The following is a 72,089-nucleotide window of genomic DNA, read 5'->3' as shown; positions in this document are numbered from 1 at the left end:
GGTGAACATCAGGACATCACCGCAGGCGACAGGAAGCTGGAACGACACGTCTCAACAGCCCGGTTTACATGGACAGATGGATGAGAGAGATAGAGGGAGAGACCAATAGAAAGAAAGAGAGCTCAGCTGGGATTCAGAAAAAAAACAAAAAAAAAACAGGCTTTTCTGGGTGTTGCCAATCTAAGGGACTTTCTCATTAATCTGACCAATTAAAACCGAGGAAAATACCAAGGTAGAGCTACAATACAAACAAACAATTAGTGACATTCAGATGATCTGATGAAATAATTTGCTTTATATAAGGAACAATTTAAGGCATTGTTTCGTTATTATTCATTATGATGCTCCAAACCCATGTTTTGTTGTTGTTGTTGTTGTTTTTAATGCTTGTATCATTCAGATCACATTCATGTTATTGTGTTTTTCCTTTTTTTGGAGCTTGACAGTCATAGTTGTGAACCGTGAACCACGGCTGTATGCAAAAGAGCTTAATAATAAAAATAACATATAATAGTATAAAAAAATAGCATGTCATCTGTAGAATAGACAAGGTGTGTGTGTTTGAGTAATTCATTCTTTGCAGGACAAGAGCTTCGAACACATGTTGTGATTCATCACGCTTTTGTCATACTATTTGAGAACAACATAGTCTGAATATTTATAAAAACTGTGACTTCATTACAGGGTAGAACAGCACCAATCTGTGCTGAAAACAGGGAATAGCAGGTCAAAGACATTGGGATTTTCTTGTTTGCAGTGTTCACGATGGAGTATTTGCATACCCCTTACCACACCGTTTTTGTTCTAATTTGTATAGGCTACTGTATATTGCTATTATAGAAATAATAGCTTCTCTTAAAAAAAAAATAGTAGTATATATACTGTACAGTATTCTTTCTACTTGAAACTTGATGTTGAAACTTGTGATGTTTTTTGTGTGTGTGATTTTCACTTAAAGGGTTCATCGGATGCCCATTTTCCACAAGTTCAATGAAAATTCTGTAACATAGTTTGGTTAAAATGTCTTATTGGTAGTGTAAACAATCTCTGTCTACAGCAAGCTGTTTTACTGCATGTCGCTTTAAATGCAAATGAGCTCTGCTCACCCTGCCCCTCTATTCTGAGCTACTCTCTGTGAGATGTAAACTTGCTAACTAGTACATTATTAGGAAAGGCGATTTGCAAAGATTCATTAAAAAAACCTTACGCTCACTTCTTCTGGAGGTGAAGCTGGATCATGAATGATTCGCGCGAAGATAGATGCATTTAGGCAGATCAGGGGCGCATTCCCTTCAGAAACAAATCCACTGCGTCTTCAGCAGCTCAGATGTTGGGAGTAAATGACAACTGTTATGTTCATTATTTCATCAACAACAAAACACCTCAATCGTTTAGGAGCCATTCTTGTCTACATCTACTGATGACAGCTCACTCAGAGCTGAGATAAGACACCAGTCCAGTCTGTGCTGAAACGCCACTGTCAATCAACTATAGTGGGACGGGCCAGACAGGCATTTGAGATCGGCTCGATTTGAGAAAGGGGAAATGATTTAACGAGATTTAAAAAAAAAAAACACTGTAGATCTTTATCATTATAGGGTGGCTGTGTACACACACTGCCAACACACATTTCAGTTCAAACAACACATATCAGAACCAAAATGGAAAATAAATAAAAATATATGCATAAGTTGAGAAGTTTAAATTGAGAAATTATATATACACTGTATACGCAATAAAAATCATTTAACTTTAATTTTCTTTTACAAATTTTTTTATTTTTTTGCATTACATGCTTGTTCAATTCAGTAAATGGTGTTCTGTTACCATGTCAAAAAAAATAAAAACAAAACAAAACAAAAAACATATGTTTTGCCAATCAAAAGATAAGTCAAGAAGAAAATACTATAAATTGTGATTGAAAATTGAAATACTAAAAAAAACTGAAATGGAAGGTCGAGTCAAGTTCAAGTTATGGAATATTATGCAAAAGGCAAAATTTTACCAAAAACCATATGTGCATTATGATAGCATAGCATGCGATTCTGATATATTCCATGTCCAAGAAATAGAAAGGCACAGGTGCAGAAAACATAATAATTAGGTATGAGAATAATGGAACCGAACGTAACTGGTGCTTTGGGGAACTGGAGAAAAAGAATGAATATTGGGAGAGAATATTCCGAGAAAGATAATGGAAGAAAAGAAAGAGCTAGACAGAAAGACACAATACTCATTAATTTTTGTCTCTCAGTTCATTTGGGCCTGTCAGTTTGACAGTCATAACATGCTGTGTAATTATAACTGTCGGCTGCAGGACGCAATTAGAGCTGCGTCCCATAGGTCTGAATTACACACACTCAGCACAGATAATAACCTGCACTCTCTCTCTCTCTCTCTCTCTCTCTCTCTCTCTCTCACACACACACACACACACACTCACACACATATATATATATATATATATATAGTACACTAGTACACTAAACACAATTAAAACACCAGTGTGTGTCTTTGTTGGAATGGTCCGATATAAAACATGTTAATAAATCTTGAATTATTTACCAGCACAGTCTTATATTAAAGCCTTTTGCATTCAGTGCATTAAAATTAATTTTACCTATTCCAATCTCATAGATCTAGGGTAGATCAGAGTTATTATTGTTAACTAAATCTAAACAACAACAAAAAAAATACTTAAACTAATAAAATGAAACCTGAACTCAAATAAAATATATGTAAAAAAAAGTCAACTTATTTTATTTCAATGCATTTTACTAATGCACATTTTTTTGTGCATTAATAAAAATTTCAAAACTAATAAATTACTAACTTTAAGATTAAATAAAACTGAAAATATAATTCAAAGTATGAACAAAACCTATAATAGTATGATTAAAATACCATATGATTAATGATGCAAAATGTCACTGATTGTAATTTGATATAGTTTCAATTCCTTTTTATTTGAAATATTATTTATACATTTTTTTCACCTAATTATACATTTTATATAAATAATTATAAATCATTTAATGTTATATATTCTAAATTTTTAAGAATATTTCATTTTATATAATTACATTTTTTAATGACTATTATTCATCCTTTTTTTTTTTGCGACATGCAGTTAAAAACATATCACAGGAGGACTATATTATCTGTCAACAACAAATTGCAGTAGCATGTTAAAGCAGGCATTAGTGACAAGACGGGTGTGTTTGATTTGTCTTATATAAGCATGCAATTTACAGGCCTTGCTGGCTCCAGGATACTCGAGAGCAGAGGGAGAATATAAAAATGTTTGGGTGTGATGGAAAATGCATTTCAAACTGATGATAAATATACATCACACTCAGTCTGTGTCGTGTCTACACCTGTCACATACTTCACTCTGTCATGAGTGATGACTAATACACCCCGTTACCATAGTTACACCACAATCCCCCCATCATGAGGCGGGAGTTAAGGTACCGTGACGGGATTGAACAAACTCATTGTTGTCATTTAGGGATTATGTTGAGCACAAAGCTATAGATTATGCCTGCTGCTAATATACAGGCAGCTGTTAACACAGCCATATGGCAGTACATCCCATCAGCCATCAGCAAACACGCAACACTCAAACTGTAATACAAAAAAGAACTGACAATCAAGGAAAACATCAGAAAATAGAGGAAAGAGGGTGGCTACTCTTTCTAATTTAATGTTTTCCACTCATTTTTATGTCTTTTTGAATGTCATATGCATTCTCAGAAAAAAAGGTACAAAAGCTGTCACCATGGAGGTATGTTTTTTAAAAGGTGCAAATACAGTATGCACCATTTAGAAACCATTGTGTATTCTTTACGTATTAATATGTACCTTTAAGGTACTAATATGTATCTTTTAAGGGTAAATAAGGTACAAAAGAGTACCATTTAAAAAGGTACCGCCCCAGTGAAAGCTTTTGGACCTTTTTTTTCTGAGAGTCTGAAGCAAAATCTTTAAAATAAAAATTATTTACTTCCCCACATGTCATTTCAAATGTGTAAGCTGTCTTTTTTTGTCTGTGAAATGCAAAAGGAGTTATTTTTAAAGAATCATTATGCAGTTCTTTGAACAACTGCTGTGACAAAACACACCATACGTGACAAAATAATAGATGTCATTAAATTAAAGTTGTCCACATGACTCCTATGCTATATTCTATAGTCTTCTGGAGTCATATGATAGCTTTACCTGAGGAACAAACTTCAATCTGAGTCAATTTAAATCAATTTAACCCTTAGATTTAGCATTACATCACTTGCTCACCATTGGATCCTCTGCAGTGAATGGGTGCCGTCAGAATGAGAGTCCAAACAGCTGATAGAAACATCACTATAATCCACAAGTAATCCACACGACTCTTCGGAAGCAAAAAGGCTGAATTTTTGTAAGAAACAAATCCATCATTAGAACATGTTTAACTTTAAACCATTGCTTCCAGTCCATAATTCATTGCTTTCTGCAGTGGAAAAAGTCGTCTTGTCTGAATTAGGAGAGAAATATGCACAGATCAAGCAGTGTTCACAAGTAAAAACAGTTTAAAACAGTTAGAAGACAACAGGGGATGGATTTTTTTTCGCTGGAGGAAGCGTTATTATGGATTATGGACTCATATCTTGGCCAGAAGCAAGAGTTTAAAGTTAAAAATGTCTTGATCGATTTGTTTCTTACAAACACAACTTTTTACTTCACAAGACATTAATTCATGGGATGGAGTCGTGTGGATTACTTGTGGATTATTGTGATGTTTCTATCAGCTGTTTGGACTCATTCTGACGGCACCCATTCACTGCAGAGGATCCATTGGTGAGGAAGTGATGTAATGCTAAATTTCTCCAAATATGTTCTGATAAATAAACAAACTCATATACAACTTGGATGGCCTTAATTATTAGTCCTATAAAGCCGTGCTACAAAGTTCCCTTCACGTTCCACCTTTTTTGAAGTATTTACAGTAGGTCCAGGCCACTGTAAACTAAAGTAAATGACAGATGTTTCTTGGCAACTGAAACATATTGTATGGTGTTGCACAAATGCCTTTAGACTTCAGCACAAGTTACTATAGCAACTGCTGCTATTTCATTTGCAAGGTTTTGTGTTAGCATTCTCCTGTTGCTTTCAATATACTGAAGGTTAATTGTTTGATCCCAGCAGGCTGTGTCGGTGCAAACGGATCAAACTAGCCCTCTTTCCTCTACTCTTCAGAACCGATGCAGAATGCAAAACTAATGTAAAATATGTCTGCAATGCACCACTGCTATAATAGTTCTGGGAATATCTGGTGTGTTTGTGTTGATGCACTCTGGGCCTTTGCTGGGTGCGAAACTGTGTTTAATTAAATGTGACATTTGCATGGATCAGCATTTTCCATGGATCAGTTTTCCATCTAATTCTCATGGATGAGTCAATATAACTAGGATCAAACCGATTTAATCAAGAGAATATGAAAATTAACGTGCAATACATTTCTGAACCACTAAATGGCGCTTTAGGACATCAATGAGTCCCACATAGGTATTCAGTGGGGATTTGATGTTATTTCATCTTTCTGTGACGTTTAGAAGCATATATGAATGGACAAATAATGTCATTAGTTACGATCATATTAATTTATAAATGGATAGAGCAGTTCACATGAAACTTTAAAGTCCAATTTGAGACCTGACATCATCTTGGTCTCTGAGGCCACAAAACAACTGATCTGACAGTGCCCTGGGAGGAGAGGATGGAGGAGGCTCAAGAGAGAAAGAGGGAGAAATACCAAGAACTGGTGGAGGATTTTCGGAGGAACGGATGGAGGAGCAGGTGTATGCCAGTAGAGGTGGGCAGCAGGGGATTTGCCAACCACTCCCTGAGCAAGGCCTACGGTACGCTGGGCATAACAGGTGCTAACCGAAGAAGAGCCATAGGCAACAACGTGGAGGCAGCAGAAAAAGCTTCCAGATGGCTCTGGTTGAAGAGGGGAGAGCAGTGGGGGCAGTAGAATGGCACTCATGGACACAGGCCGGGGTCTGATCAGCCTCGGTCGGGTCACCAGGTCCAGGGTGTCTGTTGTAAGACCCGAAACACCCAGTGACTCCTGGAAACAACACTGATGATGTGTCCAAGGTCGTGCATCAGAAGATGGTTTCTGTAAACTATAATATAATACTGCTTATTTAAATAAAGGTTTCATTTTCTTTGTGCAAAGTATTAATGTTATATTAAAATATGAAAAATAATTCATTTTCCTTAAGCAAAATGAGGCCTATTTTAGGACCTTTTTCATTATGACATATGTATACATGTGTGTGCTTTTAATGTATGTGGTTTTAAAGTTAGTGTTTTTGAGCTATTAAAGACCTCAGAGTCTCTCAGACTCCAAACTGGATAGACTGCAATGATGTCAGATCAACATAACATACATGGCGGCACATTTATAGTTTGAATGAGCGTCTGTCTGTACAGTAAAGAGCAACTGTACACCATTTAATGTTGTCATTCTTTATCACTCTTTCTGCTTTATTTAATCTCTGTATTGCTTCATCATCACGACTCCTTGCTCTTTCTCACGTCTTTTCACACTCCCAGGCGAAACATCTGTGCTGTGAAAAATATTCTTTAATAACTTACAAAGCCAGCTTACATAACATTTAAAGATGTCCTGGCAAAAGCAGAGCACACTTGAGAAGTGATAATTCATTTGGATGGCACTTCACAGCGTTATATGCATGTGTTACATAGCATTTGAATGGGCTGCAAGTGATGCACTGTAACTGAAAAGAGGCAAACGTCTAATAAGACAAAAAGCAGATAATGAGAAATTCGAAAACGTTGTAATTGGAAAACCAAAATATTGTACAAGCAGTACACATAACGCTGCAGAAACAAGAAATTCGGTCTGAGAAGAGAGAGAAAAACAGGAAGAAAGAGAACAGCTGCAAATCAAGTGTTTCTCAAGCCCACTGGCTCCAGCTTTAGTGTCTGGAATCAACACAAGCATCGTATTCCATCTGAAGTTCCTTTATTATCCAATATGAGTACGCATGAAGGCAATAAACATGTCTGGAACAGAACAAAGCATGAAATACGATGATCTGGGACCTCTTTGTTCTTTTGACTTCACTCTGAATATTTGCAGACATAATTAATTCTAAGCAGAAATGGTTATTAGTTTTGACTGTCAATTAGTATTTAATTGAACTTTCAGTCTATTTCTGAAGCACAAGAAATAACAAAAATGTAAAACTTCTATACTGTATTATATGTGTATAGTATATGTAAAGTGTTTATTTCAATTTGTCTGCATAAGTAATTTCAAGCATAATACATCAAAACGATGTGATCCTCATCTATCTGTCTATCTATCTAGTTTGTTTGTTTGAGGTTTTTATATTTGGAAATATGCATATATATTTTTAAATTCCTCATTATCCATTTTTTTATCACTATAAAAAAAAATCAACCCAAAGTAAACATTTAAAGTATAATCAGCTTGGTTGTACAAGTCGTTTCAACCTAAATTACATTAAACCGACTTAAAAAAATTTGTTGATTTCATGTAACAAACAATTTTGATGAGTTAAAATAATGTAACGTCATAAGATCATTTCATTTTTTAAGGAAAAAGAATGCAAATACAATATTAAATGCCGAATGAATGATAATCCTTGACAATAAATGGAAAGCATTGACTAGTTTTGAGAGCATATAGCCTATGTTCTCAAAACGTGTCAATGCTTTCTAATGCATTGACCAGCAGCAAAGCTAAAGTGTTTTATGAGGAAATAAATAAATCTGTGACACAACAATGTTTTCATGTTATAAGTGTTTGTGAAGTCTGCTAATGATTATCTGTCAACACAAAAGCCTATAATAAACATTAACTACAGGGGGCGCTACAGCCTTCCCCCATCTGACACTTTATCCTGTATAGAAATCCCTTATAGAAATATATTAGCAATCCTATAGCTTCAGCCAAAATTACGTGGTTAAATAACGACAAAATGATTCTTAAAATGTCTTTCTCTATTTGAAGGGGATCCCATTTATCATTATTTTACAGTAGTAACAAATACAGTCTAATATAGTGTCAATATAAGTCATATAAACTCAGCGTTGTGAAATGCTGCATGTAAATGTGATAACAGACTGGGGTGCTGATGATAATCCATGAGCAAACACACCTCATGTGCTCAGAGATTAGAGGGGTAAACGATCGCAGGACGGGGGGCTAGTGTTAGTACAGTGTCCTGCTGTGCTCACGGGTGGAGGATTCATCTGACAGTGGTTTTTAGGGCCTGTAATGGAGCTAATAATACTAGAGCAGAAGATTTGGTTGTGTTGGGAAATGCATACTAGCATACTACTCTTCCTTTTTTTGTATTAGGGCGATTAACTGACACTAAAACAATTAAAAAGAAATGAAGACAAAAACACAACAGAATAACTAAAACTTTAACTAAAATTGAAATACAAATAAAATAAAAATAAAAACCTAATTTAAACTATTAATACAAACCATCAAAGTATCTGAAATAACACTGGGACAGAATGCAAATTTAATATGCATATATCTGGATTACCTGCAACATTTGCCAAATGTGCACACTGTACAGAATACTATATCAAAAAATGCAATGCACTCAACTCAGCCTTCCTTTATATATATATTAGGCTATGCAGTATGCATACTATGGAATGTATAGAATGTATGTAGGCCTATGCAATTGCATGCTATAGAAGTAATAAGAATAGTATGCTGGTATGCTATTCCAAACATAGTCTGTGTGTGTGTGTGTGTGTGTGTTTGTTTGTGTAAATGTATAACTACCTAGCAAGCACATAGCAAGGCTTTTATATCAGATTATTTTAAAACTCTAGGCAAATCTTTATCAATCTAACATTTGTCCCTAGTTCTTTTCTGTTTCTTTCTTTGTTCCGTAGCTGAAGTACGTTAAGCTGTTAATCTTCTCAAATTGTGTTCGAGCTGCAAACTTCTCATCAGATCAATAGTTCAATCCAGTGGGACGGCTGTGAACCAATGATACGAATGATTCTTTTAAATGAACTATTGAGTGAGAGAGAGCATGAAGGACAGAGTGTGTGTGTGTTTAGTACGGATGTATGTGGAACAGTATGGATGGATGTTGGAGTGGATGTATTTAGCTCCTGCAGTCTTATATTTTTAGGGCTTTGTCACAAAGGCTTTGTTTTTCACTCCCACACACACTAACACATGTACACTCAAGAACCAAAGCTGTGTATTTATTGCTTTAAACCTACACTCGCATCCATCTTCACTCATCAGACCAAACACTCCTGAATTGTGTGTGTGTTAATTAATATCTAATGAGCTGCACCTGTGAGACTAATGCGCTGTGACTGGTATTCCCTATTGCACACACACACACACACACACACACACATGTTGGTTTTTGTGGTTTATGGGGACTCTCCATAGGCGTAATGGTTTTTATACTGAACAAACTGTGTGTGTTATTGCCCTACACCTAAACTTAGCCCTCACAGGAGACTTTGTGCATTTTTAGATTAAAAAAAAAAACACCATTTAGTATGTTTTTTAAGCCTTTTGAATTACGGGGACATAGGCAGTGTCCTCATAAACCACCTTCATATTGTAATACCTCTGTCATACCCATGTCATTATACAAATTTGTGTCCTCATAAACCACATAAACATGCACACACACACACACACACACACACAAACACAAATATAAATAGGCATTTGAAGGTTTCTATATTTCTGAAAATAAATGACCTCACCTACAGACAAGTGAGAAATTTGGTGGATGCAGGTTGAAAACATGAAAACAAAGCTTGTACAATAACAGTATGTTATCAAGTAAACATAAATATGTCTATTTGTTCATCCCTCGTTGTATATGAAAAACAAGCTGGAATCTACAGAACCTCTCAACCTGATTAAAGTCCGGGGGCTTCTTCTTTTTCTTTTCCAAGCAAAAAGGCAGAATGCGGCGATCTATCAGACCAGCCAATTACCATCATTATCCTCAAGCTCTTCTTCAGTCGCACACTAAACATCGACCACTGCATCGATCAGAAGGACATTCTCGTTTGGAAAACGACTCTGAAAGATTTAGACTCCCTGCTCTGAGAATCTTAAACAAAAGAGTATGAAGAGAAAGAGCAAATCTAGTCGAATTTAATGTGAACCTCGTGTCATGCATGCTGAGAAGTTACTAATAGAGATAGATAGATAGATGAAAGAACGAACATATGATAGACGGATGGACAAATGATAATGAGACGCTTAGTAAAAACATAGCAACTCCCCACAACACTCTTGCATCATGGCAGTTGTCTCTTTAATCTCAGTGGTGAAAGAGGCACTTTGTTTCATGAATCCACTTTTAACTGTAGCAGAGAGTTGAGGGCATCTCCTCCAGTCCATCTGCGTCTCTCCTCTTCAGCTCCAGCGTTCTCTCTCTCTCCGGGCGGATGAGGGTTAGGCAGGTGCATCAGACACAGTGCCTCTGTTGTGAGCCCTCTCACTGATCTGTCTATCCTCTCCTCTCAGTCACTATCTATCCTCTCCTCCGTCTCCTCAGTCTCTTTAAACAGGTGCGTACAAATCCTCTCCCTGGCAGCCAAAACACACCCTGTGCCAAACATCCCAGACACTCAGACCAAGAAAAAAAACAAGAAATATCACATTTTCCAGCTCTTTCCCAGACTGCTGTTCAGAGGTTTCTCAGCACACACACATAATCAAATAATAATCATAATAAAGAATAATCAAACTTTGAATGGGCATTGATGAATAGCTCATAATCCAGCATCTAATCAATCATTCCACACCACAGCGCCGTCTGAAGACTGCAGACAAATTGGATTATGTGCCTTAGCCTCAAAACAATTAATGAGTTTCACAGCATTTCTTTGGTTTTTTGATTTCGCATCAAGGCAGCTTCAGAGTCTCATCTTTTTCCTGCTCTGATCTTCACAGCGTCTTTGTTGTTGTGATGAGTCATTGTTGGCTGTGGTATTGACAAAGGCACTACAAAAATCAAACAACTTTCTCATCTGCTCAGATAAATGAGACGACATACTGCCCTGCATGTTTATTAGGAGACTCTCTGACGTTAATGTTTTAAAGCGGTGAAAAATCCATACGCACAAAATCACCTCCATGTTTTCACTGGTTTATAATGCAATGAAGTCAGAGCTCGTGTAAACAGAATACTGTGATTATGTTAATGCAATCATGCTTAGAGTCAGAGTATCCATGAAACAGTACTGCGGTATAACCATAGCAACGGAGGTCTTTTGTGAGTGCCTCTCCTTTTCTCCTGGGAAATGACAGAAAGGTCAAATAATTTTTCTCACCCTTCAATCAACTGAAAATACTCAGCTAGTGAGAATATCACAAATACACAGTGGGATTCTCCACTGTCACAATTTAATTTTAGGTTATAGCATCTAGACAACACACTTACAGGCTGCGTTCCAACACCTAGTGAGCTGCCTACATAGGCAGAAATTTTAGGCGCACACTTAAATCAAAGTGTGAAAATTTAGGCATTTAATCATGTTCCCTTCTCACACACTCTTAAAAATAAAGATTCCAAAAGCAATGTCACAGAAGAACCATTTTTATTTCCCCAAAGAATCCTTCTTTTTCTTAATGTAAAGAACATTTTAATCTAGAGACTTTCTTCTTTTGTGCATTGGAAGGGTTCATGGAGGTTAAAGGCTCTTCACGGAACCTTCAAAAGGCAATAAGAACTTTTATTTTTAAGAGTTTACTGTACTGTAGATGTAAACGCATGTTAATTTCCCACACATTCTTCAAAGTCAGTCAATGACAAATAAAAGAATGAATGAAAAGCAAATGAATTCATGTGGGTTTCACACGGTTTTGAAAATCTCATGCCACATTCAACTAAGCCTTGATTCAGTGACTCCTCAAATGTCAAGTGATGTGAAAGCATTAACAGCATCCTTGAACACATATAAGTGTACAGATCTTTGTCATCACTTTCAAAAAGCTTTTAAAAAATATTTTTGGGAAGTTTTTCAAACGCACTTTACAAATACCATGCATTTTTGAATAATGAATATGGCCATGTTTTATAACTACAACTTGAAATAACATTGCCATGACATAAAAACATCAAATTATTTGAAATTTTACAGACTCACTGAACTTGATGTACATTCATGGAGTCTTCATGGGTTTTCTGTGAAATCCTTTCCTGTTTTTAGGGTTCACCATGCAGTTCCTGGCAGCAAAACGGCTTCCTGCACATTCACTGACCTTGATTTCGTGGACAAAAGTTTTTCAAATATTAATACTTTAAAACCAAACTGCTTCTATCATTTTTAAGAAATAAAAATGAGGGATACCAAAATACTTAGAAACACCATGAGACGGCTTGTGGCAGAACATTTTAAAGAGCTTAAATGTTGACAAGACTCATTTTTAGCAAAAGTATTTGGCTAAACTTATCACAGAAAAAAAAAAAAAATTAAAATATTGATGACTTCACTATATCTTATTGTGTATGTGTATATATACACCATTCTAAAATTCAGAGTAAGAACTTTTGAAGCAAATAATTTAATTCATCAAGTATGCATTAAACTGAAAATGACAGTAAAAATATTTGTTACAAAATATTTCTATTTCAAATAAATGCTGTTCTTTCGAATTTTCTATTCATCAAACAATTCTTGAGTTTCTTGAGCACCAAAGCAGCATTAGAATAAATTCTTAAGGATCGTATAACACTAAAGACTGGAGTAACAATGCTGAAAATGCAGCTAAAAAAGTACATTAAATACCTTTGAAATTAAGCATTTAATTAAAATTATAGTAGTGTTTCACACTGTTTTCTTTCAAAATTCAATAAATAAACATTTAAAAAATAGTTAAAAATAAAGTAACAACCCCAGAGTTTTAGTGTATATACTGTATATAAACACATTTTAATTAAAAAAATATATAGAACCGCTCCAGTCAAGCCATTGTCACATCACCGGTTCCAGGAACCAGCCTTATAGTGAAAATTGATCTTAGAGTTTAGAGGTTTTTCTTAGAATCCAGACGACAACAAACAACATCTCTCTTCAGAAGGAAATACTCGTTAAGAACCTCTTGTTCTGTTCAACCAGACCTCTGTTTCTCCTTGAAGCTCGACACACACACACACACACACACCACTTTGCATCTTTGATCCGAGCCTCTTGTTGGCCCATCACGTTTTCCTCCTTGGATCAAAGCGCACATTGAGAGACTTGGACAGAGTCCATCACACACATAGTCAATAAGCATTTGCAGCAATTACTCTGCTCTCCAGAATGAAGTGCCAGAAGACACCTGAGCCCTCACCTTCAACTAATCACTGTAAGGATTAGCCCTTATTTTAATTTAGCTTTTAGGGAATCTATTCTTAATCTTAAGATTCGATATTGATATGATATCAGTCAAAACGTATAATTGCTAAGGTTTTAACGACTTATCCAGCAAATCGTTAAATTCAGTATTTTAACAATTTTGTTGATCTTATTCGTGGCCAACGATAAAACAAATAGTACTTTATCAAGATTCATGAGCATAGGTAATGTTAACGCGATCTTTGGCAAATAGTTTAAGGCTTGAAAATCACACCAGACACAAGCTTTCTTAATAAATCAAAGTTTATTTGCTACTCTACAACACTACTAAGCTAAAATAACACAAAACAGAATACGTACACACATAATGACTTGTTTTGATCTGAAGAGAGTTTAAGGTTCTAATGCTCGTTTCCAAGAATGCTCTAACTTCAACCTGAGGGAGTCACAAGCGAGGAACTTTACTATCTTTACTCTTAAAGATGAATGCATCCAGTTTCCAGCAGAATCAATGAGGAGCCGAAGTTTCAAACAGCGCGCGAGCAAACCGAAGTTGGGTGTCTGTCTTTATTGGCTGAATTCAGTCTGCCCCTTTTTCTGTTTGATCCAATCACAAGTGTTTCTGTAGGGCGGAGCCCCGCCCCCCTCGGCTCAGTTTTCCGTGCATAAATCCTTTGCTGAGTTATTTTATAGAATGAAGAACATATCCTAGCAGATTCCTATAAGTGTTTTAATCATACATTATGATGAGAAAGGTACATTTTCATCTACACCAAATTATTGCTGACGCAACTAGCTTTCATTCAAAATCAAACACCAAGTATTTTGCATACCCAAAGTGCATATATCAATTTTATCTATTACGCGGTTAAGGCATAGATTAAACGATCCTAAATTCAAAATAATTACACCAAGCATGTGAAACTAAACAATAGTGATCGGGAAAAATTAGACATCAAGAGATTACAACAATACCATAGATTCCAATAACACAGCAAGCTTAATTTAATGAAATACAACCTGAACATATATTGTAAATATATTGCTTTTGGGTATATTGCTTTAATAGCAGAAGCGATTATTATTTGTCCTTTTGGGAACACTTATAAAGGTCCGATCTTCTTTGTTCTGCCAATAGGAAGAAAAGGTGCATTTCTCTGCTGGGGAGAAACGGGAGGTCATGGGAATGTCACTCTGGATGGAGATCTGGTGATTTTCTTAGCTCGGACGTCTGTTGTAAAACCATCATCTTTGTTGATACCATCATTGAATTACTGATCAGGAGATATCAGGGAGGGTCTGTGCTGGAGCCGTTCCAGATGCCACATGCTTTGTACTGTTGATTATGCGACTTTTATTTATGGTAAACCGGTCAGGAACAACATTGAAGGTTCTGTTCTAAATCCAGATGTTCCCTCAAATTTATCCTGGTTTTTAGAGGTCTCCTGAGATAAGGAGATTTAGGGCAGGAAATCGGCCAGCCAGTCAAATACAGATGCTGGAAGTCTTAACTCCTGCTAAGGAATGTGCTGTCTTGAAATTATTTTGTGTGTGTGTCCCGGTCTACTAGGCACTACATCACTCTAAATCTGCTAAGGACCAATGTTAGAAGAATTGTACTAATGTGATTATTAAAGGTCCGTTCACACCAAGAATGACAACTATGCTAAACCAATAAATTGCAAATTAATTGCAGGGATATTTCAGAGAACTTAGTGGAGCAACCTCATCTCAGGATGGAGGACATGTCCAGTTGTCCAATATGCATATGCAGACCTGCTGGCTCGCTCCAGTCAAAAGCTGCAGCATCATTGAAGAAACTCAACCTAAAACACTCAAACGATTTTTAAATATGTTACTATGGTAACAGGCGAGTTCCGTATTCTCAACTGAGGTCGAGAAAAACAATATTTGGCTTTCTGGCGCGCAGAGGGATGATTTGGCATTCACATTGAAATTCAGCCTGCTCGATCTCTGAAGAACAAAATTAACAGCAAAACAGAGTAATAGATGGAAAACAGAAAATGCAGCAACAGGATCTGACAGATTGCAATGTGGGCAATATTATGTTTTCTTCACAAGATGAAGATCAATCTCCTACTGCTTTCATACACATTCCGGATATTCAATAAGACTAGATTTAAAAGAGGACTGTCCTCAGTTTCTCTTGCTCCAAGACCACATATAGTGATCATTTCAAATGCAATTCACAAACCCATTTATGACATAAACAGGATGTTCAATGAGAAACTGTAGAATGAGACTGGATTTTATTAATTAGGAGGTGATATGGGGAAAAAAAATAAAAGGGGAAGTTGGCCTCTATATAGTGTAAATGGGGTATATTTTTGATTGCATGTTAACTTCACCTGCCACCAAATATAGTCAGAAGCAAAGGGAAAACATGTAATTGCTTGTAGTTGCCATGGAGGAAATTTAATGCATGAACTTTATTGTCGATGTATGTTTCAGTTTAAGCACACATCCTTGCACCGTGATCTGGTCTTGTGAGGTTGTGTAAACTGGGAATTTCCGAGATCTTTAAATGTGCAAACACTGGACCCATCAGTCTGAAGTAATGTATCCATCTGAGAATATTACAGATTTAATCATTTCCGTCATCATGATGTTATTCCACACAATTGCTGCAAAACAAACTTTTCCCCCTGACATATTTGGCTATTGGCAACAATTTTGATGAATGCACTGTTTAAAACCATGGATATTTTCTGTGGCACACTTAATTTCTTGTAAAGTTTGTATTTTTGTTTTAAGAATTTATATGCATGCGAGTAAAAACACATGCCAATGCTGTCATTAGACCTTAGGTTGTATTTAATCCAGAATATTCCTTTAAATCTGTCATGGGAGACTTTATAATGGAGGTCTTGCTTTTGTTTTTGCTGTTTTTTTAAGTCATTAACATTCATGGTGCTCAAAATTAGAAGCTGTCACACTTGTCAAAGGGCTTCTGTTACAGCGTCATTTCCTTTGGAAAGTCATTTTGAGTATTAAGTCTAATATCTACATGACATGAGTGACATCCTATGACTCTGAAATCTTGCTCATTTTAAACCCTATTAAACCAAGATTTTCAAGAAATCTGCCACATTTCTTTAGAGAATTTCTTAACACCAAATTAGATTTAAAAAATTGAAATGAGTATATCATTGCTAAATACATAGTTTGAATGAATTCGAATTTGAAAAGTCTCTTATGCTCACCCAGGCTTGCATTTATTTGATGAAAAAAATTCAGTAAAAATAGTGAAATATTTGTTTTAATGTCAATTATTCCTGTGATGCAAAGCTGCATTTTCAGCATCATTACTCCAGTCTTCAGTGTCACATGATCCTTCAGAAATCATTCTAATATGCTTTTCATTTACTTTTAATTTTAGATTTCTTTGATAAATGGCATTTCTGTGAAATGAAAATCTTCTGTCGCATCTGTAGCTTTATTGACACTTTGGATCAGCTTAATACATCCCTGCTAAATCAAAGTATTCATTTCTTATAAATTCTCAGAAATTCAGTCACTTGATCACACAATAAAACACAACTCATTAGTTCACATATAATAACCTGGGCTTTATTGTCTGATTCATGTTTGGATTTTCACATCTTTTTTCACTTATTCAATATTTTGTTCTTCTATTTTCCATATTTTTTTTCTTTTTTGCCTCCATCCAGATCAGACTAGAAAAGCCCTGGAGGAGGATGATTCAGTTCAGCCAGTGGACTGGGCATCAGAGATCCCAGCTCCAGACAAGTGTGTACCGCAGGACTGCGGTCTTGAGCCGGAGCATCCTCTTCACAGAAGAGATTGAGCAGGACATTCCCAAAGGAAGGCACAACCTTTAACTTGTGTTTTTTCAGGCTTTGAAGTAGTCCAGAGTCTGCTGGATTAATGCGTTTAGAGAAGGCCAAGGAGATGACGTTCATTTGGCATCCACTTGTTTTCTCCTCCTTGGTATTGAATGAAGTCATTAAACCGGAATGACGACTCAGATGGGCGCTTATCGGCCGTTGCGCATTACGTTTAGCAACAAAGAATGAAGTCTTCCGTTAACGAAGCGCAAAAGACGCTTCACCACAAGAACTAAAAAAAAAAAAAAAAACTAACAGAACGACAGAAATGCAAAACAAGATAAACTATAATATAAAAACGGGGACAAAACCAAACAGTTTCCATCGTATGAAAAAGGAACGGAATTTATACAAAAAGCAGCAATATATCAACTTAAAGAAAAAAGAAACAATAGTGCTTAGTTGACCGGAAGCATTGGAAGCTCCCAAAGTGAAGACTCCATCCCTTGTTTGTCTGTTATTTTTTGGGATGATAAAAATGGAAGATTCCTTTAACCACCCCCCCATTAACCCCTGAACCTAAAGGGCGTCGAACCCCGACACGTCCCATTCCTCCCAGAAGAGGAGGGGAAAATGAATAAAATAAAAACAGAACGGGAGAAAAAAAAATTATTGCATGATACGTCAATGTTCAATCCGGTTCACAGCGTAAATCAGTCGAACTTGAAAACAGGGTGAAATTTAGGAATCGGCAGCTAAACACTTACAACACCACAGGAAACAACTGAGGGACACAGTGTACGAAATAAAAGAAAATAACAAACAGAAAACAAATAATTGTAAACACAGCACAATAAATAGGTAGAACAGCAGGTTTCCTCACCATGCACATGACTATTCACACACTCAACGTTTACCTCACACACTCCCCCTCATTCACTTTTACTCTTTTTGATTCCCTAAGTGCAAAACATCAACTCAACAGTTCTGTATTCAAGTAGCGTATATACAAGGGTGATGGTGGTGGTGGGCTTTTACAAATATGTAGTTTTTGTACATCAAATATTAGCCATATTCATAATTTACACATCACTTTTCTTAACAGAAACAAAGCATAAAAAAAAAAAAAAAAAAAAAACAGGGGCAAAAATAAAGATAAACAAGAGATTAAATTTTCTGTCACTTTCAGACGGTCGCTGTGGAAACCCGCTGTCCTTTTGCTTCCCCGAACCCAATTGGTGCACAGCACCAGAAGACTGGACTGGACGGGGAAAAAAGAACGGCACCCAGGCAGCGGTCACTACGTCACCTCCATGGCCACTGTGTTCTCTGCTATACTATTGAGGGACTGCTTTTCCTGCTCGTGATTCTCCCTGTAAACAAACATGTTACGGATCAATAACCAGATAAACACTCCAATAAAAAGTTATGTACTTGCACAACTCAAGCAACGTTCCAACATTGCTTATTCATATGCATGCAATGATGAGACAGCAGTAAAGCAACCACAGATTTATCATTTTCTTGCATTATATTTCATTTATAGCCATTCAAATTTAAAGACTTAAATGTGACACTGATGTAGAGCCTGAAGTCATTTTTCATGCTTTAAGTCTTTAAAACCTGGATAGTTGTTGTAACGAATATTTGCAAAAAAAAAACAAACAAAAAAAACTAACTATACTGCTATTTGCCAAATATGAATTAATCTACCGTTACTAAATATAGCTACTTAATGTTACTGCTGCTAAATGTAGTTTAAAAACATTGCAAAAAATGCTGGATTGTTAGTTATAATACAATTATTTAGAAACAAAATATTTGTGGAAAATAGTGCTCGATTGTCACGGTTTACTAAATATAGTAAAACTTGCAAAAACACTGGACTGTTATTGTTAATACAATATGAATTTTTTTTTTTTTTTTACAAAAAAAACAATGCTTGATTAAAACTGCTTACTAAATAGTTAAACGCAAAATTACAATTTGATTGTTACAGTTAAATACAGTAAAAGATTTGTAAACAAATGCTGTATTGTTATAACAAATATTTGTTACAAATAATGCTGGACTGTTCGGGTTATAATAAAAAATGATTTGCAAACTAAATGTCACTGTTTGCTAAATATATAACATTTGCAAACTAAATATTTTAAATTTGAAGTACTAGTTTATTACCGTTTTCTAAAAATATTTCCAAACAAAAACAAAAAAATGAAATAAAAGATGCTGGATTATAGGGCTGGACAATTTTTCAGATTAATTTAAATGTAATGTTTCACCACAATTTTATCTTTTAGAAATCGTGATTTTAAAAAGAAATAATACCAAACGTTAGAATTTATAGAAAAACCATATAGTTGTATTTTTACCATGGTATTGAGGTGCTGTGTGTGTGGTTTTAATTGTGTTTATCATGATTTAAATGTATGCTACTATGGGAGATCATATGCTTAATTAAAAAAAAAGAAAACTTGGTCAGAATAAATTTAACCATATAATGTTACTGATTTTAAAAAAGGAACAAAAATTGACCTCTGCATCCTAACTCAAGCTACTATCAAGTGTGCATGCAGAAACTAAGAAATACATTTTTCTATTTAGATATTTATTTTATGGAAAATTAGCAAATGGAGCAAAATTCTGGCTTTAAACTTTAAAGAAATGAAGATTTGACATTTATCGTGATAATTATCGATATTGGCTGATATGAAAAAATTATCATGATACTTTTTTTTTGCCCATATCACCCAGCCCTAATGTTGACATTACATTGTGGTGCACTTGGAATAGAATTTTCTTTAAATAGAGGGTTAATAAAGAAGTTACTTGAATCATGTTGTAGTTACCTTTTCCAGTTGACTAGTAAAAAAAAAAAAAAAAAACATTATTTTGCTAAATCGCCCAGCCCTACTGTATTGTTACTAACTTTAAACATAAAACACTTCCAAAAAAAAAATGCTATTCTTATATACTTATATACCCAGTGTTGGCTTTGGGGAGCTGACAGTTGCTGGCAGCGGCGAGCTTCAAGGCAGCGGGTGGCACGTTGCTGAGATTTCTGGGAAGGTGTCGGGCATTGAGACTGGTGATAGAGGGTGTGGTGACGCTGAGTCGTAGGTTGTTGCCGATCAGGACCTGGGAGGTGGAGTTGGCGGTGTTGTTGCCATGATTACCTATAGGGTTGTGAACAGTGTGGGTGGAGCTTGTGTTAGAGTTGCTAGTGGAGGACAGGAAGGTGGGCGGGGCAGCGGTCAATGTTGGTTGGCTAGTGAGGACCGAAGCAGAGGATGTGGCAGAGATGCTCAATCCCTTGTAAACTCCTGTAAAACAAACAATAATCAGTTGAAAACAATATAATTACAAGATGAGCAAATGCAAAAGATTTAGTTTGTCCAAAACACAAACCTGAAGCTTGGACGACCCCGTTGACTCCACCTCCTACTCCGTCTTCTTTGACCTTTAGGGTCAAAAACTGGTCAGAGGTCATGAGTGCAGAGGCGGCAAATTGGGCACTGACTGAGTCCAGCGTCTTGGACACAAGAGACTGAGGACACAGCAGGAGAATGTTACACAAGCCATCAGACTTCCAGACACGAGTGACACTTGTGTGTCTCCATTACACACCTGACTTGAGCCGATATCATTGGCCTGTTGTTGTATCTGCTCCAGCTGCTGTTTCTGCATGAGGGTCAGCTGTTCTTGATGCTGCTGATACTGCTCAGCCGTGAACGCTGGAATACAAAACAGAAATATTATACATCTGACATACAGAGTCATAATCTCACAGCGTTACTTGTTCAATGAAAGAGACTAGAAATCTTAAAGAGTTGGGTGTTATGCAACAGATACACAGAAATGCCTTTTCAAAGTTGGTGAAAGTCACTATATTTTGCTGAAATATTACAAAACATTTGTTTACAATAACGTGCACAGGGTCAAAATCAGCAAACAGGGTCCATTTTTTAGTTCTTTCCATTCAAACTAGCTAAGAATAAACCAATCAAATCAATATATTCTCTCAATGCAATGCGGACCATTTTAGTTACTGAAACGATAGCATTATAAAGGTTTCTCATCAAAAAGAGAACAATAAGTGAGCTGCAACCATGCAGATGATATTAAAAACTGGAGCGATACACATGAAACAGGAGAATAGACTGCATCATTTGCAAACGCTGTGCTCTGAATGGGTTTCATTTAATGCTGGACGTGTTCAATGAGATTTTATGAAAAGCTGCAGCTGCGCTTCTGATGAACATTTGCTTCTCCTGGTTTATTGCTTTCCTTTGTCAACGATGACCCAAACGTCGTAATCAATTTTTCCCCATTTAAATATTTTGTAATATGAAATTATTCACTAGTCAAGTGTTGGCAGACATTTATAGTCTTATGTGGAGTTGGGAAACTGAGAATCAGTCGCACTTAAAACACTAAAATAACGGCTCAGTAATACTTCTGCACCCATGTGAACCAAACACTCCTAAAACATTGACAAAATGTTGTTCTAATCCAGAGGTGCCCAAATTTATGCCAAAAAAAAAAAAAAACTGCCTGATTTAAGCTAAAGCAATATATGATAAAGCCTAACAATTTATAGCAATTTAAATATAAAACTTGAGAAACTAATTGTATTTTTTTGCATTACCTCTGTATTTCTTTTTTCACATGTAAAATATTTGATATATAAATAAATACAAAAACACCACAAACACTAAATATAAATTTGTAAGAATTACAATAAAATATAATAAAAATAATACAATAAATTAAGAAAATGTATACATTGGAAAAGCCACTACGTATATTGCTCTTACTATACAAATCCAAACAGAGATTTTTGGCCATAATGCTTCATCTCCATATTTCATCAACTTCACATTCCAAGCGTGAGGAGTTAAAAGCTAGTTAAAAAGTTAAACTCTTAAACATCTCAACCCTTGCACTGCTCCACTGTGTACAGCAGACACCATATTAAACCAGAGGAATTATACACAGCTTCCTTAAAAATCTTCCCCAAGTCATTTAAACAGCCTACCGAGTAGTTACCCCTACAGAAACGGGCACTAGCAATGAAGGGCTGAAAATATCATTCCCAAGCATCTCTGCAGCAAACACTGAGCTTTTTCAATTATAATAACTGTCAATCATTTCATGTTTATTTCCAGACTTCATTGACGATGCTGAATTAAACATGAGCAAACAAACAGTTCCAGCACTTCGCATGCACACTAGTGTGCGAGTCCACTCACCTACTGCGGGTGGTCCCGTGCCTGCTGTTCTGCCCAGTGTACTGCCACCTGGCCCTGCGCCGCCCCTCACTAACCCCCTAAACGGTCTCCGTGACAGCGGATCTCCTACGCCTGTTTGGCAGGTTAGTGTCCGTGGTTTAAAGTGCCTCCAGCGGCACGCTTTGATATTTCGGAGGATCTGCCTCAGGTCTGAATACGTGGTATGAGAGGAAGAAGAGGATGAGGACTGTGATGAAGAGGATGAGGTAACGGTCTGGGAAGTGGTTTCCGGATGGAGAGAAGCAGGAAAGGAGAAGTCCGACTCTGAATCAGAGTCCAGACTTTGGAATAGTCCATTTAAATCCGAATAGGCTCGGTCCAGAAGAAACCTGAGGAACAGATTAAATATGATTAAGTAAACACAAAGTACAATTCAAGAAGTCAGTCAGAACGAGACCGAATCACATAAGGACTTGCACTCACCTGCCACCCCGTCCCACCCGACGCCGTGCCAACCCGACACAGCGGCGGGGAATGGTGAGAGTGGTGAGGGAGTACCGAAACCGTGGGTCACATGACCCTCCTTCTGTTTCTCCAGACCAGGGCCAATCGCCGCTCTGATCCAAACGGGGCTACGGGAACAACACAAACCAAATGAGAATGTGACAGAAAATTGTAAATGAAAGAGTACAGAGAAAAGAGTAAATAAAACAGGAATTGAACAATGGACTGTGACTTGGTGAAAGTGTTGGATACTTGTTTGTAGAGATGCACCGATTGCAATTTTCTTGGCCGATTCTGATTTTTTGGAAGTGTGACCTGCCGATACCGATTTTTGCCGATTCCGATTTTCTTTCAAAGAACTATAATTGACAGCATATACAAGCAAAAATCTATGCAGATTTCAACGAAAAATTATTTACATAATAAAATAAATTATTAAACATTACAATTCCCCCAATCTGGACTAAATTACAGATTTTCTCACTTAAACAACTCAAAATAAAGTGCTCTGTGACTGGAAACAGGAAGAAAGTGGTAACTTAAAATTAGTTGCTTTATGTAACAAAACAGATGTTATTACCCACTAGGTTTATAAATGGTCATTTTTTCCCCCTAACCTTATTAAATGTGTCATCTTTCACCCCAAATGCTTGCTTTGTTTCAATTAATTCAGCTAGCATAAGAAACTGTAGAGTTGTTACCATTCAAATTAAATGAATATTAACAAACTATCTTTCCACTGCTGAGGAAACAGAAGCTGCATCTGGTGGTATTAGTGCATTTAACAGACTGTTTGATGAAGCTGAGGTACCATAAATGCATTTACACAGCAAAATTTCAAATGCATAAATAATTTAAGATTGTTTATTTTTTTTTAAATACAAATGTTGAAAAAATGCAATTATACTTTTAAATATGACTAAACCACCAGTAGGTGGCGGCAAGTGTCTGTTTGAATGAGCGAGTCATTTATTCATTCAAACGGCTGATTCATTCAGAAACGAGGCAAGTGACTGTCAATATAAATGGGCCACTGAATCATTGACTCACTCGATTCGTTCAAAAACATGGATTCACTCAGTAAGGAAACAAGTGTGTTGCGTGTGGCTGTGATGTCATTGTCTGCGCCGCTGGCAATAAAAGGATCGGCTCGGAATCTGAAAGACATGAGACCGACCGGTCGTTCAACGATCCGGGCCGGTCATGCAAAAAATAGTCAGATTCCGATCACTGGTCGCTCAATCAGTGCATCTCTACTTATTTGTCAATCATACAAATAATTAAAGGTACAGCTGCAAAACTAGCCTCTCAGAGCTTTGAAACAGAGCTGTAGTGTCTACATGGTTGTAATGCACATCAGGATATGCTGAGGTTTAGAACAATAGTGGAGAGGAAAGAGGAACGATGAAAGGATGTGCAACAGAGGAAGTGCAAGGTATGAGATCAGCTCTCGACACCTACAGCGTGATAAACACATCCTGCTTTCCGCCTGAAGGCAAACGCTCCATCGGGCTCGTTCTCTTCCTCGGCCTCTGATGACCCAGAATGCATCTGCACAACAGGAACAGAAAGTCTTTTATACACTAATTGCATGAACAATGAAGTCTAAAGTTCACAAATTAACATTATAAAATCTAATTAATTTAAATGTGAAGTGTGCCATTTCTGTGCACAACTATTTAAACGTTTGTGGTCAGTAAGAGTATTTTCTTCAATTAATGCTTTCATTCAGTGAAGATGCTTTACATTGAAATTGAGATCTTTTGTAACAACATAAATGCATTCCCTGTCACTTTTGATCAAAGATTTGAAATAAAGAAATTTTACAGTCAAATAAAAAGTGTTTCTTGAGCAGGGTCATGTAACACTGAAAACTCAAGTAATGGTGAAATTCAGCTTTGTTTCACAGGAATATAAAAACAATAATAATATATGAAAAATTCATAATATAAAAATAGAAAATGGTTACTTTGCGAAATGTTAATACATTTTAATGTTATGATTTTTACTGTATTTTGATCAAGCAAACAGCATTGGTAAGCATAAAAGAATGATATTGTAGCTATTGGATTCTCAAACTTTTAAATGATATTGTAGCTCTGTCCCCAAATTAAGCCACGGATTAAGCCAGTTTAGGTGTTAAAGTAATTAAAAGTGAAAGCAAATGCCCTGCATGTGTACCTGTGAAAAGGGCTCGTCATCAGAGCTGGGGAAGTCGTACTGGTTGAGGTCTTTGGGGTTAAACAGGGAGGGGCCAGTATGCAATGGGGTGGAAAGTGGTGTGATTTTGGGCTTCTTCTCGTACTTCCTCTTTGTTCTGACCACCTCTGTCTTTTCAGGCTGGAAGAGAGAGATACCTGTACTTAACTTCTGTATTTTCCAGAATATAAATCAAATCAACATTTATTTATATAGCATATTTAAAAACAACACCAGTTGACCAAAGTGCTTTACATATAAAAAAAAAAAAATCAAGAACAGACACAAGACACAACAATATCCATCACTGAACAAGGTCCCAACAGCTAGGGGCAACTGTATGCCACAGAGTAAAGGTGTGTTTTCAACATTGATTTAAAGCAGTCTAACGAGTCACAAGATCTAATGTGCAATGGGAGACTATTCCACAGTCGTGGGGCTGCCACAGAAAAAGCTCGATCACTTTGGTTTTAAACAGTGATCTGCGAACATGTAAAAGCAAACTCTGAGATGATCTTAGAGGTCTAGTAGCACAGTGTTGCTGCAACAAACATGAAATGTACTCTGGAGCAAGGCCATGCAATCCTTTAAAAACCATTATCACAATTTTATAATGGATTCTAAAATCAACAGGAAACCAGTGCAGCGCAGCGAGCACTGGAGAGATGCTGGACCACTACCTTGTGCCAGTCAACAGTCTAGCCACAACATTTTGAACTAGCTGCAGCTGTGAGAGCAGATTCTTAGACAACCCTAAATATAGCGAGTTGCAATAATCCAACCTGGATGAAATAAAAGTTTCTATATCCTCAAAAGACAATTCTCTTCAATTTGGCAATAATACGCAATTGATAGAAGCTTTCTTTAACAACAGCACTGACTTGTCTATCAAACTTCAACTCCGAGTCAAAGGTTACACCAAGATTTCTTACTTGCGTGTTGATATTATTGGCTAAGGGACCAAGATGTACAGAAAGCTGTTTGGCTAATTTTGGGGGGCCAAAAATCACTTCAGATTTGGACTCATTGAGCTGCAGGAAACTAGAAGCCATCCACGCCCTTAATTCATCCAAACACTCAAACAAAGTAGAAATATTGGAGTCGTCGTTACATCTCAGGGGCTGATACAGGCTGGATGTCATCAGCATAACAACGATATATAACAATGAATATAAGTCGCGTTTATCACCTGAAATATGCTGCGACTTATTTTCAAAGCATTATATGATGTAATTAATGACAAACATGCAAAACGTGTGTCAAGCGCATACATTTGGATTGATGTTTAACCATCAGGTAGTTTCAATTTTGCTTTAAATATATTTAGGCATGGCGTTTATAAAAAATTGGTTTATAATGAAGGCATTATAAATTGGTTTCTTTTATACCTGTAGTTCTGAATTTATTAAAATATGGCTCATACATTGATGCGACTTGTGTTTTTTTTAATGAAATGCAATTTTGACCCCGTGCGATTTATTTTCCAGAAAATATGGAACATTCACAACCCATTTTATGCCACTATGTGAGGGATTGATGAAGTCAGGCGAAAAAGGAGTGTTACTGTATTTTGGCAAAAAGAAAAACATGCAGAAATAAATTTTTCCCAATAAGATCAGGAACATACAGTAGTAGGGTAAACTGTGATTTCATTATGATATGCTGCACCCACCCTGGTCTTGTAGTCTTTGAAGTCTATGTGGTCCTGGTGGCGGTACTGACTGCTGCTGGAGAAGGGTATTATGGGAATCTTGTAAACAGGTTTTGCCATAGCAAGTGCTTCTGCCATCACCTCTGAACCAAAGTCTGGCATGGCGTTCCTGAAGCAAAAGAGTGGACAATTTTAGAGGAGGAAGCAACTGGTCTTTACTAATAGTTTTTATCTCATTGAAAGGTATATGTATACACACAAATTACCCAACATATCATAGTGATTAAAGATGACAAATGAATAATGGAGCTTCATCACGTGGCCTTTATGAACAAACAAGGTGAACCATAATTGCTCATTTAGCCATATAAAACAAGCCCCTTAATTAGGGTATGCAATGATGCCTAAGCCAATTAAAAATACATGACCCGTTCTCAATATGCATGAACGCGCACACAGTAAAACACAATTACAGAAGCAATTAAGAAAATTTTGGAGTCAAGCAGGTTATGCATATTAAAATGCAAAGTAACGTTAAGCTGGATTGTGTATATATTCATAACACACATGCAGATACACCATTGATTAAAAACACTTCTGAAAGTGAGTCTACGTACCTCTTCTCCACAACCTCCAGTGTGAGATGAAGCAGCTCTCGTTTGCTTTTTTCTCGTTTCTTGATCATCTCCAGGATAGTGACGGCTCGACTCAGGTCCCTTCTTAGTTTGAGCATCTTCTCATAGGATGCCTCGTCATTCTTACGGTTCTGTGGAAGCATGAACGATACATTAGTGAACATTATTACTTAACCAACATTTAGTAGTCAGGATTAAAAGCCTTAATTAGACAATATAAGAACAAAGGGAGACCAGAAGTTTTTGGTTTTGATTTATAACACTAACTTGTATGTCGGAATGCATTAGTAAGTAACAAAAACAAATTGCTGTTGATTGACAATTTTTTTACTTTAATTTCACTACATTATTGTGCACATCTAAAGGTGCTTCATATAAATTTCATATTTCTCAATTGAGAAAAACCTGCATCATATTTTAAAGCAATTAATCTGGTAAAGAGAAATAGGATGTGGTATAGACTCAAACCTTTATCCCTTTGAAAATACCATGGACCTTTGTTTTCATGATTATGCAAATGCTACTCTGGCACCCTTTTTTTTAAAGCATAAACTGAACAATGTTATTTGTAATTTAATGAAACTCGCTCCCCTTTTCTCTTTCATGCTCGACGAAACATTTTAAAATGAGCAAAGTTCAAATTCTTAATTATCCACCATAAGACTGTATTTAAAAATCACAATTAGACCCTGATGTAATGAACTATGACAACATAATGAATGTTTATTTCAGTTCAGCGATGCTCAAATCTATGTCATCTAATAACAATACAGTTTGTTGGGCAGCAAAGACCACACAGAAGGACAATCATCAACTAAACCGCTGATTGTTTAAGCCAAACTCCTGCAAGTCATAATGAGAAACTTCAAAACAAAGTTAAAGAGCTAAGCCTGGCAGAACTTTAGCTTGATGAACAAGTGGGTTTGTACATGCATTGTTATTTAACTAGTTATTTCTAAGCTTGCAGTAAAACAAACCATCAAAACAATATTAATAAGCTGCCTGGAATTGTTTGTTCTATGAAAACATACTCGGGCATTTACAACCAAGCTTACTCTAAAGGGGTCAAAATATCGCTTGTTATAGCAGATGCCATAACTACAAAAATGTGTGGACTTCAGGGGAGGAAGGAAGGGTTCAAAGGTGTTGAATACAGACACTTTTAAGGCTGACAGACCGAGTTGCTTTCATCTATCCAGGCTGTTAGAGGATCAGCATTAAAGGATTAGGAAAACAACATCTATACAGCCACGGCTCTGACCAGAACTGCTCACCTTTCTCGTCTGCATCTTCTCGGTCCTGCGCCTGAAGGCCACATAGGGGTCATTGGTACTGGAACCATCCCGCTTTTCCTGCTTGATGGTTGGGATGAGGGATCCGTTTTTACACCGTTTCCGCTTCCTGCTCCAGTATTCAAACACCTCGCTGATCAGATCATCGTCCTCCTTCAGTAAAAGCTTTGCTTCCTGTAGGGTCACCAGCTGTGGTACAGAAAGAAATAGTAAACAAAAAGCAATTAGAATTATTATTATTAGTAGTAGCAGCAATGATAGCAACAATAAATATATATAAAAATGATAGACCAATTAATATAAACTAGTTTAAAAAAATGTTTTTGAAAGTTTATCCTCACCAAGGATATTATTATTATTACACTTTAAAATAACTTTTCTATTTGAATATGTTGAAAAATGCATTTTATTCCAGCAGTTACAGCTGAATTTTCAGCATTATTACTCCAGTCTTCAGTATCACATGATCCTTCTAATATGCTAACATTTAATAATTCTAACATTTATAATTATTGAAAACTGTTGTGCTGCTTCATATTCTTGTGCAAACCATGATGCATTTTTTTTTAATTATTAGATGAAGACAGAGCATGAAGAACAGCATTTATTTGAAATGGAAACCTTTTCTAACTTTATAAATGTCTCTGCTGTCAAGGTAAAGATATACTATCAAGGTACTGTCAATGGTCCATCAGCATTGGCTGACAGCGGTTCATTTTTCAACTGCTCTAGATATCTGCATCAGTCAATTACCAATTTAAACTTTATAACTCCAGGTTTGTGAGATTTAAGGATTCCACACAGCGACACCCTGAATTCAGAGAGAAAGGTTTAGCAGAATCACTTCAGCGTTCAATTTAAATGTTTTCAAGCATCACTGACTGAAATCCCAGAGGTTTTTTACTCTGCGGTTCACATTTTAAGCGATGAATCTTTTTAATAACCTGCTGTCCGCTGCCTTTCTCCAATCTGTCAATCATCTCTTCGAACTGCAGGGCCTCCACCTCCAGATTCTTTTTCAGCTTATTCACAAAAGCCTCATCCTCAGAGTCCAGATCGTAGTCCGGCTGCTCCGTATCCAGACTGAAAGCTGTGGAAAGAAGCAGTGGAGGTTAAACACACTCGAAGAAAGCTTAGGACTTCTTTCAGATATTAGTTTTTAATTTAGAAGTTTGAAGCAAGTCCCAGCAAGACCCAGTATGTGACAGTTCAGAGAGTAAAACAGATCTGAAGCATAGACTGTAAAAAAGATGGACGACATGTTTCCACTTCCTTCCACTATAGAAAAGTGAAGCCAAAACATTCTTAGTATGGCTGCCGTCATCTTGAGAAAATGACGTCATTTGGAGCCAGAGTCTGCGCAGTAGTGATCTTGAGGTGGAGCAATGAAAGTCCCACCCAAACTCCCGCAGACCCAATCACAAGCTCACAATCATGACACCACACCCCAATTTTTATAGCATCAAATAACTAATTAAAAGCAAACTGAAAAAATTAAATAAAAAGAACACTTGAACATACATCAGCTTGCTAAGAACTACCTAAAATGGCAGAAAACAGAAAATTTATTTGAAGTGTAATTTGATTTAGTTTGTCTCACATCCCATTAGATTACATGGAGGGGGCGGGGTTTATGACCTATACTGCATCCAGTCACCTGGAGGCGATCGAAACGCTCTGGCTTCGCTTTTCAAGACTTGTGCGGCACACTTGATCTGAAGTGCCAAAACTTGTCTGAACGCAAACTTTATGCAATGACGTCATACATATCCAAATTAATGTGTGACGTCACCTACCGCCCAAGTCTCACAAAATCCTATGGGAAACACAATAGTGCATGACACACATCACTACTGGTTGACCACAAAAAACCATGCCGATAGTTTTCCAGGTTGCAGCCGTTGCTGGAGCGGCTGAGAAATCCACTATCGGTCGATCTCTACACATAACTACATTTACTGTAACTACATTAAAAAAATAACAACAGTGATGTAACGATTAACCGCGAGCCAGTTGAAAATCGATTCATATGTGTGACGATTCAAATCGGTTGAGATGCTAAACAAATCGCGATTCAATTAGGGGTAGGAGTTTATATGCATGTCTGAGGGGAAGTTACTGTCTTTAGAAAAGTTTAGATGGTATTTTGTCTTTTCATCTTGCCTCTGTATAATGCATATTAAAGTTCATAAGGGCAGCGCTGCTTTGTTTACAGCGGAAACCAAGAAAACGCTTAAAACGCCACCTGCTGGCAGAGAGTGAATATGCGTCTCATTCAGCTCATCTTTTTCCTTTCATGCAGATATATTTATGCATACAGTAGTTACAGTAGAATAGAAGCAATCGAAACCAACAAAAGATCAATAACATTCAAGTGCTATATTAGTACATTATAGTGTTAGATTTCAATTTCACAAAGAAACGTGCAGCATTTTGACCAAGCAATAATAAAAGGACACATTGTGGGAAGTCGTGGCCTAATGGTTAGAGAGTCGGACTTGTAATCCAAAGGTTGCGGGTTCGAGTCTCGGGCCGGCAGGGATTGTAGGTGGGGGGAGTGAATGTCCAGCGCTCTCTCCACCCTCAATACCACGACTGAGGTGCCCTTGAGCAAGGCACCTACAACACACACACAGATCGAGCAAACAGCCAAGAAATTACATGTCATAGCGAACCCCCAACTGCTCCCCGGGCGCCGCAGCATTAATGGCTGCCCACTGCTCCGGGTGTGTGTTCACGGTGTGTGTGTGTTCACTGCTGTGTGTGTGCACGTTGGATGCAGAGCACAAATTCCAAGTATGGGTCACCATACTTGGCCGTATGTCACTTCACTCACTCACTTCACTCCACTCTTAAATCTCATATTGAAAAAAAAAAAAAAAAAAAAAAGGGTTTTAATGAGTGAGTCATTTATTCATTCATGCAGCCGATTTATTCAATCTTCAATATCAATGTCCTTATAAATGGGCCACTGAATCATTGACTCACTCGATTCGTTCAAAAACGTGGATTCATTAAGGAAACACCGCTGTGTGTTGCTCAGAGACACACAACAGTTCTGCTGTGGCTTTGATCAGAACTATTTTCATCAGCGAAATGGAGCAAAAACAGTCAATATTTTGTCTAAAATCTAAAATAAAAAAAGTCACTTAACTTTAACTTATTTAAATACTATTGTATAAAGTCAGTGTAACATTGCAATCGGCCTGATATTGTTATTCGGGGAAACATCATGGCCGCCTAAAGTTATTACATAGTTATTACATACAAACATACGTTTTCTAATAATTTCTAAATGATCTTTTGTACAACCTTTCACAGACTCCATTCAATTTTCTAAATGGGCTACCACTTTGTAGCATTATAGTCTATTATTATGGTTGCATCGATTTCGGATTTACCAGCTTCTAAATGGCACATAAAACTTAGTTTTTGTCCAAAATAAACCCCATTTAGGAGACCTTTCAGACACAGTCTGGTGCATACTGGAGATAAGAACAATAAATCAATGAAAACTCACTTGAGTGAGTGATATGAAAACACATTTTGTCCATCAAGTGTATTTCAGAGATCCCAAGAGATGCCTCTTAAACACTTCCCCATTTCAACAGTGTTCCCACTACAGTTCCCAGTGCCTCATTCTCACTTCCGCCCTCCCCTTCCCCTTCCCCTCTCATCTGGTGTGTGTGTGAGAGCTTGTTCAGACGCTCTTTGACAGCAGGACACCTCCTGCTCCTATTACAGACACCCCAGGGGCCGCCAGACTCACTTAAACTTAACCAGTCACCCTCTCTACCCCTACAACACACACACAGATCGAGCAAACAGCCAAGAAATGACATGTCATAGCAGTTAAATATGAACTACCCCACACAGCGAACCTATACATATCACAACACTGAACTAGGGGTGTGCGATATTGACAAAAAATTATCTTTCAATATTGTCTGGGATTTTATCGATAACGATAATTAGACGATAATTTGCTGAGTGTGTTATTGTGGACAGCTGACTCTAAAACTTGTTGACATTCTTCGTATTCTGTGTGGTGCTCAGTTCACGCTGATAGAAGTTCATCTTTTCCAATAAGTTTAAACTGATATTTACCTTTTATGGGTATTTTTACCTTTATAAAGCCATTTTTCTAAAAGTGTGCATTATCCTTTGAGATTATTCTTACATTTAATCAGTGAATTAGAATAAAAAGACATTTGGGCTGTTACCCATCAAATGAAATCAGTATCAACAAAAAGCTGCATCTGAAGTGACATTTAGATGTGTTTACACACACAACATGAATGCATTTAACCTGCAGTTACAAATGCATAATGTCTTGATATTAAACAAAACATTGAATACCGTTATTTGAAATTACTTAAAAATAAACTTTAAATATGAAATTAAAACTGCCAGCAGGTGGCAGCAAGTCACTGTTATTAAGAGGGTCATTGCTATTGAACCGAATCATTTAAACGGTTGATTCATTCAGAACGAAACACCATGTTGCTCAGAGATGCAAAACAGAGCGGTGGCTTTGTTCAGAGTTTATTATTTTATTTTTGCAGTCAAAATAGAGCACAAACTGGAAATATGGTGTCTAAAACGTAAGTCTCTTAATAAACTTCTTGTTTATTGAACTGTTGTAAAAAAAAGAAAAAAAAATCAGTATTACATTTGTAGGCTAATCATGGTAATTGAGAAAAAAATATACAAAACTTTGAAAAATAAATACAATAAAACAAAATAATAAATCAAATCATTATTTACTGGAATTTCAAAATTTCTCTGCCATTAAATCACAGAATAAAAAACACATTTAACCTAAACACGCAGTTAGTTCATATGCAAGTGAAACTCAAATATTAAGCCAAATAAAAGTAAAAACCAATCAAGTTATGAACTGCAAAAAAAAAAAAAAAAGAGAAGAATAATAGCCTGACCATCACTGATGAAATTAATGTGCATGATTTCAATCAAGCACATTAAAAACACAACTTGAGTAACATGTACCTCCGTGGGGGGGTAACATCAATATTAATTTCTCGTGTCAAATCACAAAAATGAGGAGCAAAATCATGACACATTTTGTTCAAGTCTTAAAACTCAACTGAGAGACGGAGACTGACTCATCAACATTTAATTATTTCTTCATCATGTCAACAAATATTTTTTAAATAAATGCAGAATAAAGTAATAGCCAGCAAGAAATATTTGCGGCCTGTATTTTCTCAAATCACCAGCAGTTGGCAGATGATGCTCAAAAAGACGGACAGAATATGCCCATGCATTCAAACAAACACACTACAAAACAATCTTTGAAGGAAAGGGGCGTTCTGGGCACATCATAACAACCAGATGAAGTCAAAGCACCCAAATGTATAGGACGTGGCAGATGGCGCAGCCTGCAATCCACAAACACTCACGAATAACAAAAAAAACCAACACAAGACACCTGCTGTTCAGGAACTGGCGGACAGATGTCGGTAACAAAGGCTTCAATCACTTTCATTCAAACACTCCAATACCTGCCCTCCATAAACCCCACCTAAAACACTGCTGCATTAAAGGAAAAACTCCCTCGTTAAGATTTGTGTACTCACGCTGTATGTGAATGAGCTGCTTCGGCATCTTGAAGTCTCCGGGGTAGAGCGAGTCATAGTAGGTGATGTTGCTCTTGGCCTCTGGGACGGGAATCACCATGTTATCCCTCTTCTCTCCGTACACCTGCTGGGCGGAAATCGCCCTCTGGAGATGGTGTTCCTAGGGCATAAAGAAAGTGACATATGCTTCAGTAAACATTTCCATACACAAAGTATGAATCATGCTGAACCACAAAGCGAGTCTTACAGGGATAGTTCACCCAAAAATGAAAATCTTGTCATTTACTAACCCTCAAGTTGTTTCAAACCTGGATGAGTTTCTTCCGTTGAACACAAAAGAGGATATTTGGAAGAATGTTGGGAAACAAACAGTTGACTTCCAATGGTGTGGGAAAAATACTATGCAAATCAATGGCTACCAGCAACTGTTTGGTTACCAACATTCTTCAAAATATCTTCTTTTGTGTCCAACGGAAGAAACTCGTACAGGTTTAGAAAAAGTGGAGGATGAGTAAACAAATTGTCATTCTGGAGTGAACCGTACATTTTATTTTAAATGGATAAGTGACTATTTTGTTGCATTGTGTATATTAGCATTGGAAAGTCTGATTCATTTAGCCAATCCATTTGGAGAGAAAAAGAAATGAACAACAATATTTAGATAACAATTTTGCAATATTCAACCATTTATAAACATTTTGCAAATTGTATTCATCCATCCATCCATATTCTAAACTGCTTTATCCTCAATTGCATCAAAGAAATCATTAAAATATTCAAATCAAAAGAATAAATTGCTTGCGAATACAACATCAAGAATAACAGAACAACTCAAGTTCAGGATATTTGCAAAGATATTTACAAAACACGTGACAACGTGCAGAAGCTGCTTATGATAGAATATCAAAATATCAATGTTTTGATTGTCATTACGACTGTTGCTTGATTGCAAACAAAGGATGGCATCATTTTTTCCACGAAGATGGTAAAAACACGCCGCAATGATCAGCCTTGGCTCATTTTCTCACAGAAGCCCAATTTCTACAATAACCAGTGCTGAAGAGGCAATGCGAGAGTCCTTCAACATTGCCAATTTGATCTTTGAGCCATCTCACACCTGATTATTACAACAAAGACCACACCGCATATACAATTACACAACACTTGTGCTTTTCTTTACCTGCCCTGTGAATCTGTAATATAGATCAGACCACAAAACAGAGCAGCTGTGGTTTCAGAGAGAACACAGAAACCATTTTAATGACCTGAAACTGTTTTCAAAAACCTCCTCAAATAAGTAGGCCCCATAAACAGGCTGTATAAAACAAAACCAACTCTAAAAGACATAAAAGAGAGCACAGCCTCCAAAAATACACCATGATGGGAAATGAAAAGCCAGAAATCAGCATAAAGCGTAATTACACTCTCAAACTCCAAATCATTTGTCCAGTTCGGCTGACGTCATGCACCCTAGGAGCTCATCTGAAATGATTACACTTGGCATAAGGAAATAAAAAAACAGATGAGCTTATACAAATTTGGGAGATAAAGTTTGTGATGTAATAGCAATAAGAAAACCAAAAACAAAACATTTAAGATTGTGTTCTTTCCAGCCGTCGTTAAAAACTAACTTTCAATAGTTCATTAGAGTCCAAACTCTCTCTCTCTTTCTCTCACAAACACACACCTCGTCTTGAATGACTCAGCTGCGAGCCCTCACTCAAAGGTCTTACGCAAGGAGGCAATTATCAGCAGACAAAAGCCAGACTTCCTTTGGCACGGTCCTCTGAATAACCTTCGGATTGCAAATGCTCCCCCCGCCGAGGGTGACCCCGTCACTGACCTCAGAGGATCATAATTACAAACAGATGAGGGGAAAGGGAACAAAACGATCACAAAAAAAGCTTTGAAAGTAAAAAACGACCTCCAAGTATCTCCAACCAAGATCTCGTGGGACCAAATCCAGAATTAGGAATTTCAGGAATACATTTTTTCAAATATCATACCCTTTTTTTGTGTCTCAGCATCCTTGTCAATAATCGCAGGATGCACAGCTCAATATAACATGTTAGTGTGAAAACTTGACCAACATATCAGATCAAGATAAACAGTGATATAGATATTTTAATAGAAATTCTCAAGCTTTTTTTTTTGTTTTTTTATATTTCGAAACTAATGTAGAAATGTGCATTTGACTCTAGCAAAAGGGAAAAAACTGCACTGATCAAAAGTGAATAATTAAAGGGGTCATATGACGTTACTGAAAAGAACATTATTTTGCATATTTGGTGTAATGCAATATGTTTGTGGTTTAAGGTTCAAAAAACACATTTTCCACATACTGTACAATATTATTGCTAACACACTAATATTTGTGTTGAACTGTTCTGGAACAGTGTTGTAAATATAACTTAACCACTGATTTCTAGTTGTGTCCTCTTTTGGAAGCCCAAACAAAGTACTTAAGCTTTCACAACGAAACACAGTGTCTCCACAACATGGCGCCAGCAACAATACTACAGCGAGAATAATAGTTCCGCCTTTCATTGCGTAAACATTTGGGTGCTGTTTTGCAAATCTTGCCACACCGTGACGTAGACATGTGGGGGTGTGTTTAAATGAGGCGTGGTCGAGTCTTAACTTTTATAAAGAATCTCTCTTTGGTTTTGAGACTAGTCTTTGCAACTTCAGGGATCTCATCTATGCACAAACACTTGTAACACGCCACAGAAAAAGGAAAACGTGAAAAATCGCATCATATGACCCTTTTAACTGTAAAACTAAAAATAAAACTTCCTAAAAATTTAAATTGTATTTATTTACTGGCATGTCAAGTGACTACCAAACAGACAACAGAGCACACAAATGACTAAATATTAACTTGGAAATTCAGGGGGTAGCCTACTTCAAATAAATATTTTAGGTCAAAGGAGTTCAGCTGACAATAAGATTTGGGAATATGACTAATCTTTGATCTGTTTTGAATGATTGAAGTTGACATTAGGGCTGTACAATTAATCAAAATCGCGATTTGAGACGTTGCGATTTGCTAATCGCAAAGCCTGCGATGTGGACGCGATATTACCCCGTTCCAGAGCACATGCATGACTGTCAGCCTTAAGTGGCAGTCTTACTAACCAATAGAGGGAGCGCACCTCCGTTCTCCCCGATCAGTACTGCTCTAGCCAACTGCATAAACACCCGCCTTTTAAAAAGGGTCAGATCGAAAGTTAGGCAAATTAAAACTGAAGAAAAACGTAGGTAACTTCAGCTTCGAAATGACAGACAACGAACAAAAGGTAATTTGCAAGAGCTGCGTCACAATGCATATCAAGAGCTCCCTTATCGGTTCTGCTTTCAGTACTGGAGAATAAAAGATACATTTTTAGATGTTTTTATTAGTAGGCTACATGAACCTTATTTTACACATTTTATCTCCCCAATAGATTAATTTGAAAAGTTTATAATGCATGTTCGCTAGTTCAGAAGACCGCACACACAGCCCGTGTCTCTGAATGCTTCTCATACTCGCTCCGCTCTGCCCCACGCTGCGCATCTCCCGCGTCTCACAGACGAGCCGTTTACACGCAGCCCGTCTCGTATTGCTCTTTTATACTCACGGTCTCGCGCCCGGTTCTGCTCCGCTAGTCTCTCACGAGCGCATTTGGCAATATGGACGAGGCCTGACGCGAACGCGCGCAACCTGTGTCCACTCGCGCCTGGCTTCGCGTTTGAAACGAATGTAAATTAAGTGTAACTGCTTGATAATTTCACTCGGATGAAATGAAACATTCAGCACATTTCCCACTTGTTCTTAAAATCCCAAATGAATAAATCAGCCCGCGTAACATGCAATACTTTAATAATTGACTAAAGAAATACAGTTCTTTATTTATAAAAAATAAACAAATCTTTCCTGTGAAATTCAGTAATTCTGTAAAAGTAGTAATACCATTATAATCTTCCCTGCAGAAAAAAAACAGTAGAACCCCTCCCAAAACACAATGGAAAATGTAATGGATTTAAGGGTTGTAATGGGAATTGTATTGGTTTAATGTAAACTATAATGGAGTCTACTAGTATTTGATGCATTCTATTGGTGGGATGTCATCCAGCAGATGGCAACCAATAGAACAACAGTAATTCCTATTGGAATAATGCCCAAAACAAAAAGGAATTTCTGTGATGGTTTCTATTGTTTGTTTTTTTCAGCAGGGTAACGATACTCATACTGTGCTGCACATTATTGAGCTGAAGCTTGACTTTGCAAAAAAAAAAAAAAGGCAAATCAAATCGCAACCGCAATATTTGTCAAAAATATCGCAATTAGATATTTTCCCCAAATCGCACAGCCCTAGTTGACATCTGAGCATTTTGTAACAAAACAGTCTTTTTTAAAGTAATGCATTATAAATGACATGTTTGAAGGCATTTGCGATGGCTTCATGACATTTCAGTTAAATTGCAACAAGGCGATATTAACTAGAAGTCCCAGTCTGCAACAATACACAATATTATTTAAATATTACATAATATTATGATATAAACCATAGAGTAGAATCTCTCTACTAACACATTGCTACAACAGCCTAACACTACTACTTCTACAGAAACAACTCAGCATGAACCCCAAATCCACAAACCCTGGATTATCAAATCATATGAGTTCCTGCTGGTCTGGCTGATCCAGGATCAGGTGAAGTAACTAACTACTAACGTGCCATTTAATACATCCATTTTTCAAAAGCAACTTGCTGAACACTTATTAGAGGGAAGATCTCCCTAGAGCAACTCAAGGTTAAACTCAACATGTTCCAGCATTCACAACCCATTTTACTTCCATGTGGATTTCAGAAGGTAACAATATATTCAAAAAGAAAATTAAATGGGCTCGAGCACAAGCTTGTGTGTTGTCTTTGGATGTTGTCAAAAACAATTGCTCTAAATGAACCACATTCAGATATAATCAAGGACATAAGATGGTTAAACGCATTGCAAGCATTCCTTAGAAACCTTTGGCAAAATAAAAGAATTAACAAACAGCCTATATATTACAGAGCAGCATGGGACTTTTTCATGCCTGATAATAGGGCTGTGCATTGCCATCAAATCACGATATGATATGTATCCTGATATAGAGGCCACGATATGATACATATCACTATACGGGACTACACTGAATTTCACCTTAGAATTTAATAAAACAGCTGTTTATTAAACACTGAATACTATAGGACCATTGCTAACTATTGGCAGAGCAGGCAGTTGACCTCTGCATTATGAAGGGCCTCCATAACTTTAACAGTACAATATATAATGGTGTATGTTTCATATTAACATTGGGCAGGTACAATATTTTGATTGTTTGAATCTTATTTTTAAGCCCATAAATACTAATGTACTAGTTCTAATAAATATATTGTAATGTACTCGTTCAAATATATGATTAAAATCATCTTTACATTGCTGGTAGGTTATCATTGTACAAATTAACATTCTCCGTAAAATAAAAATAGAAGCGTTCTCTTCTAAACTAATGTGCTGTCTTCACTGTAGCTCACGCATTCAGGTCGTGCTGCGCACACACACACACACACACACACACACACACACACACACATATTCAACCAAACTTCTCAGCACTGCCCCCCGTTTTAGCAATCTTTCTCAAGGAATTGGTAACCATTTCTGAAGCAATTAAAGACAGCGCTTCACTGTTAATAGAGAAACGAAGCTAAAACGGATGTAGTTCATTCATACGGGCTCTCTCTCTCGTAAAATGAACACTTGAATTATACTTTTCTGAGAATAGATTATCGAAGTGCAGATGGCTAAACTGCAAGTTTACCAGTGTTTTCAGAAAGCCAGTGCTTTTATCCACAGTGGAGAGAGAGCGTGTGCATATGGTTGCCAGGTTGACAAAAATAAGTAACACTTTGCAGATATTTCCGTATTGCACAAGTGTGAAGCTCTGTTTGGGGGATTAGCTCTTATATCAGGCAACCCCAGCTGGGTTCCCATGCGGCTAGATTAAACCTAGTTGTTGCCTATATATTAGGGCTGGGTATCGATTCAGATGTCCCGATTCGATAGCTCTCGATTCGATCCTCGATTTTTTTGATTACATTCAGTGAATATAGTTAATACAAAAGCTATTGATATTTCTAAATACAATTAACCGCAAACAGTTTACAAATGGTGAATTAATAAAAAGAAATTAAGAACCAAAGGCCCGTATTTTAAACCTATTCTTTTTTTGTATAAAGTCCTTTAACCAATAATAGAGGCCTATAAAATGTTCTTAATTTTTCTGGTAATCAGAAGACATAAAACATTAATTTAATTAATCTTAATCAAATAAAAATATAAAAAACCCTTTTATTTTTTGGCAAAAAAAGTGCTGCACAACAGAGGTTTACTGTTAAAATTAAAAAGAAAACAAATGGGAGTATTCCTTTAAAAATAAAGATTTATTCATATTTATTAGTAGCAGCAGCAGCAGCATTGAGTCTTATATTCTGACAGTTTCTGAACGTTAAACTAAACGTTTTTGACGGGTTGTCGTGTGGAACTTGCAGCTGCTGTGTATCATGTGATATGATGGTAGTTTTCTCAAATTAAATGGTAAAATGCTAATGAAATTACTCTCAGAGCAGCTGGGGATGATATTCGTGTGTTAATATCATATAGTGAGACAGCAGATGATGAAAACGCCACGAGCGTCGTCCACGCTTTAGTATGCATGTATTGTGGCCATTCATTGCAGAAATCATGGCCTTAAGCGTGATATCAAATGCTTCCACAGATTTATAGCATTACTATAGCATTGCACCTGAGCGTTACAATCACACCTATGGCTCTGTTCTTGGTTCTCATCAACATTATCTCCACCGTGATAAGCACTGAATGAATGACAGGCTCTCTGTTGTAACATCGAGCAAGGTAAATACGAGGGTGACATCTGGCATCTAGTGGAGAAGACTAATGATAAGAATCACATTAATCAGATCTTGTTTTAAATGTGTGCTGAAATAAATAACGGAAAAGATCGACTCGCAGCTTTTGAGAATTGATATCGAATTGATGTCATTAAAAAAATAGATTAATCGATAAAAAAAAAAATTTGCCTACTATATATTATACTGTATTCATCATTTGTTTTTGTTTTAGAAACCTTGCACTTTTCCACTGCGTTTTAAACACTGTTCTTATTCAAATTAAGTGCGGTCCACTGCTGCGCATGTGCCGAGATATTGAAACTCGTATCGTCAAATACCCATGATACATCGTCATATCGAACACAACCCTACCTGATAATATCTAGAGTGCAGGAAGGCTGATTTAATGTAAAGACCTCATGTTGTACATAATACAATTTACAAGAGGCATATACACACATTACTGTCTAAAATCTGGGGTCAGTAAGATTTTTAAAGAAATTAACACTTATTCAGCAAGAATGCATTAAAATCAATCAAAAGTGACATTTAGAAGTAGTATAATTACAAAAATATTTGTATTTTTTTAAATAAAGGCTGTTTTAACCTATTCAAAGAATCCTGGAAAAGAGTTGACAATATTAAGCAGCACAACTGCTTTTAACATTGATAAATGTTTCTTGAGCACCAAATCTGCATATTAGAATGATTTCAAGGATCAGGCGACACTGAAGACAGGAGTAATGATGCTGACAATTCAGCTTTGTATCACAGGAATAAATTACATTAAAATAGATTAAAATGGAGAACAGTTATTTTAAATTGTAATTACATTTCACAATATTAGACTTAAGCAGCAAAAAAAAAAAACCTTCCTGCCAAACTTTTGAATAAAATGCTGAGATGAAAACAAGTATTCACACAGTGCTTAAATTCATAAACATTCACAAAAAGACCTGATTATTACCAGTTAAGGAATTAAAACTGTTGCTCAGTCAACCACACCTGATAATCTCAAATCAGCCTGGCCGATGTCGTTACAGACTAGGGGAGGAAAGAAACATTAAAAAGCTTTACTGATCTTCACTTCAAGATCCTGGACGAGGGTCAAAGTACTAAATTAAAATTAATGATCCAATCAAAATAAATAAATCAAAGTAGTCTGTTGTCCCCTCAGGCCAGAGCTGAAAGCTTCATTTACACACAACATTAAAGACCATATCATTTATCACCCTCACATCAAACTGCATTAGAAACATTCTCTTTCCTTATCAGCAAATATTCCCACTGCTGTTTGAAGCAAAGCTGATCCGACAGAACATCCCGAGTCACTTACACAGTCCTGGCATTCTGTCCAGGAGCTAAAGGGGGGGAATTCCAACTTGTCTGGAATGCAGCCATGACCCCTGCCCTAGACCACACTCTGGAATGCTGCTGGAAGACGGAAACTAATGTCTGAGAGAACCAGCTTGCTGCATTAACCGCATTTGCCAACGACCCTGCATAGGCTACAAACAGTCAAAACAATAACAATACATCACAGAAAATGATGCATCATGCTTGGCAACCGTGACGAATGAGTACCGGTAAACTCGTCACTAGGGCTGGGCGATAAAGCATTTTATCGATTAACTCGAATGTGTAGTTTACGTAACTTGTTTGAATGAAAATCGCTTTTCTCTTTATCATCCGCCGACGCTCCCCTCTGGGCTCCCGTAGTTACGTATAGGCTCATAGGACCTCTCCCCACACGTTTGCCATATAAGTTGGGCCGATAGACGATGCAACCGTCCATCGCCGATGGCTGATAGACATAACGATGTTAAGCCGGCATCATGACAAATCGCTTGCTTTTTAGTTTCACTTTCAAGATCGCACGTACTCTGTTTATACTATGGAACAGCAGTACTTGCCACACATTTTACAAGATTAGATGTTTGTCAGTGGTGCTCAGGAGGATCTGCAAATCATTCGTCATCATCCCGCCAAAAAACAACCTACAGTCACTGATATTTAATGCTGTTGAATGTTTTGTTTGCACTTTATCAGAACTAGCTCTTATCTACTGAATAGCAAGATGTTGAATTTGTGTTTAAAGAAAACGTATCAAAAAGGGTCACAATTTAATGTTTTGTTACATTTTCACTGTTTACAATTGCAGGGCCTGCCATCTCATCTTTTTGGCTTCTTGTTTCTGATTCCAAGGGGGAAATCTAGATCAAATCTCAGAAGGGAAAATCAAAACAAAAAGTTAAAACTTGTTTTGAACAATTTCTTGGTCATCTGCAGATTGATTTTAAGCAGGGGGAAAAAGAAAATCGATTTAACATTGAATTTGTTTGTGAAAAACAATCAGGGATTTTTTTCTTAGGCCATATTGCCCATCCCTACTTGTCACATGATTAAACTTGCAAAAAGTTTTTTTTTTCCCCAACTCCATGTGTTGCTATTAGAGGCACTTAAGTTATCCAAAAAAGTTAGCGGTCTCCGTGACAGAATATGAAACAGCCCACAAAGTATAATGATCCCGTGTGCAACTACGGCGCTCTCTCTTCATTTTATCAAATGATCATAATCACAGCCATTCATTTTACGATCCCCTTTTACTTAGACTAAAAACCCCTTTCATTCGGTCGAGGAAGCTGGCGTTTTGAGTGGCATTTGCACATCCTGTCATGCCGGTGACTATATGCTACTGCAATAGACGCATTTTGCAGTATTAAGGTTAACGATTAATCGATTAATTTAAATGACGATCGATTGCGGAAATGATCGAAAATTGACATAGGGCTGCATAATTAATCGAATTTCTAATCGCGATTATGGATGCCACGATTACATAATCGCTCAAAGCCGCGATTACAAAAATAAACAATTAAAAATGCCCACTTGCATTATTTTGTGTGCTTAAGAGGTGTTTGTAGCGCGGGGTTTAACAAACTCAAACACACTGGATAAAAGACATTGTCTAACCGATAGCAGAAAACAGCAGAAACAGTGCAACAACGATCCAGTTAGAAGACGTTTCAATCCACAAATTACCCACATTTACCATAGTTTTATTGTAGTAACACTAACGGTAACAATGTTACATATTGAGTATTATTATTAGGGATGTAACGATTACCGGTTTGACGATAAATCATGATAAAATTCCCCACGGTTAGTATTACCGTTTCATATTTTAATTATCATTAAAACCGTATTCGATTACCGTGATTTGAACAACTCGCGATAAATAAATACTGTCCGGCATAAAGCAGTTTTCAGTAACAGTCTCACGAGCGCACAGCAGCACAGTAACGTAGTTTCGTTCTGAGTGAAAACAGGGCGGAAAAGCTGGGAGGTTTTAAAAGAGTGCTAAGGGAATTATACAAATGAATATATCAGTGAATTAATTATATGAATGTACCTCTGAAGGATCTGACTGTCTTCAGAAACGATTTGATGGCATTTTGTTCTCATCTTCGCTCCATGTAATACCTAAAGGAAGTGTTTGCGGAGTTCACGGGAATAAGCTGTAATTCAGCTTTTCCGTATAAAGCGCCACCTGCTGTCAGAGAGTGGATTTACAGACACTTATTTACATTCAGTCTGTGTGCAGTTTCTGTCTGGCCAAAAAACTGACCAAATTTGCATGACCTGCTGTAAATATTAACCGGTTGATGAAAAACAAGCTTATGTGGATTCTACACATTTAAACAATTCAGATATGCTATATAGAATTATTTATGGAGCAGATAAAATACATATAATCATTTATTAATTATCATTTTAATTTAACCCTTTTCTTTAAAGGCTGAAATGTGTGGTCTACCTTTATGTTAAACTTTTTCAAAGCTTTATTTGAACATTTACATTATTTATTTGAACATGCTATTAAACTGTTGTCAGTCAAATTGTCATTTAAAATCCAGACCTCATTGGTAATGTTATTGTTTTAGTGATTATGCAAACAAAAAGTCATTTTATTTGCTGTTTGTTGATTTTTAAGTATGAAACTTGGTGAAGCGATTTATGTTTCGGTACTTTTTGAACATCTCCAGCACATTTTAACAATACCGTGATAATACTGATAACCGTGATAATTTTGGTCACTATAATCGTGATTAGAAATTTTCATACCGTTACATCCCTAATTATTATTATACTAAATATGTTAAAGGAGTAATGGAATATTATTTTGTTAATTATTCTATCAGTTGATGTGGATTTGTAATTGACTGAATGTCTTTAGGCTACTGTTCTTCAATGCAAACACCATAGAGACCATATAGTTAGGCTACTTTTTTACCATGATAATGAGGTATTTATGTATAAAAGATGAGGCTGTTTTCACAATGGTACTGTCAAATGTACATCTGCATCTCAACTCAAAAGCAATAAATATTCAGAAAGAGTGTTTTCAGCCTTTTTTTAAATATATTTTATATAAAAAATATGACATGCAGCCTCAAACAATGGCATAAATCGGTTCAAAATAATCGCAATTACAATCTCAAGGGAATAACCGACAATTATGATTTTTGTCATAATCGTGCAGCCCTAAAATCCACTCACAAACGCTGCTTTATCAGGCATTATGCAAGTTGAAATGAAAATGACATCGAACATTTTCTTAAGACAGTCAGTTTCCTTCAGAAATACAGTGATATAAAATCACCCTCGCCAGGTTTTTATTTTGAAAAGTGCAGTCAAAATCAAAGCCTTTTGGAAAATATATTTGTGGTGGCCAGTTTTGATATTGTGTGCGAATCACTGAGGCACATTCAGCGCAAACTCGACTGTTTGCACAGAAGTTACATTTAACTTTAATAAACATGTTTAAGTTAATAAACATGTCATTGAACCATCCTGGTTGTGACTGACACAATTTGTTGATAATAGTTACTATGGCACAATGATATGATTTCAAAAGGTTAATGAGCAGTTGAGACATCAGCAACATCCCCAGAAAATCCAGTGAAAACAAGCAGAACCAACCGTGTTCAAGGGTTACATGAGTTGTCTACGCCAAATCAATATCTGGCAATAGCATGCAGATGTTTTATTAACGAACGTTTGTTGACAAAGCGGGAGGAATTTGCGGCTTTCACTGAGGTTTCATGTGACAGAGCCTCTTATCTCCAGCAACACAGAACATAAACGCCAGCTACCTGCAAGAGATGATCTAAAAATAAACTTTTCTTAGAAACAATTAGACAAACTCGCAGTAATAATGCGAAATGAAATTCAGAGATCTGTAATCTTCTACAGTCATACAAGGTTCATTAATAGTGTGGCAGCCCTTGAAATGTTTTTCACTTGAACAAGCACGTCAGGTACCATCACTGTTCATCATCTATAAACAATAACGGCATTACATCTTGAAGTCCTTCAGAATAGCAATCAGGCTGGATAAAGAACATCCTACACAGCGTCAGGTGATGAGTAAGGTTTGATCGCGTATTAATGAATAAGACCAGAACGCTCATTCATTATCCCAACTAACACAAGTTCAATGATCGTGCACTTTTGAGTTCCCATGCTTTGCATTTACAAGACGATGTTAAGATTAATGTTTTGGAAGCAGTCAGTTGCTGAGTTGATGGTGTACAGTAAACACTTCTGCCAAACAGTACGTTTACATGCACACCGGTTATAAAAACCAGTTATAACACCACAAACGGGTCACAAGATGTTAACATTTTGAAAACACATGAGATTCATTTATCAGGGATGCATTGGTAATAAACAGATCATTATTTTCATGTTATGGCCACTATTAAAAATCTATACTTTTTCTAAAATATATAAGCACCATCATTCAAAATGTATAATTTAGCATTCGTGTTGGGCAGAGATGCATTAACGCATTAACAGTGACAGTAATATTTCTATTTCAAAACATTTTGTTCAAAGAATCTAAAAAAAAATACTAATTACTATCAACATTGATCATAGTAAATATGTTAGTAGAGCAGCAAATCAGCGTATTAGAATAATTTCTGAAGGATCGTGCAGTACTGAATACTGTAGTAACGATGCTAAAAATCCAGATTTGCCATCACTGGAAGAAACTGGATTTTAACATATAACATGAAATTGTAGCCTAATATTTCACAATGTTACTGTTTTTATCTGACTATAAGAAAATGTTCGATCCTTACTTAAACCTTGAGCAGCATAATTCATTTTTATTTCCATATTTTTTTAAATGTCAAACCCACATTGTGCTGCTTATGCAAATCTGTGCATTTTGTGTACAGTAAATATGTAGATCATTATTTGCCCTATATGAAATATAACCTCTAAAATTGGAACGTTTCATAAATCTTTTCATAATTCAGCACTACATCAGTTAAATAAAACACTAACACATCCACAAACAGCCAATATAAATTAATTTCATTTTAAAGCTATTTTGTACAGAATGTTTTTAGAAGATTCAAAGGAACTCAACTAATAAACTATTTACTTGACCTTTGAAAACGCAGTATATCAGTTCACTCGCTAATGAAAGCACAATTATGGAGTTATTTGTGGGCACAGAGTTCCCACGCTGTTCAGAAAGGACGTCTTGCACTTCATTTCACCTCTCTGTATCCAGTTTCCTTCTCTTAGAGAATAAATTCATGACAAGCAAAGATAGCAGGGCAGATACAAACACAGCCACAAAAGACCAAACAGTACACATGCAATATATCCTAACAGAGCTCGTGTCAGCGCTTGAAATAAGATCAACGGGGAGCCCTGAACTAAACCAGCCATTATAGATGAAAACCTCATTCCAAACAAACTACCCACATCCTAGTCATTTTCTGTCACAGACATTTGAACAAATTCAGTCTTAAAATGAACAAGAAATTTTAAATGTAAGGAAACATGGCCTGCAGCCATCTCACGGCAAACATCCAGCAAAATACAACACAAATGACACCAAAACATCTTGGTTTCCCTTTTTTTTTTTTCCTCCAAGAATCACTGGGGCCTGTTGAAAACAGAGCCAGAGGTCATTCGGACCCCCAGTTTTTAGACGTACAGAAAATGCATTCAATTCAACCTCAAATGATACAAAAAAATTCGAACTTTAATGCAACGTGGAACATATTCTCCAATTTTATTTTGCACCAGTGCCATTTGATGGTACAGGTGGTAACTGATATTTAGGCAGGAACTAAGATGGTCACACTTAAAACAAGGCTTCTCTCCAACAAGAGGACACGAGTGAAGACCCCACACCCTTAAAATTCACCTCAAGCATGCATGCTTCATCTTTCACAGCAGCCTCAGGCTCACCTTGTATTTTATTAATAAATCTTGCATAAACTTAATTCAAAAATGTCAAACACTTCATCCATTTTTAATAAGAACGGGCTCAAACAGTAACAGAGTACAAGAGATGCTTGACATGCTGCTGTTATTGACCATGTTTACATTTTCTAAAGTTCTGGTTAAAACTAATCCAAGATGCATAAAACCATCATAAAATCTACAAACCAAGAGCAATCTCCTGGAATTATTAAAGAGGTTCACTCATTAATGCAATGATCCCATTAACGCAAAATAATGCAATGAACTGAAAATGTAGGCTTTTTCTTTTAATGTTTGTAAAATGGAAGGTGTTAAAATATGCACGTGGGTGTTATTTTGAATCATAAAACAAGACTGTTGGATTATTCTGATCGAGGTAATAAAGTTAATGTGTTTACATGACACTTATGTAACTGAAATGACTAAATTGAGATGACATTCATTGATGCTAGCGGCCCCAGGGCCCTAATAAGCATGTCATTAAGGGGCCTTCAGCTCAGCCTCCTGCACCTTTAGACCAATGCATGTCCCATTCATTCATGATTACATTCTAGGCACTACTACCAAAAACTAGACAAGAAAGCTTTTCCACAAGCATCATGAATTTCCAGATGTGGGGGAAAATAAATATTAAAGGAATAATTCACTCAACATATGAAATTCTGTCATTATCCACCTTCAAACCCTGTATGATTCAGTTTCTTGAGAAGAGCGCAGGACATGACAGATATGAAAACTGCATGGAAGTGAATGGCGACCAAGAAGAAGAGAATCAGGCATATAGGACTGGATCAACATGAAGGTGAGTAAAACAACAGAATTCCAATTCTATTCCTCTCAAATATTATCTGATATTTCCAAGTTTCCCATGACAGCCCTCTGGTTGCAGTTTGCAGCCACTGCAGGACAAAATACAACAAAATGTCGGAGCCTCCGCGGTCACATGACTGCTTTGTGTTTTGCTGCACGATTCGGGTCCGAAGGGACTGACAAAACCCGACTTTCACACCCCAAACAGCCATTAAATAAATCCAACTGTATAAACCAGACTTCAAATTCGGCGCACACAGCAAAACGGCTCCAAAATACCGTGTAAACGCTTCACGCACAGTCGGCCATTTTGTTGCATCCAAAGCTGCGCAGATTGACAGAAAAAAACAAATCTGTATCGCATAAAATCGGCGGTTGCATGGTAAAATTCGTACCGCTTCCTCGTCCTTCTCCATGCCGGTGGGCATCTGCGGCACGGTGCGGTTGATGGACGCGTACTCGTGCAGGTCTGGCAGATCCTCGCAGCGGAAAACGGGCAGCGGTTTGAGAGCGTCCAGCGCCCGCGCCCTGAACGACAGTTTACTCATTTTACTCTAGAAATCTATCCGATCCCCTCACAATCACCCATAAAACCGCCACAGATCTCATGGAGGAGGGTGGATGGAGTTGGAGAATGAGAAAAAAATAATAGAATAGAAGAGCTCCAGCGAGGAGAAGCAGAGGCGGGTGTGTGTGTTTTCTCTCTCTGCCTCAGTGCGCCATTCACAACATGGCGGACATTACAAACTCCTCAGAAGATCGCGCTCTTCCCTCCTCCCTCCCTCACACACTCACGTGAACGCGCTCCTCGGACATTCCAGCGCGGTCACGAAACATGCGCGCGCACGTGTATAAGCCTACATAATCATTTCATTAATGATCACTTTTTTTGCCATCCGTTGATTCAAAACCTAAATAAATTGTTATATCGTGCCTGCTAAATATATATTAATCAACATTAACAAATTGTACGTTTTAAATATGCTAATAAGATACTGGGTGTAGGATTTAACGCTAATTGATTTTATTTTTGCTCCACCAAAATCATATTATTTACACATTCAACAACCTCTGAGATAATAAATGCAAAACATTTGACAGCTACAGGCCGATTAAATATCTGGAAAATAGACTAATCGCAACATGAAAACATACACAATATATTTTGCCACACATTAGTTATGAATAGGCCTACTTTTATTGTTTCTGCAGTACATTATTTAAACACATATTGAGGTTTTACTGCCAATATATACATGCACTCATATATAAACTCTCTCACACAGACATAAACGCTGCTCCATATTTTTGTGCATGTTTGTACAAATAATAATGATAAAAATTAATTATATAGTAGTCAACATTTGAAGTGGAGCAAAAAAAAGTTGTCCTAAACAAGAATGCATTTTGGTTTTAGAACAACTTTGATGAAAGGTTTTCAATTGTTGACTAGTGTATATCAACTGTTGCATTTATATGCATGGACACTAATAATTACAATTCAACGCTAACTTGTTTCTTGTAGCTTTATTAGCCTATCTGTTAATGTCACGAAACTACTATTAGTCCATTACTGTTACAATCTGAACAAACTGTTCCACTCAGACTCTTGTGTTTGGAGACGGCGACCTCTTTTGGTCAAATCCAGATGCACCAATAAAATGAATGTGACTTCACTGCCAGAATACTGCAAACACTGCACAACAAGATCATTTTAAAGCTAATGAAGTGGTCTTGCCCAAAAACATACCACACTAAATAAGGAGTTAAGCAAAGAAATTGTTTTCAAGTTGAACAATTACGTTATAATACATGGTTTCTACAGATATGAAGTGAAATTTAAGACCTAATCCTGTAATGGAAGTACACATTATGTTACATACATATATGTCATATTTAATGTGTTTAATGTAAAAAAAAAGCTGTCATAAATGATATTTTTTACTACGATATACAGTGAACTTTTCATATCTGCAGGCAGACAATATTCCCACAAAACTACATCGCCGAGGTGTAAACATTTCTTCTGAAGCAATTTTCCGTCAGCTTTTACATACTTAAATCTGCATATTTTTGTGTACCTTTACAAAGGCCTATTTTATTTTTTACTTTTTAAATGCATGCATCAACTTTCATGTTAAATTATTACAATTTATCAATACATTTTAAGTTAGCAGTCACATTACATAATTACAACTGAGATTAATGTTTTAATATACAAATAAGAAATGTTGGGGGGATAATGCATGCTTTTTAACATACCCACCCACCAGTAATTCACTTAATGAGTAATTAATGCAGTAATTCACTTAATGAGAGAGTCATTGAGTCCTTCATTCAACTGATTCGTTTAGACCACTGAATCATTCAGTAACTAAACACCACCGAGTTGCTTGGAGGATGTGCTTTACTTCTGCTGTGATCCTTGTTTGGAACTATTTTTGTACAAAACAGTAAATAATGTGTCTAAAATGCAAGTAACTAACTAACTAACTTTAATTGTTTATTGAACTAAAATCAATGTAACATTTGCAATCGTGAGAATATTCAGCAAAATAGCTCCCTTGGCATGTTACTGAACTAGATCACGTTATTGCCTAAATAAACTTCATATTTTGAGTTTTTCAGAGTTTCTTTGTGTGCTGTTATGCTCATTTGTTTTGAAGTCAGGCAGCGCGGACAGTATTATGTCTGCACATCCTTATTAACCAACACTACAATTTATTCACACAATAATTAAACAATTAACCTACTTGATGTCTTCCTGATGACTAAAGTTCTTAAATTGTAGTCATTAACCTTATACACCCTAATATATATATATATATATATATATATATATATAGACCACGTTCTTGTTAGTAGGCCTATGCAGATGTCAGAAAGTGAGGAAAAGAGAAGTGAAATTAGGTAAAGAATTTGGCAAGTTGAATATTGACTAATGAACTTGCTCATCTGCAAGTATGCCACTTAGTTGCACGAATGCCACTTTTTGGTTTATATTTACACTTTATAACCTTCAGCTATACAGCAGTGTGCTGCTGTGTTTTTAAATACAACAGTCATAAACTATGGGATACTGTCACACACTGCACCCCACAAAACATTTGCTTGTTGAACTATGACATTATTAACATAAACTGCCTCGGAGCAGGAAGAGGACCTGAAACTGAGACAGTTTGAAAAGCAGGTCACTTGAAAGGCCAAACTGTTTTTCACTATAGGGTTGAGAAACATAAGCAAAGAAACAAAAAACAATATGCTTATGCTTCTTCAAGCAATCCCACCCTGTCATTTAAACTATAATAGCACAATAAAACCTACTATAAAAACCTCCCTCCAAGGCAAACTTTATAGTTTAAGGGTTTGGCCACAAACTGAAGTCAGTAGTTTTTAAATCACAAGACACGTTTAAAAAGAGAGTGTGACCTTCAGCAGGCCAGCAGCTCCATGGGGGATCGTCAATCAAGTTCTAGTATTTTAAAAGTCACTTTGGATAAAAAGCATGCGCTAAAGGTTAGTTAGAAAAAGCAGGGTCAGGACTATTTGATGACCACATAGCCCACATGGAAAGAACCTATATGAGGATATATGCGCATATATGAAACCTATATGCAGTATATATGCACATATATGATAACATATATGCTGCATATATGCGTATATATGCCACATATAGGCAAAATTGAGGTGCATATATGTGCATATAAAGGCCATATAGGTCTCCTGTATTGCTTCTTTATATCCACATATAAGCCCTATATGTACATGTAAATTTCGACATTTTGGGCTTTTATTTATGTTGTCTAGCAGCTATGGATTTTAATAATTTTACTAATATATAGGTAAACATATAGGTGCATATATGCACACATATATATACACATGCATATATGTACCTATATAGGTACATGTACGCATATATGTGTACATATATGTGCATATATGTACATATATTATAGGAAAACGGCCAATTTTATATATGTCACATATATTAAAAACATATCAAAACCTATATTAAAACATATATGTTTATATAGGTTATTTCCGTGTGGGAGGGTACAAGCTAAATGATGGTATAGCCATAATATCAGGGCAAATTTGGATATAAATTGACATAAAAAGGAAAATAAATAAATATATACATATACAAGTAAGCTGGTATAATGGCATATTTGATACTTAATAAAATTAATTCTAAAATATAAATCTTCCACAACATATCTGTGTCATATTAATAGCTTTTCAGACATACATTTTTATATTAAGACAAAATCACAAAAAACAAAAAACAGTAAAACAGCTAAAAGGGCACTGAACAAGTTCAGGCTTATTATTCATATTTTCAAGTTTTTAATTACAGGATGATTCGTCAGTCAAGGCAGAGAGATCATACTCAAGGCCTCAACTACAACCCAGACCATATGTCTATTAAACATTATTGTGAAAAATAATACACATATCTCCAAACAATGCACAATTAAAGCATGCAACACAACCAATCTTTTTTGTGCAACACAGAAATGCATCTATTCCAGCTAAAAACAAACATCTTAAACTGGTTTAGGCTACTAGTTTCAACTGGTCTCTCAGTTTGGCCAGCCTGGTTAATATAGCTAACCCCTTTTTAAAACCAGTCAACAGCAGCACAAGACCAATACAACGTTTTTGGCTGGTTTAAGCTATTTTAGCAGTAATACATTTATAAAACATAGTCATTTCTGATTTTATGCATATATAAAGACTGAAAAAAAATGTAGTCTACAATCTCCACTTGTGTTCAACTCCAGAGGTCCCAATAGGGAAAAAACTGGCACCAACTCAAGAACAACCCTTATTTAAAGAGGACCATCTTTTTAACAGCAATGCAGTCATAAAGTCAAGCCGACGTTGTGTGTTGTGTTCAGTCTATTACTGAACGTTTTCATGTTCATTTGTTATACAGATTGAATATTTAATACGGCAGAAGAGACACGACAGGCCACTAGATCTGCCAGGTTATTTACATCTCAACAGCTCTTGGCCAAACAGGGAACAATATAATCTGAAGCTAAAATCTATTAAAGCTTTAACCTAATCATTAAAAAAAGTTGTCTATAAAAACATAGTCGGAAAAGAGTAACTCACCCGTTTTTCCACCACCAGGGTGGATGGTGACAATTCATCTTAAACATGTCAAGACCAGATTCCCAAAACCATTCGAGAAGGACTTGTGGGGGGAGAAAGAGGACATACAGCAAACGCATGTCCAACTCTATAATCATCTTCTTTGGAATGGGATCTGGATCATTAATGCCGCAGAAAATCCGTCTCAATAAACCCGATGATCATATGATAATCTGCGCGTAAAAATCACCGACGGCCGCACCGTGCGCGCATCCGCTGCGCTTTCACTCTGAATTAAACTTCAATCGAGACTGCTGGCAAAAGTAGCGGCCAAACGTTTGTTTTACGATGAAGTCCAGCTCAATACCCAGTCCCTGGAAAGATCTGGTTGGACCACTAAAGGGTTAATAGGTTTTGCGTCTTCATTGGTTGGAAAGAGACACCGATCACCTGTGGAGAGCAGCGGGGTTGGCCGAGCGCTGAAAGAGGGCAGGAAGAGAGGCTGCTTTATAACTTTAAACAGACAGAGAGAGAGAGTCAAGACTTCATCTATAACCTAATGATACTGTATGTAATACAAAATTATTTCTTTATTTTTAATGTTAAGTTCAACATAATACATTATTAGCTTGTATTTTTTTAACATTAGTTATTTGTTACCAGTGTGATATTATATTATATTATTTGTTAACATTAGTTTGAACATTTTTATTAAGTATCATTAACAAAGGTTGTGTAAATGCTGTAAAAATACATTGTTCATTATTAGTTCATGTTAAGTTAATGCATTATAATGGTACCTTATTGTAAAGTTTTATCAAAATATTCCCTCTATACCCCTGAAATCATATGCAATGCTTAATATAACTACTTGTGCTCACAGCCTTAGAAGAAGCATGAGTGAACTGCAACATGAGCCCATCAAGGACTTGTCTCAACATGCAATCAAAACAGTTTATGACTTTTCACACCACAAAGCACTGCTGGCATCTATAACTTACCACTCTTCGATCCAATTCATAGTTGTCTCAGTGTTCATGGTGGAACATTTGAATGATTTAGGCATGCTTTTGGTGCATTTTGACATTGTGTTTTCACAGAATCATTATGCAGAAGTGATTGACTAGATTTAAATGCCAGCTTGTGCTTTGGGTTCAGGAAGTGAGAGTAACAAAGCAATTCACTCTGATAAAGACAGTCCAATTTGATTTCATGTTGAGGCCCAAGATTGCCTTCAGTTTTGTCCAAGAAATAGTGCAGAATCTTACATACTTATTTGATTTCATGTCACATTTATTAAATTAGCCTACATGTATGCATATTTGCAATTCTATTGATTAAACTATTTTTCAGCCATTACCTTCAGCATGTATGAAAACAATAGGAAAACCCAGACGTTTTAGGCTATTTAGAAATCCTAGTCAGGACATAGTTGGGGAAAAAAGAGGACATATGGTCTTCATAAATGTATTTAAAATCTTATAACTTCTTTTGTTTATATTTATATTTTCAGTAACACTTTAGAATAGGAAACACTTATTCACTATTAACTACGAACTTACTAACTTATTAATAGTTAGTAAGGTGGTTGTTAAGTTTAGGTATTGGGTAGGGATGTAGAATAAGGCGTTAATATGTGCTTAATTAGTACTAATAAATGGCTAATATTCTAGTAATATGCATGCTAATAAGCAACTAGTTAAGAAACCCTAAAATAAAGTGTTACCATATGTTCTTAACACATGTTCCTGATCTTATTGGGAATGATTTATTGTGCATGGTATTCTGAAACAGCTTTTCTTTTCTGGTGTGTGCTGATTTCATTTTATATGAGACATTATAGGTTGTGAAATGTTGATTCATGTGCTTTTTAAGTATTGCAATTTAAGTGACGTACATTTTTGATTGTCATAAATTACATTAAGCTTTTTTTTGGGGGCCTAAAAACGTGTAACTGCATACTTAAACCACTAGATAGTAGAGCCGTGTTCCTGCAGTGCCCATGTTTGTCTGACTGTAATGCAGTGCTATCTGACTCTCTTGTACCAAGTACCAGGTACTGTACCCAGTGGAAAACCCCCCAAAAGTGAGCCGTATTGAACCGTACCGTGCTGTACCATGCAGTGGAAAAGCGCCACTGTATACAGTGAGAGGTTGTTTGGGTGTTATGTAACACACTCCCTGGGGAAACAGCTACTTTCCTGCCCAACAACCCACCTTTTCTGTGCTCATCCCTGTCTAACAGTCTCTCTTCCTTGTTTTTCTCCTCTGTATTGTTTTTATTGTCTTCTACTTTGCTGTACTTCACTGCAATCCACAATAGAGGAAAAGTATTATACAAGATCTTTTGACTGTGCCCATGTTCTGTCACAAGTTTTATGCATAAACATCCTAATAAGCTTTAGTTGTGGATAAAATTACTGGATCTATTCTAATGCATTTTTTATATATGAAGTCCAGTAGGTTGTCACTCCTTGTTGTGATGCGGAATGAGATGGTCCTCACTGCAGAACACAAGATCCAGGGGGCGTGGTTGGATCTAGATCCAACTCCTCCCACCTTACATAGACCTAAACCTACCCATCCCCACCCCTAAACCTACCCATATCCACCCCTAAACCTACCCGTCTCCACCCCCTGATCCCTAAACCCACCCATCTCCACCCCTAAACCTACCATCTCCACCCCCTGGATGTGAATCCAACCCCACCCCCTGGATCTTTGTTCTGCAGTGAGGGGCTACTGGAGATTGCATAGCACTGGTCACGTGATTATAAGACATTGATCCACTTACGCCCTCTAGTGGTCACAGATAGATAGTATCTGGATGTTTGGTGAGTTGCATGAATGACATGTTCATTTTTAATTCACAACTGTTTTAAGAAACAGTTTACTAGAAATAATAATAATAATAATAATAAAGATTCTGTCATTATTTACTCGCCCTCATGTCACTTCAGATTGATTTTATTTCTTATTGCATATATCATTTTCATATAATAAAGTGAATGGGCACAAGATCTGCCCAAACATGACGAAACTACACAATATATTTGTGTGGGAGCCGCCATATGGTGGAGTGAAAGTAACACATGGTCTTTCACAGCGAGCGAAGGTCAAAGAGCAGAAGTGTGACTTCTCTAATCTTCTGTTACATTTAACTTTACATTTGCATTTATTCATTTAGCAGATGCTTTTATCGAATCCAACAACATAAGCAATTCATTTAGTTCATTCCTAAGTGACCTTTGACCTTGAAACTGTGGCTCTCAACTGGAGGGTTGTCTTTTGAATGAATGAATAAATAAATAAATAAAAATGGCACACAATGCTCAGATAAGATACTCCATTTGGTTAGATATAATTTATAATTTCTATATAGTTTCTATCCCAGTAGGCCATATACACTGAACAAAATTATAAACACAACACTTTTGTTTTTGCCCCATTTTTTATGAGCTGAACTCAAAGATCTAAGACTTTTTCTATGTACACAAAAGGCCTATTTCTCTCAAATATTGTTCACAAATCTGTCTAAATCTGTGTTAGTGAGCACTTCTCCTTTGCCGAGATAATCCATCCACCTCACAGGTGTGGCATATCAAGATGCTGATTAGACAGCATGATTATTGCACAGGTGTGCCTTAGGCTGGCCACAATAAAAGGCCACTCTAAAATGTGCAGGTTTACTGTATTGGGGGGGGTCCAAAATCCAGTCAGTATCTGGTGTGACCACCATTTTCCTCACGCAGTACATCTCCTTCGCATAGAGTTGATCAGGTTGTCCACTCCTCTTCAATGGCTGTGCGAAGTTGCTGGATATTGGCAGGAACTGGAACACGCTGTCGTATACGCCGATCCAGAGCATCCCAAACATGCTCAATGGGTGACATGTCTGGTGAGTATGCTGGCCATGCAAGAACTGGGATGTTTTCAGCTTCCAGGAATTGTGTACCGATCCTTGCAACATGGGGCCGTGCATTATCATGCTGCAACATGAGGTGATGGTCGTGGATGAATGGCACAACAATGGCCTCAGGATCTCATCACGGTATCTCTGTGCATTCAAAATGCCATCAATAAAATGCACCTGTGTTCGTTGTCCATAACATACGCCTGCCCATAACATAACCCCACCGCCACCATGGGCCACTCGATCCAAAACGTTGACATCAGCAAACCGCTCACCCACACGACGCCATACATGCTGTCTGCCATCTGCCATCTACAGTGAAAACCGGGATTCATCCGTGAAGAGAACACCTCTCCAAAGTGCCAGAAGCCATCGAATGTGAGCATTTGCCCACTCAAGTTGGTTACGACAACGAACTGCATTCAGGTGGAGACCCCGATGAGGACGACAAGCATGCAGATGAGCTTCCCTGAGACAGTTTCTGACAGTTTGTGCAGAAGCTTTTTAGTTATGCAAACCGATTGTTGCAGCAGCTGTCCGGGTGGCTGGTCTCAGACGATCTTGGAGGTGAATATGCTGGATGTGGAGATCCTGGGCTGGTGCGGTTACACGTGGTCTGCGGTTGTGAGGCCGGTTGGATGTACTACCAAATTCTCTGAAACACCTTTGGAGACGGCTAATGGTAGAGAAATGAACATTCAATTCACAGGCAACAGCTCTGGTGGACATTCCTGCAGTCAGCATGCCAATTACACGCTCCCTCAAAACTTGCAACATCTGTGGCATTGTGCTGTGTGATAAAACTGCACATTTTAGAGTGGCCTTTTATTGTGGTCAGGCTAAGGCACACCTGTGCAATAATCATGCTGTTTAATCAGCATCTTGATATGCCACACCTGTGAGGTGGATGGATTATCTCGGCAAAGGAGAAGTGCTCACTAACACAGATTTAGACAGATTTGTGAACAATATTTGAGAGAAATAGGCCTTTTGTGTATCTTAGACCTTTGAGTTCAGCTCATAAAAAATGGGGGCAAAAACAAAAGTGTTACGTTTATAATTTTGTTCAGTGTATTTTAGTATAATTGTGTGTGTGACATTTTTATTATTTAAATATCTATATATATTCATTATTATGTTGCATTTATGTTAAACTAGCTAAAAGAGAACTAGCTGAAATTAAATAATTATTTATTTTATTTTATTTCAAGTAACGATTTCCTGGTTTTAGTATACGTTTACTATAATAATAACCCATAGAAGCCAAGGAAAAAAAAAGAAAAGGCTGAAAACTGCAAGCTGAGCAGCTCTTTTCAAGTGCTATAAGTACCAAGAAAATTGTTTTAAAAAGGTTGAATTGTACTTGTTTAACCCCACATTTCCTAACAGACTTCTACTTAAATTGAATTCCTGTACTTTCATACATACTAAGCATGGGAATTCAGAAGCAGCCAAAGGTGTTTTTGCTTATTTTATAGCTAATTCTGTTTCATGTACAGATTTTTTTTTAGTAAAGTCATCATCACACATCATTAACAAATATTGAGCTGAGAGTAGACGGCCCAATGCACAAAACAGCTTTATATGAAGCTGTATATTTAAGATCTTTAAATATTTCCTTCAATCTAAACCCCAGAGCAAAAGAAAACAGTTGCAAAATGAATTAAAATCCATATTTATGGGTAGAAGAAAACAAATGCAATGAGGATTATATCTAATGTGGTGGGCAAATTAAAATGTGTCTGTTTATTTCTCTGCATATAATACGCATAGGCACATATTCAGCATTTTATCACATATCAGAATTATTGCAAAAAAGATATATGCATATAAAGAAACATAAGATAGTTCTGTCCAACTGTAATGGATAAAAAAAAAAAATCCATGCTGAATAATTGTCCAACAGAGGGCAGTCACTCCCTATTTTTTATTTACTGTATACGTAAACAGTGATAAAGGAAATATAATATTACAAATTTTCAAAGCTGTAAAAGAGTGCCTTTATCGCACCAGTGATGACTGTGGCAAGAAAAACTCCTTAACATGTCAAAGATCAAGCCAAAATGTCTCCAGCCTGTGTCCATATAATGCTTTTGTCTTGTTTCAAGACAAAATTAAGAAAAAACCCAAATTATAAACCCAAACTCTGACTTGAAACTGATTCTTAACGTGAAGCTCAGAACAAAGACACTATTGAAAGTGTCACCTGAACCGTATCTTGATCTCTTTTGAACACTTATTGATGTCAGATAAGAGCTAGTGTTGAGTTTCTCTGCTGAATGGACGTTTTTGACATTGACCCACATTATTTCCACTGACTGCTGCTGTCAGAATGTTCTGTGCATCACTTAAAACATGCGTAGCCTTTATAACAGAGTGAGAAAAGCCCTTGAACAGAAGTGAAAACTCAGTCCTCCATCTTCATTTACTGATGTCAGTTTGAAGGGTTTGGCAGATTGCACATCGCACCGTCATCAACATTATTTGCTTTGTACTTTACAAGGATTGAACACTTAAGACATATACTTAAAATATTTATCAGACTACAGACATCTGCAAATTAAATGAACTTTTTTATTCAGATTTTATTGTCAACAGTATACCGTTCAAAAGTTTGGGGTTTGGATTTTTTAAATTGTTTTGAAATATCTTATGCTCATCAAGGCTGCATTTTTTGATCAAAAATACAGTCAATATGATAATATTGTGAAATATTATAATATAAAACAGCTGTTTTCTACTTCAATATATACTTTTTTCCATTTTATGATGAATTCAGTAATAAATGAAATTGATATAAAATATAATTTTTTAACATTATAAATGACCTTACTGTCAATTTTGCTCAATTTAATCCATCCTTGCTGAATTAAAGTATTAATTTCATTCATATAAAAAGAAGCAGGACAGAAAATCTACAGATCAGACCATTTGAGATTACACTCCCTGCCTGTTTGCATTTTAGTCTTATGTGTGATTATTCAGGGCTGAAAAATGTATATTTTAAAATAGAATGTAGAGTTTATATAATCAGCTCATATTCATCTGATTAATGAAGGAATGAATGTGGGAGAATAGAGTAGAGGTGCTGATCTGTGCTTTTCTTTTTATAGTGGAGACTTTAAACTCCTTCGCTGTTCATCATGAGTAGGAGATCGCAAATAATACGCTGAAGATCCTGAAAAATGAATATAGCATCAACATATTAGTATGGATGCACACAATTTACCTGTCAGAAAAAGAAAAATCTGCATTTCTACATTCACGTTTATCTAAAGGATTTAAAGGGTCATGTGCATTTTCCATCTTTTCATTTTTTTCCTTAACATCCACTTATGATGCAATTAATTCACTGATCATTTCTCTCTGATCTCTAGAATTAAACAGGCTGTTGATAGCACAGATGAGTGATAGCGTTTTGGGATAAAATAATGGAGCCATGCTAACCAGTCAAATCTTGAACTTGCTAAGCAGCGATCTTCAGGCATTGTGACCTGTCGCTGACCCCTAACCGTAGCCCAGAACCCGGCCGTGATCCAGGCCTCATCGATACCCGAGATCCAGAAGTAGAGCCCGAGCTGGGGCCTCGAGAGGAGGCACGTGACGCCCGCTGCTGGAGGTTTCGGGAAATGGAGCGGTGTAGATTCTTGTTGGAGGAACAGGCTGCCATGCTGACCAGCCAAGGATGCTTAAGAGTTTCCTCAGCGGTCATCCGGCACTCGGGCTCAAGGGTCAGGAGACGATCGATGAAGCTTTTGGCCAATGCAGATACTGATTTCCATGGCTGAAAGACAGATTGGGAGAGAAAAAGTTTGCCAGTATAATTAAAGTCCATTTATATCTCCCCTACACCACAAACTTTCAGACTGTGAAAGGTATAAAACAAAACAAAATAAAACACTGAAATTTCAAACACTGAAAACGTGCCATACAGTAATAGGTAAGGTCAAAAATAACATACAATAAAATAAATCAACAGTGAAATATTCCATACAGTAAATAGTTAAGTTCAAAAACAAAATAAAATAAAATTCTGACAGATGTGAGCGTGACACAATAGTCTTGAAAAGACTCCAAGTAATGAAAAATCTTTAGCAGAATACTTATATTGATCTCTGAATCAATAACTCAGTAAGTTTGTAGCTCAGTCCAGCAAACCCTCCTGCCCACATTTTACCTGCATGAAATCGACTCATTGCTGGTTTTGCATTCAGTCTGTGTTTAGAACAGCACCAACTCATTACCGGTCTAAGAGCCAACACATCACGCTGTAAATGTCACTGCGTACACAGACACGGATTCTGCTGGGATGGAGGCCGGACCGCCGTCTTCTGACCACCAATGACCTGTGCCACCGACGCTTCTGCCTCTTAAGCTGCATTAGATATACAACATGGCATTTTCGCCTCGTCGCTGTCTGAATGTGAGGACATTAGTCAATAAATGCCAGCGGTTCTCAATAGATCTGTGACTCATCGCTAATGTGAAGTTAATAACTACCTCTGGCATAAGAGAAGCACTCAGAGGATTTTATTCTATGGTAAAACAGGACGAAAAACAAGAACAAAATGCAAGAGTAAACACTGTGAATTGCAAAAAGTTGATAAAATAGGTGATTATGATTATAATTTGGATGAGCGACGAACAGGAAGATGGCACATTGTAAACATCCTACATTTAGAAGAATACACAAAAGTACCTGGAATAATTATTTGGAATGAACATCTTTCTTTCTTTCATAAAATTAAATAAAATAATAAAAAATAAATATTAATTGACTAATATTTTTTTTTTTAGCAAAACTAATAAATAACTAAATTATATGGTGAATATTAAAACCAATAATTACAATTAAATAACAATAAATAAATAAATAAATATTGATTGACTAATAAAAAATAATTTTAAAAAACGAATAAATAGTTAATAATTATTTAGTAAATATTATGACCAATAATTACAATTAGATAAACAAACAAATAAACATAAATCGGTAGTTAGTGAAAGAAAATCCTTGCTGAAATGTGATGTAATTGAAGTGGCCAAACTAATAAGGCAGAAATGCAATCCATGTTTTTGTTAAAAAATAAACTTCATCCATTAATTTCTAACACTGGGATTCTTCAAAAGGTTATACAAAGCAACAGGACAATAAATACTGAAAAAATGTTAGAAAAAGTGTAAAATATTTGTTTTTGCAATATCAATAAATTGTATTTTTTAATAAATATTATTAATACAATTCATCATAATTATTAATAAAACACCAAATAATTGTTCTGAGTAAGATTTATCTATTTATTGAACATTTATATAAACATTAAAATGACTGCAGAAGTAATATTATGATTTTAACATCTTTTCCCTTACACATTATTTGCATGGACTGCAAAAGTTGATGATAACTGGGTGCTACTCTGAAGTCAACATGAGGTCACATGACAATATCGCATTATGATGCACATTAAACCGTCTCAATGTAAGTAATAAGCTAGTATTCCATTCTGAACACAACTTTTCTCACTCCCACACATTCAGTAAGGACAATTAATCAGCCTTGAAATTGACAATTGCAAGTCTGCTGCTGACAAATGAATTTTAAAGAGCAGGTTTCATTCAAACCCACACAGAAACACTTTCAAAAAAAAAGAAAACGTGTGTGAGTTTTACAAGAAAACATTAAAGTACATTAGTCTTGCTGCGGTCTGTCAACCGAAGTAAAGAATCCAGCAATTTCATCAAGAAAAAGAGAGAAATCTGACATCAATAAAACATAGCGAGAGCCAAATGACTATCTCTGGTGTTTTCTGCAGTCCAATCTATCATTCTGTCCTGCCGAGTGATTGTGCATTCATGTGGTTAAATATATATGTATATATATCTGTGCAGAAGTGTGGGTCCATGCTCTGCGTGCGTGCATGTGTTTAACCTATAAAGGACAGCCGACTAGTTTCTAATTAAACACCATAGAACTGCATTTGAATTCACAACGAGATGCAGATAAAAAATGAATCCTGAAATGAGGTTTTAATGAAAAAAGTCCTTATTTGAATACTTTGTTGTTTTTGGGTTCTCCAGAGTCTTTAATAAGTGTGTGCGTATCATCTGTGTAGTATTTAATGAGAGCGATCATCAGGTCAAACGAGTGAGATGAAACACATTTGAGCTGAATTATCTCCGGTGTGTTCGGCGCACAGCGTGTCGCCACTGCGAGATGTTGTTATTAACTTTAACATTAATATACATGTAATACAAGTAGGCGAAGAACTTAAAAATAGAATGAAAATTAAAAATCCATGGAAACACTAATCAGAAACCAAGTAGGATATTAATAAATAAGGAAATCTAAAACAACAACAAAACCGCATGTACCAATTTCTTGTTTTTTTTGTTGTTTCAAAAAATTTTTTGAGTAAAAATCAAATTTGCACTTTGCAGATTTGCATGTAGTTTTTGAAATGCTAATGTTAAAAATATTTTTGGAAATTTTGTAGTTAATGTTTTGGGAGAAAATACTATTTCAGTCTTTCTACATTCATGTTTAATTTACTTGCCATTTCTGTGTGTATTTTATTTTTATTATTATAAATTTACTAGCAATTTCTGAGTGAAAATTATTTCAAAGTATTTTTTTTAGTGTGTGTTACCACTTCTTTATTTATTAAATTATATAATAAATTTATAAAAAAGTAGTACAATTTTATTGGTCTTTTATAATTTTTAGCAATTTAATCACTTTCATTTGTTATGCTTTTAGGATAAAAAAAAAAAAAGTCTAAATTCTTTTTAATTTGGGAACTTCAAACATGTTATCAAGAGTGATTATTTGTGAAACCTAGAAATTCTGAAGTAAAAACGGTTTAAATTAAATCCGACTTATTTTTTTATTCTACAAGAACACGGGACAGCTTCAAACAGATGCATGGTAAAGCTGCACACAAAAGAAATGAAAACAATAAATACTCAATGCAATTATCCAAATGGGTCAAACGGCCAGACTTTAAGCCCATTAAGAGTAACCGCAGGTGCAGTCCTGTGGCTTTATAGCTTGTGTATCTATGCAAAGGAATGACATGGTGGATATTAACCCACTTATTACAGTCTTGCTTTACAGCTAACAATTATATTGTGACTCAGTAGTCCCAAACCAAAAAATAAAAAATAATAATTCCCACATGTGTCTTATTACTCTCTATGAGCAGCAGGATTACAAATAGCTTTATAGTTAATGTTCTTTCTCTTCAAGAGAACAGCAATTATTGTTGTACAATTGCACCTATAATTTCACAGCTCTAGGGGCTGGAAGTGATAAAGAAATGGGTGTGCCTGTGTGTTTGCAGTTTAAAGGTGATAAAAGCCCTGTGGTGAATCTCCTCTCCCCTCTGATTACCACCTCTCACCTCACACACACACACACACACACACACACACACACACACACACACACCCTTGAGACGAGGCGAGTGGACGTGGTGTGGGTGGGCGACGCATCAGTCAGGTAGCTGGTGGCTGTTTACACAGGTGACCGTATTTCACCTTCCCACACACACAAACTCTGTTTGCCCTTTAATTCACACTCGGTTGTATTTTTCATCTCTCTGCTGGGTCATTCCAGGCATCTCCGTGCTGGTGGTCTGGTTAGGCCATCATAAGCTCCATTATGATGAGGGTATTCAATATAAAAATGAATATACTATCATTACAGTAGCCCCAAATATTTGCATACTTAAGGCACAGTTAGAAATGTATGAATGCCATTATGGCATTAGATAAAATATATATTTTGGTTCAAATGTTTGGGGACGGTAGATTTTGAAACAAAACACTTTGCATGCTGCATTTATTTGATTAGAAATGGCCTACAGTAAAAACAGTAATTCCGTGAAATATCATTACAATTTAAAATATCTATTATAATAATTTTAAAATAATAATAATTTAAAAAAGGAATTTATTCCGTATGATGTAAAGCTGAATTTTCAGCATCATTACTCAAGTCTTCAGTGTCACATGATCCTTCAGAAATTAATTTAATATGCTGATTTGCTGCTCAAGAAACTTTTGTTATAATTATCAATGCTAATATTTTTGTAGAAATTGTGAAAAAAAAAATGTTTTCAGGATTGTCTGATGAAGATTACAGTCTGCTAAAGAAAAGATCTGTATTTTTTACATATGCAAAATATTCCTGATAGCACACATACATCACAGAGACATCTATTTGACATCTGCATTTAACATCTGCAAGGTATATTTTTTAGTGTTTGATCATCTGCAATACGTCTATTGGACGTTTCCAATCAGATGTCAAACAGACATATATTAGATGTCTCTAAGATGTATATGATTTAGAATGTATGTAAAACTGACATCTTACAGACGTCTGTCAGATGTTTGTGCACAGCGGATGCTTTCCAGATCAACAGATTACTGTGATGTTTTTATCAGCTGTTTGGACTCTCATTCTGACGGCACCCATTCACTGCAGAGGATCCACTGGTGAGCAAGTGATGTGATGCTACACAAGAAACAAACTCATCTACATCTTGGATGGCCTGAGGGTAAATTCAGCACATTTTCATTTTGACTGAACTGTTCCTTTAAAACACACAAATAAAAACACATATTGTGTGAGGAAAAGCATTGTGACACTCACATCTCCATGGAAACTGTAGCTACCCCTGAGAATGGCCCTGAAGAATCGCGGTCGGCTGCTCTGGTCGAAGGGCAGCGAGCCGCTCAGCAGTATGTTAGTGATGACTCCCAGCGCCCACATATCCACAGCGCTGCTACAGGGTCTCTGCGCCAGCATCTCAGGGGCCAGGTACTCCGACGTGCCGCAGAGCGTCCTCACAGCCCAATCTTTAGCCTGAAAGCTCTTCTCAGCATCTACAGAGTCAAAATTTGCATCCTGAGTCGTAACAGCTGTATCTTCTCTGATCTGAAATGCCACCGCCGTCTTGTTCTCCCAGCAAGCGAGTCCAAAGTCTGTTATGATCAATCGCGAGTCCTGTCCCGGATGGTAGTACAGCAGGTTTGAGGGTTTGAGGTCTCTGTGGATGACGCCCAGCATGTGTAGATAGTGCAGCCCCCTGGACACCATCATCAAGGCCTTGGTGGCGTCTCGTTCTCTGAAGGGTCCTCGGGTGACCACGTGCTCCAGGAGCTCTCCTCCAGTGGCCAGCTCCAGAACCAGATAGATGCGATGCTGCGTCTCGAACACCTCGGCCAGGCGGATGACGTTGTTGTGGTTCACCCGTCGCAAGCTCTGCCTGACAGGCCTCGTGATCCTCCCGACTTTTGACCTCCAGAAGTTTGATGGCGAAGGGTTGGTGTGTGCGTCTGTGTTCAGCATGAACCACACGGCTGAAGCTGCCACGGCCGATCAGAGCCTTGATGTCATACCTAAAACAGACATGAACACCTGTGAGATACTATTTTTAGTCGTATTTTGAGTTATAATATTTTTTTTTTATATTTTGCATTTTCATTTTAATTTGTGACAACTTTAATAATTTGGTTGTGTTTTGTATTTTTTTTACGTTTTATATAACTGTCTATAATATTTTTTATTATTTAAAAAAAAAAATACAATTTCTTTTTAATTTTAGTTATTTTTTAATAGTTTTGTTGTTAACACTTTATTTTAAGGCGTCCTTGTTACACGTTACATGTACTTACTATTATAATAACAATAAACTATGCATAATTACATGCAAGTAGCCCTAAGACAAACCCTAATCCTAACCCTAACCATATAGTAAGGGCTTGTAGTTAATTAATATTACTCAGTACTTAAATGTATAATTATACCGTAACAAGGACACCTTAAAAGAGAGTGCAACAATTTTTTATTTAAATGTGTTGATATAGTTTTTATTACTTTTTATTTTAGTTATTAAATTACAAGGTTATTCATAGTATTAGTTTTATTAATATTTCAAATTAGTTTTTATTTTCATATTTTCTGTTTTAATTTTAGGTAATCTTGTGTGTGTGCTTTTTGTCATTTTTATTTATTTATTTTTTACATCAAGCTAAACTAATACAATTGAGAATGGTGCCTTGGCAGATATCTGACATAAGTTTAAGATCTTTTTGTATTTTGTTTTATTTGAATTCCAGTTAAAGTAACATGTTTTATGGTTTGAGTTGTAGTTAACTATAATAACCATGCATGTTAAACTAAATGAAAATGAGAAATGTTTCCTTGGCAACTAGTATGCTTAAACTAAGGTTTTAATTAAAAATATATTTTTTAGATCTTATTTTTCATTTAAGTTATTGTTTATTTTATTTCAAGTATCACAAATATTTTAACAGTTTTATTTGAGTTAACTTTAATGACTCTAATGCACAGAAGCATCTGCTATGAAAGACTATTGTGTTGCAGTAAATGGATGCAACAAATTAAATTACATCACATTATTTCATAAATGAGATTTCATTATTACTTTTAGGCTGGTATTAAATGCTGTGAGTGGCACTGGTGGACTAATACATATAATAAAACATTTAATAGCAGGGATCTGTAATTGACACGTCATGTTTGATATCTTAATTCTGCCATCCAGTCTAAAATAAAGTTTATGGCATTGTGAAGAATTCTTCATAAAGGTTATGTTAGGAATTAAATACTAACTTTGTGCTTACTGCATACTTTTGAAAGACATTAATGCTTTTAAACAGAAAGGACACATTAAAATCGATCAAAAGTGACAGCAAAGACATTTATAATGTTACAAAATATTTTATAATCCTGAAATAAAAGATATTAAAATAGAAAGTGGTTATTTTAAACCGTAATAATATTTAATATCAATGCAGTTTTTACTGTATTTTTTTAGCAAATAAATGCAGACTTGGTGAGACTTGAAAACTTCAAAAACATAAAAAAAAAATATCTTACCGCCTCCAGATGTTTGAATGGTAGTGTATAAAACAACATTTTGGCTTAACTTGCAAATGCATACAGAAAATTCACATAATGTGTGCAATATAGCGTACAATCTGCATATTACTTGTACTACTTTTGCAGTACGGCAGATGCTATCCTGTAAACCCAACATCAGTGATGATGACGCTGTGACGCGTGGATCAAACTTTGCACGAAACTTTGCATTAGGATTCGTTCCTAGACAAAAAATCTTCACAGATCGTCCTGTTGGATAAATGACTTTGGGTTGGGTTGAAGAGCACACGACTGCAGCATTTTCAGCACAAGTGCAACAACTCGCACCTGAGTGACGGCTGTTTGATCCACGGCTATTTCAGGGGCCTTTTAACAACACCATCATTGCCTTGTAACAAAACAAAGAAAGCTTGATCACCTATGGATAAATCCATATATATCTTGTAACACCTGTCACAGTAACAGTTTGAAACTGATACAGTTATGTTTATATAGCTATGAAAAAGGCAGGGTTTTATTATTAAATAAATAAATAAATAAAAAGATGAGCACAGTAAGAAACTTGCTTGTAAGTTGCATTTTGTCTTGTGAATCCCTGAAATAAAATACAACACAATAAAATGAAATGCAATAAAATAAGCATACATTTAAAATTATAATAATGTTGCATTTTTTTAAATTTCTACTTGCAAACACTAAACAAGTCAAATCTATAAAGACAAATGACTAAGTTTAGAAAAACGTTAATTATCAGTAAAAAAATTGTACAATTTCCTGAAAATGAGCCATGACCCTTCATGTAGGCTTAGAAGATGGGAAATTTATGGAACATTAATATTAATGGAATATATTCATAGACAAATATCCACCCAATATAGACCATGTTCATTTTAATGGCATTTTTTCCAATAATCATTAAAATTTAAATGACAGTCCGCCGAAGACTGGACAGTTCCCAGTTCATAGGAAGGTCAAATTTCACAAAAGATATATGAACACTTGTGAGATACTATAGTTTTATTCATATTTTGAATGTTTTTATTTTTAGATTTTCCATTTTCATTTTAGTAACATTTCTAATAATTGTTGCATTTTTTTTGTCAGTGTAATTTTTTACTTAAATAAATTGTTTATAGCTTTTTTTTATTAATGTTAATATATTTTTTATAACTTTTTATTTCAGCTTTAGCTATTTTAGTTACAATGTTATTAATAGTATTAGTTTTTAGATTTTCTGTGTTCATCTTAATTCTAGTTACATTTTTTATAATTTTGCTGTGTGTAGTAATTTTGATTATTTTTCCTTAAAAAAAAAACATATACAATATATATCTAAACTAATAAAAAAAATTATGTTGCCTTGACAGCTATCTGATATAAAATAGGTTGAAGTTTTTATTTTTTTAATTTCAGAAAAGATGTCAGTTTTTACTCCTAGACTAATTATATTGCGTTTTTATCCTTTTTAGCTAAAAAGTAAAAAAAATAATATAAACTATTGAACATTTCTCCTCAAATTCTTCCAAAACCAAACCATTAATTCTAAATCTAAGGAATTTCAGTAGAAGCTTCAAAGACAAAGTTGATATTTAAATGCAACAATTACAAACTTCATTAATACTCATGCATTATAAAAGAGCAACAAGCTAGTAATACAATCCCAATTACAAATCAGTCTAACGCAGTAAAAAGCACACTGTATAAGCCACAAAGACTCATCAGAACAAGCCTCACAATTCTGTAAGATTCAGGCTAAAATGGTGAAGGAGTGGGCAATTCTTTTCTGAAGATCACAACTCCTGTGAGCTGTAATATATATATATATCTGCATAATCCAGCTAACAGCTGATCTTTATTCACAAAAAAGCACAAAGCCATTTCCCATCACATTTAAGTGTGCTGTAAATGAAGCTGAATAGAATGAGAATCTTTCTGTTCAGCCTGATAATAATACTGAGTCATACCGTCTGGATCCTCACTGCTGGATATAATGAAAAAAACATCTGATGGCATTATAATGACACTTTAAAATAATATTAATATACTGAATGCACCTTCAGACGGCCACAATGGATAAAACTGATGTTTAAACACTCTGCCTCTGTCATTTTCAATGCCTCCACTAGAGTGCAATATTGAGTTTTCTATGTTCATGAAATTTGATTGAAATAAATGGATGAAGAGCGTAATTAACTTGTTTTGACTGCTGCGATCATCCATCGTAATCCCCAGATAATCCAAACCTAATCCATTGCCTAATCTGAAACCTTAATTGCCATGGAAACGACACAATACCGAGGAGCCCAGCAATTTTGGGCAGATTTACACTCATATGAAGTGCCTGTTGTGTTTTGCTTATGATGTCACTTATCAGGCAGCATGATAAATGCAGTCAACACACATGACAAAGTGAATAATCAGACTCATTTATAATCGTTCAGATGGAGTTGGCAAGAGAAACTTGAATTACTAACCTTTGTCTGGTACAAGGACTTATCATTGATAAACAGGAAATGAGCAGGAGGGGGATGCCAGCATCCTGTCTTATGAAATGCATCGCTATATTACACTCCTAACTGCAAGTATAAAATCGATACGAGTGCTCAAACAGTCTTGAGACTGAACAGTTCAGCTAAATGCACTCATATGCTCAAGCTGAAACAATTTAAAGCAATTTTGTCTTGAAAAATATCAGCCGAGTCTGGATGTTCAGAAACCTGGCTTACTATACACTGCAAACATCATTCTAATAATAAAAAAAGCAAGTAAAACAGTAGGATTTATTCAGTGATGAATTAACTCTG

General features: G+C 36.2%; 1 protein-coding gene and 1 pseudogene across 3 annotated transcripts; both read right to left on the bottom strand.

Moving 5' to 3' along the window:
- Positions 1-16,959: 16,959 nt before the first annotated feature.
- LOC306857875 (enhancer of polycomb homolog 1-like) lies at positions 16,960-54,822 on the bottom strand. 2 transcript variants are annotated; one of them, XM_079398137.1, is made up of 14 exons: positions 54,482-54,822; positions 34,314-34,473; positions 29,658-29,803; positions 28,696-28,902; positions 27,404-27,552; positions 26,808-26,955; positions 25,118-25,276; positions 24,398-24,487; positions 22,916-23,064; positions 22,454-22,821; positions 20,829-20,935; positions 20,610-20,748; positions 20,185-20,524; positions 16,960-18,574 (listed from the first exon to the last, which is right to left on the bottom strand). In XM_079398137.1, the coding sequence occupies exons 2-14, from the start codon at positions 34,411-34,413 to the stop codon at positions 18,502-18,504; spliced, it is 2,175 nt and encodes a 724-aa protein (XP_079254263.1). In that variant the 5' UTR covers positions 34,414-34,473; positions 54,482-54,822; the 3' UTR covers positions 16,960-18,501. The 2 variants fall into 2 exon arrangements, with proteins under 2 accessions (XP_079254263.1, XP_079254262.1); XM_079398136.1 differs by lacking the exon at positions 54,482-54,822 and adding an exon at positions 49,750-50,151.
- Positions 54,823-61,839: 7,017 nt separating this feature from the next.
- Positions 61,840-71,298, bottom strand: LOC306857483 (serine/threonine-protein kinase H1-like; annotated as a pseudogene). The gene is made up of 4 exons: positions 71,250-71,298; positions 69,453-69,507; positions 67,030-67,778; positions 61,840-62,157 (listed from the first exon to the last, which is right to left on the bottom strand). The product of its transcript is annotated as a serine/threonine-protein kinase H1-like (transcript).
- Between the last annotated feature and the right edge of the window lie 791 nt (positions 71,299-72,089).

The sequence above is a fragment of the Barbus barbus genome, assembly GCF_936440315.1.
Source record: "Barbus barbus genome assembly, chromosome: 38".
In the NCBI taxonomy this organism is placed as follows: Eukaryota; Metazoa; Chordata; class Actinopteri; order Cypriniformes; family Cyprinidae; genus Barbus; species Barbus barbus.
Note: the sequence above shows the minus strand (reverse complement) of the source record. Positions and strands in the feature narration are given on the sequence as shown.

Excerpts from the sequence above, each read along its gene's own strand:
- LOC306857875 (XM_079398136.1), bottom strand. The coding sequence starts at position 49,902 with ATGAGTAAACTGTCGTTCAGGGCGCGGGCGCTGGACGCTCTCAAACCG. Across the intron at positions 29,804-34,313 it reads GCAGCTCATTCACATACAGC|CTTTCAGTCTGGATACGGAG; the intron begins GTGAGTACACAA and ends TTCTTTCCACAG. Across the intron at positions 23,065-24,397 it reads CAGGATGTGTTTATCACGCT|CCCCGTTTGGATCAGAGCGG; the intron begins GTAGGTGTCGAG and ends TTGTTCCCGTAG.